Source organism: Triturus cristatus, chromosome 2_1, assembly GCF_964204655.1.
Source record: "Triturus cristatus chromosome 2_1, aTriCri1.1, whole genome shotgun sequence".
In the NCBI taxonomy this organism is placed as follows: Eukaryota; Metazoa; Chordata; class Amphibia; order Caudata; family Salamandridae; genus Triturus; species Triturus cristatus.
Window position 1 is genome coordinate 1,014,560,771 of NC_140581.1, and position 72,089 is coordinate 1,014,632,859.

Consider the following 72,089-nt stretch of genomic DNA (forward strand, 5'->3'; position numbering starts at 1 on the left):
GCACGCTGGTGCTCCTAATGGTGATTTGTACTTTTTCTCCAACCTAGGCACCCGTGCTGGAAAACTATTTTAGGCCTTCATAATCTTTTTGCCTTCCTCACAAATAAATTCGATTATAGGGATTGTATGTGTTTGTTTAACAGGCTGATCTTTGAAATCGTACAGGAAATAATCCTTCGTTAATTTGAACCTTTGTGCTGTCCTATCCCTTAACTGGTGGAACTTGCATATCAACAGGAGGTGAGTCACCAGGTAGCACCGGAGAGGGAGATGGTGTTTGGGCATGATAGTTATCCCACTCCGCCATACCATCATCATCATCATCAGCATCGCCACCATCATCGAGAATTTCACCATCCTCCCTGTCCTGAGGAATTTCTTCTTCTTCTTCAGTATCATGAGGAGGTACTGTCCAACATGAGTTGCAGATTAATTATCAGTGACAATGGTAGCGTCGCAGTTTGTCTTCCCTAGGAATTTCTTCCTGATAAAATTGTTCCTCATCATCACTATTATCTTCCTGGCATCTTATTACTAAATCTAAGGGACTGTGTGCCGTCCCAACCGATTCAGCTAAACCTTCTTCTGAATCTTGATCTGAGTCAGTGGTAAAACAATGGTGAAGGAAGGCGGGAATCCTCCACCGATAAAACCTCACCTGACATATCTTGTCAAGTACTCAGTGGTAATGGTAATAAAGGAACAGCAGCAAATGACGAAGTAGTCGCTGTATATGTGGAAGAGATTTGGATCTTTAATGACCTCTGTGCAGAAGTCGTCTTTTTTAAACCTTTTTTTTTTTTTTCACCGATGAGACTGCAGTCGACGGGCTCTGAGGCATAGAAGGCTATTGAAGACATCTTCGTAGACGGAATCGTCGACGGAACCATCGTCGACGGAACCACCATCGAAAGAATCATTGCCGACAGAACCATCGTCGACGGAGCCATCGTCGACGGAGCCATCGTCGACGGAGCCATCGTCGACGGAGCCATCGTCGACGGAGCCATCGTCGACGGAGCCATCGTAGACGGAGCCATCGTCGACGGAGCCATCGTAGACGGAGCCATCGTCGACGGAGCCATCGTAGACGGTCGGAAACTTTTTTAAACTGGAAAGTTGAAAACCTCACTAGCCTGAGAACTAAGTCTCGTGGGCGACACAGCAGTATTCAATGAAGAAGAAGTGGCAGATGTCATAGTCAGAGACATTTTCTTCTTTTTAAGGAAAGGAGCAGGTAACTCCTGTACACTACTGCATTTTGAGGCTGTGAGGGAACGGCCAGAAGTAAAGTTTTCTACCTCAGAAAATTACTTCATCTTTATCCTTAAGTCAATGGAGCCACAACAAGAGACGGCCTTCCCTGTCTTTCAGAGTTTTTGTAGAAAATTCTACAGAATTTACATTCACCCACTTCATGGTTAGGGTAAAGACAGTAAATACACTTACTGTGTGGATCTTCTGAGAATAACGTAGCTTTCCACAAAAGAACAAGGTCTAAACAAAGACTTCTTACTTGAAGTCATCCTGAAGAGAAAAAACTGAGCAGAGCTCAGGGAGACTCCCTTTCACACGACGTGCGGTAGAAAATCTGAGGTGAGGAGCTCTGAGGAGAAGGTTCTAGAGAGGAGCTGGCGCCTGATTGGCCGTAGTTTGGACTAACATAATGACAGAGATAGACTGTGAATGTCTTTTTTCTCTTTCCATGTATCTCTATGGAGATTTCATATAGGGACATTCTTGATGTTATCACTTACTTATATCTCTGTTTTTATATGATTACTCATGTATATATATATATATATATATATATATATATATATATATATATATATATAATGGCTGTATATATTGCTATATTATTTACCGTGAGACTCCCACTCCGACGACTGGGAATATTCAAGCATGTGAATCTATGAAAGACACCCCAATACTGGAGAAATAATGTTTCCCTCTGCATTGGAGTGTGTGGGGGCAGGAGTCGACCTTCCCAGTGAACCAAATTGTTACCTATACAGTGGAGGCGTCCACGAGCAGCAGTTTGTGAGTGTTCCCACAGGCCAGACAGGCAGAGAGTGCACAGAGTGTATGAGGCTGCACCACCACATCCCAAGCAAAGCCAATAGGTCTCAGTGAATCTTATTGGCTTTGCCAATGCTTTTCCCACCAATCAGCCACCATGGATACGCTTATGTCGAGGTCAGTCATATTTGGGGAAAAAAACTGAGAAACACAATAGGTTTCACTGGTGAATACTAGAGGCTTTTCCAAAGCTAGTTTCAATTTACGTTCGTCTTAACTTCGTCTCAATTTGTAAGTTTGTTATATCATCACAGTTAACATATCATTGCACCATAAACTTTAGTTGGATCCCTGCAACATACGTGGTAGATTTCTATAGCAGAAGTGAAGGCCTATGAGATGTCAAGTTTAGATAGCTGGAAAAATGTGCAAAGGAAACACGGAGTTTACAAAAAATACACATTTTTCGCAAAGTTCTCTTTAATGATAAATAGCGGTTTTCTAGTCAGTACAGAGATTCAGTAGGTATGTGAATGATCAGGGCTGGTCTAATGATGTCCATGGTCGTCTTCTTTCATTGGTGGAATTACTTCACCTGTTTCAATCACACTATCACCCTACAAACAAAAACAAACAAAAAACACGTTATACATCCACAGATAAATTATTGTACGGTCATTTGTTAATGAGAACACACAAAGTTAGGTCACTAAACTAAACTCCATTTAATTTCTACATTAAATGTTTTTTTTTTATATTTTTACTTATAACAGAAAAAAAGAAGAAGAATGTAAAAAAGTCACTCTGATTCAGATTCCATTTTCTTCATTCTCATTATGAAAATGGTTACATCACACCAAATGTATTGGCAGGAAAATCGGTGATTTTCAAGCGTGTTTCCTGAAATAGATGCATTTTTTTTGTACTGTTTACAAAAAAGTATTTGTTTGGAATATTTTCTGTTAGACATTAGAGAGCTTTTCCAAAGTCCGCTGTTTCCAATACTGACCAGTCTAATTCAGTTTGTGGAAATGTGTGGCAGAGTGAGAGAGAATTGTCTCTCTGATTGGATGCACCACCATTGATGATTTTGGAATATGAGGCTTAAGGCCGTAGAAAAATCATGTACAAATCATCTTAGTGAGTATGCATGCATTGCCACTGACTTTACAGGGCCTTCTTATCAATATTCAAGGTAGTGATTAGATTAACCGAATTGTGTTTAATTTCTAATCCTTAAAAAACAAGCATTGGCAAAGCCATGAGGGTCTCGCTTATGCAGGAGATATTGGCTTTGGAAATGTGATTTAGCCACATTGTACACCAGTGCTGCTGCTGTTCAGCATGCCTAAAAGTTAATGGGTGGGGTAAGGTTGACCGGGATAGAGTAGATTAGGGTATAGTAGAGTGGGGCAGAGTAGAGTGGAGTAGATTGAGGTAAATTAGAGTGCAGTACACTGAAGTGGGGGATAGACTGAAGTGGGTGGCCTAGACTACAGTGGGGCGAAGAGAACTGAGTTGTGTAGATTGGAATGGGGTGGGTGGTTTGGGTGGAGTGGATTGACGGAGACTGGGGTGGAGTGGGTTAGAGTGAAGTGGAGTGTGGTAGATTAGAGTGGGGTAGATTGGAGCGGGGTAGATTGGAGCGGGACACTTTGGGGATGGGAGTGGGGTAGATTGGAGTGCAGTGGGTTAGACTGAAGTGGAGTGGGATAGGGTGGATTGGGGTAGATTGGAATGGAGATGGGTAGACTGGAGTGGGGTATACTGGTGTGGAGTGGGTATACTGTGGTGGAGTGGAGTGGAATAGAGTGGAGTGAGGCAGATTGGGGTGGACTGGTTAGACTGGAATGGGGTAGATTGCAGTGGATTAGAGTTGGGTACATTGGATTGGAGTGGGGAGGTCTGGATTAGAGTGGAGTGGGGTAGATTAAAGTGGTGTAGATTGGGATAGACTAGGGTGGGATAGATTGGAGTAGGGTAGATTGGTGTTGGACTGGTGTAGAGGGGGTAGACTGGGGTGGGACGGGTCGATTCGGGTGGAGGGGGTAGAGTGGAGTATGATAGATTGGAGTTGTGTACATTAGGGTGGGAAGGAGCGTGGTGGGGTTGACAGAGTGGCGTGGGTTTAATTGGAGTTGGGTATATTGAGAGGATTGCGGATTAGTGGAGTAGATTGGGGCGAGTGGAGTGGATTGGGGTAGACTGTGGGAGAGTGGATTAGGGTAGATTGTGGAGTGGATATGGTTGGAAAGGGGTAGATTAGGGTGGGGCAGATTGTAATGGGATAGATTGCAGTGGAGTAGATTTGGATAGTTTGGAACTGAGTGGATTGGGGTAGATTGGAGTGGGGAAGTCTGGATTAGAGTGGAGTGGGGTGGATTTATGTGGTGGGGGGTTAGAATTAAGTGGTGTTGATTGGGGTAGACCTGAGTGGGATAGACTAAAATGAGGTAGGGTGTGGTAGATTGGGGTGGATTTGTGTGTCCTGGTGTAGATTGGGGTTAATAGGGTAGACTGGGGTGGAGAGGAGTCGACTGGAGTTAAGTGTGGTAGATTGGAGTGGAGTTGTGTAGATTTGGCTGAGGTTGATTGAGATAGACTGGAGTGGAGTGGGTTATATTGGAATTGGGTAGATTGAGGGGATTGAAGTGAAGTGGAGTAGGGTAGATTGTTGGAGAGTAGAATAGATTTTGGGAGAGTGGATTGGGGTAGACTGTGGGAGGGTGTAGATTAAGAAGAGTGGGATGGGGTAGAGTGGGGTAGCTTGGGGGAGAGAGGAATGGGTAGATTGGGGGAGAGTGGAATGAGGTTGGAGTGGTGTGAGGTTGGAGTGGAGTGGGGAAGAGTGGAGTGGGGCGAGTTAGAATGTAGTGAAGTGGGGTAGAGTGGAGTGGTAGCTGCAAAGAACTGATGGGGCCAGTCACTTAAATTTTTGAACTACCACACACTTTATAGTTGTATTTTTGTTTCACCATTCTAAAATGAGCATCCGTCATGATAGAATGGTAAAGTAAAACAGTCCAAACCATTCCAAGATGTCTGCTGTATGCACACATGCATTACGTTGCATTCACAGCCATTTTGGTTTTTTTCCTTTACGATTCCAACAAGTCTAACAGCCATTTTAAAATGGAAAGTTAAAAACAAACAACCACTGTCAGAGTAAATGAGATTTACTGACTTGCCAACGATTGTTTCTATTAAGTTGTTCCCATCAGTCCCTATTTGTAGCAGTCTTCCTCCCAGTCTCTCGGATGCTATAACTTCTCCTTCTACAGCTCCATGGCACTTTAATTCCCCTTTTCTCTTTGTACGCCCTAGTGTCTTCAAATCTCAGGGAGGGGTAGCAGTGCCTTACATTAAGTTCTAAATGCACAGTGTAAAAAAAGAAACTCAATTTTCTTACATGCATGGAGAAGACCTCACTAATAAGTAAAGGAGGACAGCATTGCCCATGTGTGGGTTTCAATTTTTCACATCCTATTTTTAGATTTCGACAACCAATAGCTGTAGCTGTCTGGCAAGAGCTATCGTTATCATGGAACAAACACTACACAACATCCATATACATACAGATGAATATACAGAAAAGGGCTTTTGGGCAGCCCCTTCGGGCCACTGGCTACCGTGATTTAATTAGCTTTTGCCATATGCAAAGTTGTCTATCAGTGTGGATATGATCTCATAGCATTTAGCGGATCTAAACACCCTAAAAGTGTAGTTCACATACACACTAACATTTATTTGTTTTAGTACCCATAGGGCCCCCATACACTATGTACCCTCCATCAGTTCATCCATTGCCTTCTGGCACTCCCACCACGCTCATGTCACCCCGTTTTTTGACGGCATTGCAGTTGCAAACAGCTATTGGGTTTTGCACTTCCGTTCCCTTTCTTTCACTATTCTAAAACGGCTGTCAACCACGCTGGGATGGTAAAGAAAAAGAAAACCCCAGCAAAATGGCTATGGGGAGTCGTGAATCATGCATGGTGCACATGCAACCACACAACAGCTACCTTTGAATTAAACTATTTTTATTGTCTCATGAAAGAAAATCACATGATGCGTCCATCATAATGCACTGACATCCATTCTGGCCGTGTTTACTTAACTGTTCAATTATTGTGTAAAACCACTTCAGAACAATAAAATAGAAATAAAAGAAATGAAGTGTGCAAGGCTGCAAACAGGGAAGCAGAGGGCCTAACAGCATGTTGCAGCTGCCAGGCACGATCAAATAGGCAAAACCAATAGGTTGGCACTCTGCTTTGAAATGCATAACCTATTGGCTTTGGTAACTTTGATAGAAGGATATATTAGCCAGTGCTAAAAAGGGGGTTCAGTCTTGTATAACATGAAGAAAGAAAACAGAGATAAAGAGCTAGCAAGAGGAGAGCAAGGTGGGAGTATAATAAGGTAGAGATTTAGAGAGGAGTTAAGTTGTAATGAGATAATTTTGCAGGAGGCATTCTTTCATTCTTTTTCTGAAAGCAAATAGGCCGAAACCTGTCTGAGATTTTAGGGAATAGTGTTTCATATATTTGGAGCAACACCAGAGAAAGAGCATATGATTTTATTGGAAGAAAAGGTAACGCACTTTAGTTGCCTGTGTTTTTTTTTTTTTACTTACTGGGAATAATCTGGGCTTCAGGCTAACAATGCCATATGGTCTTTCCTAAAATAAAAAGAATATATATAAATATTAGAATACACAAACAATGCCATTCACACATTTTCAAACCTACAACAATTTTCTGATGATGTGCACTAGAAGCAGGCAAGAAAAGCAAGCATGCTTTTGTGTAACAAAATGAGCTCGGGAAAATTCAAATACTGAGGATTTCTTTGGATTTTAACCAGAGTGGAAGTTTGAGCATAAGCATTTTTCTTTGAGTAGAATAAACTTGGAAATATTATCCCACTATATTCTTGGTCTTCACATTAAGCTGATCACAGCTATTTCTACTTCATTTTAGTATCGTCAAACACTACAAGGTCAAAGGCATGAATTGGAAGGTGAACAATGTCTGGGTGCAGTAGAATGGATACCCATGGATAATGCTAGTGTACAAAATTGTACGGCCAGTGCATTATAGTGCCATGATATTTCCTTCATAACTAGCATGAACATAAGACCCCAGCACATTCTACCAGCAAAGACACACAATGCGGTCAGTGAAATTCAAACCTCTCCTAAAATATTGTGAGCCAATGCCTTCAGCTGCCTCAGGTATTGATTCACATTCAACCAAACATGGATGTCCAGAAGATGAAGCACACCCTTCGAAAATGGTTTACTTACTCATTAACGTCTTGAAGTACAAACCTGGCTCTCACATATAACCCTAGACTAGGGATGTCCAAAATAGATTCTGCAGGGTTAAATCTATGTTCGATGCTCAAGATATCCACTAAAGGAAACGTTGCCAACTGCTGGGACGCAAAAGAGGAGGAAGAAACAGGCTTAATGTAATTTACTGGCCCCCAGCGATGAAGGGATTGTTGGACCTACATTTTGGCAGTTTGAGACCAGCAGCTGACTCCCTGCAGCTTCCAGGCATGAACATATCAAACCATGGATAACAGTAGCGAAAATCTGACGATGCAGTCTTTCATGAATATCAGCGCATGCATAAGACAATGGCATCTTCCACTCACACGCATACCATACTGATGGGAATGTCTTTGGGAAGAATGGGCATGTATCCAAGCAGAAAACAGTATTTCAACGGCCACATCTACAGTTTCAGTACAGGCGGCTTCCAAGATGGCCTCCATCGCTGGTACCTCAGCTTGCCTACGTCACCTTCCCTTGCCTCCAGTGCCAGAACCTCAGCACTGGCTTTCAACTAATCCTAATGCTGAACTTGTCAGGCAGCCTGCTGACTCAATGCCTAAAAATCTTTCCACGTTATCAAGTTTCACCTCAATCTATCCCTTCATAATATGTAGTAGATGATTAAATTCCTTCAATGCTGTATATGCCCATTAAACTCAGTTTTCCACCTGTGCTTTGTAAGAGAGAGGTTGTAAGCTTCAGAGACTAGGCATCGCACAGCATTTCTGTTCAACCCAAAACCCATACATACACAAATAATCTAAATGGAGCTCATTTACAGAGTCCATGATTAGCTCTAAAATCTGCGATTCATCATCCAGCACTCCACAATAGCAGTTGTATACACTTGAAGGGTTTTCCCCAAAATGCAGGAGAAGTACCAAACTACTGAGCTTTGGACCTCACAACCACCTTTCATGGAGGAACCACATTACCAGAAAAACACAACCAGGCCCTATCATACCTTGATGACACCCAAGAAAATAAATGGACGGCAAGTACAAAAACGCAAAGCCCCTCTCTCCAACAGGAAAAACTATAGGCAAACCTGAGAATCCTCTCACTCGCATGAAGGCTGCCCTATAAGCAGCAGATTGCTTTGTCAATGACAAAGCAAGCTCAATATCCCAATCATGATGGTGCTTCACTGGCTACCTCTACATTCTTACACCATATACTAATCTTGTGTCATATCCCAAGGGTCAATGACCACACCCCCTTATAACTGGCAGGAACACTCTGATGTCCAGAAGATTCCCTACACTTACCCCATTATAATACAACCAAATTAAAAATAAAAAAAATAAAAAAAAAACACATTTCTTCAACAAGTTCCTTCAACTGAAAACCTCTTTGCTCCAAGCAGTGAGTTGTCACAATCAGTAATCACTCAGCCAAAACCAATTACTCCACCTATCATAATAAAGAAGAATGTCCATGACGAGTCCCTCGTCTGCCATATTGGAAGTACATTGAACATGTACAGGGCACACCTGCTTTTTGGCTAAGTTTGCAATATAGAAATACCATATACATACATGTGCAACAAGGAAAGCTTTGAGTAATTCTTAGCTATTGTAATTCTGGAAATAGGACTTTAGGGTTTGAACTGGGAAGTGGGTTGTGAAACACGGATACTGTGGTATACAACTGTGGAATGCTTACATACAATGAAAGCAAGAGCTTCTGGCACATATTTACGTTTACGGACTCTCTCAAGTAATAACTAAGTATTCTCATAGCACAGCTCCGCGCCTCAGGGTACTTAGAATGCGCCACAAATATCTAACTGGGACATACTGCAAGCTGATAGCGTGGTCAGTAACACAATTTCACTTTTGACCTAGTTAAAACACGGAATATCAATGTTTCTTTGAATGGATGACAAGAAAACTGTAGCGTGGGAAATATGAAGGAGAGGTAAATGACATGCCTTATTTTATGCTTTGTGGTACACATTCTAGCATGCTTTACAAATGTTGGAGTGCAGTGCTATGCAATGGCCACTGTATGCCTTCACAGTCCTCTCAAGTATTCTCGTCATGTGTTACCAGGCTCCCAAAGTGAACACATTTCAATATTCTGTGCTGCACTGACTGCCCTCCACATCTGGCAGAAAGACTAGCCTCTAAGCATTATGGATTATCAATATTCTGTGCAAAAACCTACATTCCTCAGAATAGATTGATGGCATAATTGCTTACATTAGACTAGCGGCTAAAGTATTTGCCAATATCGTCAGTGTTTTTGATTCAAAGTTGTCTTTGACAATAGAGTAACACAAAATCCATCAATTACATTGGCTGCACTATAATATCAATGTCCACGAGCTTACCTGCGATAAGAATATGTCCTGCTCTTTTAACTTAACAAGTAAGTTTTCTTTTGGGTCTCTACTTCCTCATACGTCCTAGCACCTGTTTCACGTGCAAAAACTATATTTTGCAGTTAGGAATCTAATCACCTTTGTATTCCAGCCTTCAAATATTGGTTAGCCTGACCTTATAAGTGGTCTCTTCAAAGTCAGTCTTTTCTAGCCTGTTTAATCAATATAGCAAAATATCAATGCCCCATGTCAACTGAGATACAAATACTTCTATGCACAGCTTTCAAGGCCCCTCCATTCAACAACTAAACTAGTGACCCCGGCAAATCCAGTTAGGTATAGACTGTGCTGATCGTCCCACTTTATCATAGGCCTAACGTCCTGCAAATATAAAATTATAGCACGAAAACAATTTTCTCACTGTTGTGGACCATAAAAGAGTGAAACATGTTGTCAACCTCAAGTGTCATACCATACTGCATTAACAATTATCTTACTACAATGGTACCCCATATGGGTGGATAGGCATATGCGGGAGAGAGCCAAATCAAAACTGTAACCATGGGAAGTTCACTTGTCAAGGGTAGAGTTTTCCCAACATTTATTTTACTTAACCATATTTTGGGAAAAATAATAACGGGTGCATCTATTTGAAAGGGAGAATACACTTTGGTGCATATGATTTCTTCCCCCCCTTGTGTATTATCAGAATGTTCATGAAGTCATAAGTTGAAATTTAATACACAGACATGATCTTAGTCATAGAAAGTTTTTTTTTTAAACCTGATGTACAACCCATAAAAACAATATTGCTTGACAACGATGAAGACAAAAGTCCAAATACAATAATAATAATAATAATAAAAATAATCCACATGTGTAAAGCGCGAACAATCACCCGTAAGGGTCTCTAGGCGCTGGGGGCCGTCGGGAAGATTAAGCAAGCTATTGCCCAGAGTCACATGGTGCTGGGCTTATCTGCATTTGGCGCCGGGGATCGAACCGTGATCCCCAGATTACGGAGTCAGTCGCCCTGGCCGCGACACCACACCTCTTCAAATCAAATAGATAATGATTCACTTGAATCACTTACAGTTAGAAATACCCTTAAAGAATACGCTCAGGCATAACTAGATCATAATAGTTAATTGGTAACAACAGCACAATAAATAGAGATGTTAGATCAGGTGTCTCCAACCAGTGATCGCAAGCTACCGATATTTTGCAGACACCTTCAGAGTAGCTCACAGCCTTGAGTTAATTTTTAGGTCTCGCCTAGGCAGCACACGGGCATGGTCTCTTTGAGACATGCCATGTCTACAATATGGACTTCAAGCAACGCTCATCTTTTTAATTGGCTCCTTTTACTGTCCTTCGTAAATGCCTGCTTTTCTTTGCCTAATATGCTTAGCAGTCCCTCCTTTTGTAACCTCCCAATATAATTGCCCCCCGTTACATGTGCTCTTACTCTTCATTTTATTTAGTACACTTTGTGAGCACTCTTTTTATTGTGTGACTTTTCGTAGCTAATTTTCGAGCTACGACAGTAACGCACTTCCCGGACCACAATGAATGTACTTGCACTTTTGACCTTGTGTAATGTAATTTGGTGCTTATGGAAAGCACTCCAATGCCCTTGGGATTGCGCAATATATAAAACTGCAGAAAATGGCTAGAAGATATTTAACTCAAGCGGTCTCTAGATATATCTAAAAGTTAAATATCCGGCCTCTCACTAGACAGAAGCATTTTAACAATACCATGATCTTTGCAGATGCTCTAGATCGGGATACAGTTTTAGCGGCAATTTTTGAAAAGAACACTTTTCATTTAATGCGGTAAGTCAAAGGGCATGACTATCCTTATCTCATCACTCATTGCAATATGTATGCACAGTGTGTTCCTTTTGATGTGTTGTTGGCTGTGAGCCGTCCTGGCACTAGCATATTACGAGAAATTTCTTTTTTATAACATTTAATCTGACAAGGTTAGATATGACCTGACTCCAAACCCAAAGATGTTAATGGCAGGCTGTTTCGTTGTTGCTGTATCTTATCTAATAGAAGGGCATGCAATACAAGTGCATGTTGTCGGTCAAGTATCGTGTTGTGTAAAAACTTTCAGGTACAGGAAAGGAGTTTAGGCTGGCTGTGCCCCAAATTGCCAGTCATAACTTTCTTGCCCCAAACATGGCTGTCCTCGACTCAACTCTTGAAAAGAATGCAGCGTGCTCCAGTGTCTGGTAGTTCTCCGACAGGGTCTTTAAGAGTCTGCCTGACATTTGTCCTAGGCCTATTGTGGTGGCGTGCTACTGCCGAGGGTTTCTATCTATGCGAGGGCAGGCATGGGAAAAAGTGCATGCGAGGATTGTGTGGTAGACCCGTGTGCACTGAGGTCATGTCCTTCTCCAGGACCCAACCATAAAAGCTCAGTGAAAGTAACTGAAAATGTGACTTTATCACTACTGAGTCTGGCATACATTCTTGTGAACCAGGGTTTTGGCTCCCTTTGTGTCTTAACATCCTGTTCTTTTGACAAATTAACTTAATGGCTTTGTGCCTTACAAAAACACTAAATGCAGGTTGTAAGGGTGATAATCTTTACTGACATGCTAAAGTACTGCCTCCCAGATTCAAGCAGGTCGATTACAAAACAAAGACAGCAAGTATTCTACTTTCTTAATCCATCTCTGACTCCATCCTGGTGCTAACGTTGCACTACATTTAACTTCAAACTGAATACTTTTTTGACCGAGCCTCTGCAGTGCATGCGCTACTCTGCGAAGCATGCTGTTCCTAGAATATGGGCTTTAAGAACCGCCCATTTTTTCAATTAGCTTCTCTTACTGTCCTTAGTAAATGCTGGCTTTTGATTGGTGGATAGGCTTAGTAATCCCTTATTTTAGACTTTTGTATACTCCCGGAGGACTGCCACCGTTACATGTGCTTTTACGCTTTACGCTATTTCCCAAACTTTGAGAGCACTCTTTTTTTGTTGGTCTTCCTCTGCTCATGTTGTGTTTTGGTTCATGAAACCTATGAGGCAGCTTCATTCTTCAGCTTGGCCTGTCTCTCAATCTCCCCATACCGTTCCCCACACCACCTCACCCCTCCCACATCAATGCGTGCCCACCACCCCTACGAGGTCGCTGCTTGTGTTGGTGCTTCTTAAGCTTCGGTGCCCACTGTGCCATTCCGCTCCTCACCGCTTATAAGGCAGCAAGATCCCTAGCATCGTTTCCTGAGTGCCACGGCCTTCCCCAACCCGCTTCTGAAGACAGGAGACTGCTGCAAATCTTCGGTGCCTGCTATACCGTCCCGCCCAGTCGCTGCTTATAAGGTAGCAAAATCACTAGCGTTTCCTTTCTTACTGTTTTATTTTCCTGATTAGAGTAGTTGCATTGACACCGCTTAGTTTAAAAAATGTATTTGATTTTGAACAACTGTGTGTACTTTATCTTGTAAAATAAAGGAGGAATACAAACAGGGCAGGAGTTTCCTGTTTTACATCGTTTCCCAAACAAATGTAAAATTATTAACCCGTTCCCTGCTTATGACGGAACCACTCCGTCATGAGCCACGGGCGCCGTGTGCTCATGACGGAGTGGTTCCGTCATGCTGCAGCCGTTGGCGGCCGCTCCTCCCACGCGGCGCTAATTCCCCGCCTGTGCGGGCGATTAGCGCAGTGGGCGGAGTCGTGACAGAACCACTCCGTCATGAGCACAGCGCCACCGCACTGCCCCCAACCCCCCCCCCCCAGCGCTGCGGCGGAATTCCTGCCGCAGCCAAGGGGTTAATTATATGTCGCTCAGTTCACTCTTTATTCAGGAACCACCCCCACACTAAAATGGTGGCTTGTCTGTGTGGGAGGAGTGACGTGCCCCATTGGCTGGGGGCAGACCAGGTCACGCTGGTCACCGGGTGGCACAGCACATGTGTAATCAGACAGGTATAGAGATCTCTGCACCCAGCACAACTATGCACTACAGCTTAGGTTCTTACCCTGTCAGTCCACACCTTCAGCCCTGGTAAGTATGGACAGGCATGTGCAGCCCTTGTTATATAATACGGTCAGAGGTTACTGATTAAAAACAAAAAAAATTAAACTAGCAAAGATATAAGTAGGATATATGAATAAATAGCAGGAAAAAGCAAACCCAGTAAAGGAATGCATAAAGTTATTCATGTTTCTTGATATTTCAGATAGTAAGTGGGGATTTGGTAAGAGACAGTAAAAGATGAAGATGTGTTAATTACTTAGTCCGATTGATGTGCTTATTAAGATTATCGTATTAAGGTACTTAGATAGAACACTAAAACAGAAGGTCCACTTAGGGGGGAAGAAAGGCCTTTCAACTGGAGAAGAGGATGTTTAAAGGTCATGTGCAGCACAGACATTAACTCCTGAAATATCTGCATGCTTCAGTTGGGTAGGTACCACACTTCAGAAGTCTGCTTGTTAGTGTACGTATGAGTCGATTCTTGCACAGGATTTGAAGCACGGGATCTTGATTGAATCAAACCAACTACAGTTGGACAACTTGACTGCAAAAGTACCTTAAATAATTTAAATCGGTTTTATGCAAAATACAGATGCACCACATCCAACCATCAACACGCTTCTTTTTAGATTCACAGTATAACATACACTGTCATCACATACATCCACATCAAAACACAAAAGTAAAAAACATTTTCATTACAACGCCAATAGCCAACTCAAAAATCAAAAATGTGAGACCTATTGCATTGCAAATGCTTGTTTCTTATGCAATTACTAACAGTTTTACTTTAATAAAGGCAACCCATTTCATTTTTATCTGCCACAAAGGGAGTGTGAAAACAATTTGCTTTTAAAACATTCTCCAGGGAAACGTCTCTATCTCCATTACAAACTTACCCTTTAGAGGCATAAATACCATTTCGATGAACAATAAATAGAATGGAAACACAAGCTTAGGTGTGTCTGACCCTTTACCGGTGACACAAGAAGTAACAATAAATGTTGTACCACACGGGATAATCTGATACTTTGCTAAAAACCTATAAGATCCAAAAAGTGAGACCCATCGGCTAGGCCAATGCTTGTTAAATCAGCACAGGGTCACATTTTCCTTTTCAAGTGAAGGGAAGGCTGTGTTTATTTTACACTACTATCGCCAGGCTGCAGATTGCAGGGCCTGATAATGAGCAGTGCTCAGTCTGATTTATGACACAAGCTGGGGCAAAGAGGTAAATAACTGAATCACTGATGTTTTTAACTCTTAAATAAAAGTCCTTGTCAACTCAATATTGGAGCGCGAGAACAAAATATGCTTCTCAATTCTTTTAAATGGGAGAAAATTTAAGTGAAAAAAGGGACCTTAATGAGCAAGTTAATCCTCCTTTTTAATTTTCTCCTATTTCAAAGAGTCACATGTATAACAAGCATTTGCAATGCAATAGGCCTTGCATTTACGGGAGTTTGAGCTACTGACATTGCAAATAATAATGCCTTTTATTTTAGTTTTTGTTATAACAATATAAATAAAAGGCATTGTTATTTACAATCAACACTTCTGTTAAAAAAGCAATCCCTTTGGACTCTTTTCTTAAAACACACCACAATTACTCTCAAACATTCTTCAACATCCCATTAGTTAGCACCAAATAGAGACCAAAAACATAATATAAATTCTATAAAATTTTTATTTAGGATTCAATAAATGTAAAAAATGTTTCTTTAAAAACATGTGTATATCCAAAACACAAATTTAAAATATTTCATTGCACAAACAGGGAGAATATATCAAGCTTATTGAAATCAATTTCAATGACAAAATTAATTGTATAAACAATCCAAGTATGTAGTCGGATATTTTTGGTGACCCTAAAATAATATTTGATCACGTTCTTACTTTTATCCTTAGCTATCCAAACCAGGTATTACTTGGGCGCTTTTCTTAACCAAAGCAAGCGACGCGTTTCGGTGGTATAATTAGATTCACCACCTTCTTCAGGCTTTAAGAATTTCATAAAATGTCTCCCACCACATATATCGGATAAAGGGTGTGTATAAGGGGGTCTTTCTCTCCCCAAAGACCGTTTCCTTTTTCGTGCGGTCACAACAATAAATATGGCACTAGGGGCGTTAATAAATTCCCTTAGTGTATTCTTTTTCTTTTAGCAGACTTTGAATGTATGTAACAATCAGGGGACAGAGCCTCACTGGTTAAACTTCATTCTCACTTTGTATAATTTCAGCCACAGGAGCTACAGCCCTCCAAGCGATAAAGGTTCTTATTGTTTAACACGAAGCAGCGCCCAGTCAATGCTGTATAGGGGTTTTCAAACTGCCCAGCATCGGGACTGAAGAGTCTTCTCACGTGCTCCTAGTTTCCGTACATCAACCGATAGCTTGATATATTCTCCGTTTGTGCAATGAAATATTTTTAATGTGTGTTTTGGATATACACGTTTCTAAAGAAACATTTTTTACATTTATTGAATCTATAAGGATCCTAAAAATAAAAAATGTATATTATGTTTTTGGTCTCTATTTGGTGCTAACTAATGGGATTTTGAAGAATGTTGGAGAGTAATTGTGGTATGTTTTAAGAAAAGAGTCCAAAGGGATTGATTTTTTGACAGAAGTGTCGATTGTTGGTGTCCTGTCCCTTTGGTTGAGTGGGACCTCTCTCTCTTATTAGGTCGAGGGACCATCCGGTCTGCCGAAGGCAGAACCGGAAGTCCGGAGATTTAATGTTTCCGAGAGTGGATATTTAGCCCGCCTCTCTTTTTGCCTCTCCTCCATTGGCTGGCTTCCTAAACGGAGGCCAGACATTGGAGGAGAGAGAGCCGTCCCTCCAAATAGGCTCAGTCTTTTTCAGATTCGGGGGCGTGTTCCGCGCTGTTCTTTCCACTCTTTAGCTACGCCCTTTTCGAACAGCAGGAACACACCCTCGAATCCGAAAAAGTTTCGAAGCTTCCATTTGCCATTTTTTAGCAATCACGCGAAGCTCCAAGGGCGTTGCAGGCGGCGCCGGGCTCGGGAATCCTGTGCACAGCTCCCAGGTGCAGCCTGCTCCATGCCCGGCTGCCCTGTGCGCATCACAGACCGACAGCCTCCTCCCGAGGATCCCGGTGGCTGCGCTCCACCCTCAGCCCGGCCGCTATCTTCCAGTGCCGTCCGCGCCGCGGCACCAGCAGCAAACAGCTCTGGGATCGTGCACAACCGGGAGCCCCGTGTGCTCCCGGTTTTGTCCCATATAGTGGCTTTGAAAGTTGACAAATGTTACTGTAAATGACTATGACCCATACTTTCCCCAAAAATGATTATTGGGGTTGTGCGCATCTTTTTGGGGTGAGAGGTCGGTCCGCAGCTTGCCAGTCTACAAACGATTACTATCATCGAACACAGCCACGTATTAAGTGTTTATTGGTGGGGGCTGTTAGAGCCGTAGGTCTGGGTGAAAAGAACCCCCTTCCTCTACACTGGAGGTTCATGTACAGCTGTGCACTCACACCGCTTGCAGTGCAGGGACACGGCCCGAAGGTGCCTTCGCACATACAAGGAATAGGTCAGATCGAGGGATGGGGGCACACCACAGCCCCACGGAAGGCCACTACAGAACTTGCTCTCTGCTCCAGGAGCGCCCTCAGCTCTGCGCCCCCCCTGCAGACTCCCTTTTACAGCTGGGAGCGGCCTGGACTTCAGAGCATTAACCCCTCTCTCCCAGACGAGCCTGCGCCTCCCTTGTGTGAGGCCACCCTCCCATCCACTCCTGAAGCCTTGGTTGGAACTAGGCAAGGACCCTGCATGACGCCACTGCAGGTGTGTGCGTTTCTGGGGATGGAAAGCAGCACAGTAACACCATGCACAATGTGAACATGCCATTATGCAAATATAAATCACACCCCGACAACATGAATTTCAGCCTGCCACCCCATCAATGGTTAATAATGGTGTATTTACTGCCTTCATAATAAATCTGAGTTAGTGAATATAGCCCTAATACTCACCCCGCCCCAAAACAGCAGAAACAGTCCTTGGCACCCAAGCAGTCCCCAATATCCTAGCAATTTACTATTCGGAAGCCCACCGTCAGCGTAATCGAATTTAAAAAGTTTGTGGGCACACGTCATATTATATTTCAGATTTCATAATGTTTTCGAAAATTCTAGTTTTACATACTTCTGAGATAAAAAGGCTTAGAAATCACATTTGAAATGGAGTTAAAATGTGTTGGTGTGTGCTTCAGGCAGTAAAACTTTTTTTTAAATCCTGGTGAAAAGGTCTAGTGTTTTCGGGGGTTTGTTGCCCTTTCGCCAGAATTTTGTACATTTTTTTCAGTTTTATGTAGCGCTACGTCGACCGGAGCTATTGGAGGGCATTACTGTTCACCAGTTCCATTACACATGGTTTATTTGTTTTTGTAGCCACGAGGAGATTAAGTAATTTGTCTCGAATCACAAGTGGTTGAGCAGACGCCGAGATTCGAAACCGGTTCCTCAGTTTCAAATTCGACGGCGCTGGCCATAACGCCACATCCCTTACCGTCTTCCTAATGTTTACATCTCGGTCTTTAGGGTGTTGTAATGTTTCCTATATCTCACTACCTCACAACATCCCTCTCCCTCACTACATCACTGTTTCACTACCTCACTCTCTCTCACTACATAACTCTCTCTACCTCACTACTCCATTCTATCTCACTACCTCCCTATCTCACAACTTCTCTCTCTCAAAACATCACTACCTCACTCTCTAGCTCACAACCTCACAACTTCACTCTCTCACTCACTACCTCAATCACTCTCTATCTCACTACCTCACTCTTTCTATCTCACTAACTCACTTTCACTCTCTCGTTCACTACCTCTCGCTCTCACTACATCACAACATCACTCTATGCTTATATATCACTACCTCACAACATCCCTCTCCCTCACTACCTCACTCTTTCACTACCTCACTCTCTCTATCTCACTACCTCACTCTCTATCTACCTCACTCTCTCTCACTACCTCACTCTCTATTTCAATACCTCACTCTCTCTATCTCACTACCTCACTCTCTCTCTGCTAATGCAATAGGTATCACATATGCAAAAAAAAAAAGCTAATGCCAATAGAAATGACAATGCCATTTATTTAGGGATACAAAAATGATAAAAAACATTGGTATGGAATGATGTCGGGAGCAGTTTTAGTAATGGCTCAAATAAGAGTCTTCGTTATTTGGGGTTAAACATTATTAAAGATATTACTCTGATTGCCTCTTCCAACTTTGCTAGGATCGCAAAAGAATGCCGTAAACTGATGAGAGCTTGGATACACCTTCCCCTCACTGTAATTGGCAGAGTTAACCTCGTGAAAATGTCCATTCTTCCTAAAATTTCCTTTTTGTTTAATACAATCCCTCTTTATTTTGAACCCTCTTTGTTGGCTAAACTCCAGAGTGAGATAAGTTCCTTCATCTGGTGCAACAAAAACCCAAGGATAGCTTGGAAAAAGATAAGGCGTCGAAGAGAGAAGGGGGGCTTGGCAGGGCCCGACTTACAGGTTTATGCCTGGGCATTTCAGCTTTCCCATTCACGCATGCTGTTAAAAACACCTTCAGGCGTCGGGATTGGTAATTTGTTTGCTACCTTGTTGAAGTGTGAAGGAGCTGGGCAGTCAGGTTTTTTGTTTAAGTTTGGAGACCCCAAATTCTTCAAAAAGGTGAAGTTGAAGATTTTACAGGACCTGGCAAGAACTTGGGCAAAAATAAAATCCTGTACTAAACTCAGGTATTACTCCAGTAGAGCTCCCCTATGGGACATTCCAGAGGCGCCAAACTGGCTAAGTGATGCACTCGCAGTACCACTCAGGAAATCTGGGATAGCTGTCTGGGGGGGATCTTTTTGTGGAAGGGACTTTGCTCCCCTGGTAGGACTTAGTTCGTAAAGTTGGGCCCAATCTCTCAAGATTTAAATATGTACAAATAGTAAGTTGGGCCCAAGCAGTAACAACACGACCTACACGACTTAATAAGTTCGTTCTAGGGGAGGAAGCCACCTGGAATCCCTTTTAGTTGATCAGCCTTCTGTAAAAAAAAGAGGTCTCGTTATGGTACTCTCTAATAATGGATGAAATGGATGGCAATTTTGATCTCCCAGAACAGCTGTGGAGTTCCTTGATACCGGCCTCCAACGTCGTAGATCTCTGGTTGATGTCCTGTAAACTGTTGTGGGAATTAGTGAAGCCAGCTTGGCTACGCAGGAACCACTTGTTTACATTACATAGGGCTTACTATTCCCCACAAAGACTCTCGAAATTTGCTGCAGGAGGTCTGGTGGCTTGCCCGAGATGTGGATTTATGGAGGCTTCTGACTCACACATGTTTCTCGAGTGTCCTCACTTAACTCCTTTTTGGGACGCAATTAGTAGTAAACTCTCGGCCAGGCTGGGTCACCCAATATTAATAGACCTGAAGCTAGTAATCTTTGGAACGGTAGACTCTACACGATCTATGGCTGGAAATCTATTATTCTATGCAATGCTGGTGGCCCGTAGAGAAATCTGCAAACGCTGGAAAGAACCCACTGCACCATCATTTTATGATCTCTAAACTAGACAAAGCTAGGGCCGGTAACCATGACAGGAGAAACTTTTGGAAGTTGTTGGAGGGGCTTTTCTGAACTTGCTGGGGTTTTTTTTTTTCCCCCAGCTCCGATGATTATTCTGCCATTGTACTATCTTGCTGCTTTTTAATTTTCCCGATGGTCTCCCTTCCTCTTGCCCAGGTCACACACATCATCGGCAGCGGCATGTATAACCATAAAATTGGTTAACTTCTGTCAGCTGGCTAGCATGGGTTGAGCTGTTAGGGCGGCCGTGGCAGCTGTAGGGCTCTTGTATTTGATTTCTCATCTACTTCCCTTCCAGCATTGACTGTGCCAGCGCAACGGTGTACCCGCAGTTCTTGTCACCAATGCAGTAGGCTCTCAGCTGTCTGGAACCATGGCAGTAAATGAGGAATAAAAATAAAAAAATAAATAAAAAAATAAAAAAAAAGATAAAAAAATAATGAGCAATACCAATAGCTCTACCTATAATATTGCCGAGACCATTGCATTGTAAATGCTTGTTTTTGAAATTGTTATTTACAATGCCAATAGCTGAAACTCTCATAACTGCGAGACCTATTGCATTGCAAATGCTTGTTCTTCTTGTGAAAGTGGCTGCCAGTGTTATGTGTTCACGCGCATGACCACAATTTGTCCATGAAACACCCGTTTACTCCTCCACACACAATTTCATGCATGCATGCTTCACAGCATTTCTGCAACATTCTCCACTTATTTGCACTCTTCTATGCTTCTGTGCTCAAATCATACGTGTGCACTGGTATTTCGGCTGTGCACAAAGTTCTCCTCCCACACAGCCCCACAGTGCTACCCCACTGGGGACAGGTCAACGTGCAAGCAAGGACCGAGTGGTGGGGGGAAAGAGGGGTTAACAACATATAGAGTTGGTGGGTAAAAATCTGGCAACACTGTCTGCGATATACTTCCAGTGAGCTGTAACAATCCCCGAGGACATACAACGGCACCTGACATGCACAATGCAGGCCATGTTCCTAAGTCATACGTGTGTGAACACACACCATAAAAGTACACTTCTTGTGACTAGATAGGAGGCCCATCCTTTACAACACCAAGCTTCTGAAGACCGAAATCAAAATAGTGAAATATCTGCACGGAAGAAAACATTGCGCTGGTGTTAATTTACTATCCGCATAAACAAACAATCTAATACAGGCAGGGGAGAGATTTTTTTGGGAGAGGAGATGTGTTGTGGGGGACCGGAGTTACTGTTTTGTGAATAACCTGCTCAAATTTAAATTGTTTTATTTGGTATGATTAGTACTTCGAACGAATTAACTTGGATATGCTCGATGTGGCCTGGTGTAGCGGATAATTCTCGCTCGTTTATATATTTCTTATTCTGTGTTATTCGACAGCGCGAACCCAGGTCCCTGACTGTTTGAACGTATTAACTAGACTGTGTTAAATGCAAGTGGAGTCGGTGTACACAGAACTGTGTTGTTGTGGTGCTCCCGTGGAGTCAGACAACAGCATCCAGAACGAGATGGTGGTCAAATGGAAACATTTAATTAGAACAGCTAAATGGCACTGTTCATTTTGGCATGACGCATATCTACACATCACCTGTAATTGTATGCCACTACACATTTTAACTTGAGCCCCAGGGAGATGAAGCCCATATTCGCACAGTTTTAGTTATGTGGAGACAAATAAATTGTGAAATGAATAATGAGTGCCAATGGTCCAAACGGTGAAAAGAAAGAAAGAGTGCTTACCGAGTTTTAAAGGAGACTGTGTAACTCCTCCAGGAATGCTGACGCCCTGCAGAGGACCTCGGGAGCTTCCGATATGATCTGGAGCCGACGGGGGGAGTGAGGGAGGGCAAGTGAAAGCGCGCCATGCGCACGCTGTGTTGAACACCAGCCATACGTGGGGGCAGGAGATGTGCACGCGTACGTAGTGCACATCGCCTGTCCGTACACATCTCCTGTCTCCTTTCCGCCCAAAAAGGGCCGACAATAGATCTCGCCATGGCGAGCAGCGCATGAGCTGCGTCGCTAGGCGAGACCTAAAAAAGAAGGATTCTTGCTCCAAGTGGCCAGTAGACATTTTGCCATATATGTAGGTAAAAAAGTAATTTTTTAAATGGGAACAATTTAAAGCAAAGAGAAATATTAAGTCTTAATGTTTTTCTCGACCTTAATTAAGCCACTTACGTCTTAATGTTTGTCCCTAGTCAAAGTATTTTATTCAAAGCATCGTTTCCAATTCTATGAATATTAGGTTTAAAGTTAATGAAGCTAGGCGTAGGGGTGCATGGTAACAATGCATGTGTGGCTTTGCCTTCTGTAGCGCATAATGATTTTCGCTGATCAGCAGTAGCTTTCACCACGGAAATGTTTGGAGATGCCTGTTTTAATGTAAGTGATAATACATCTAGATATGTTTATATTACAAATACAACCTCAAATATATCAGTAACCCACTTACCATTATATGGTACTTCACATAGTAGTGAACAATCCAGGCAGGTATAAGCAATCGAGTTAAAGTAAATACACCTGCATTGTAGGCCTTGAACATCTGAAACAAAGATATACACAAACACATATTAATTACTCCACAATACAACTAAAAACAAAGACTGCATTAAACTTGTGAGATGGAACTTCTAACAACTTCACAGTTAATAAAGCTTCTCTTGAAGAAAAGGAAAAAAAAGGGAAGCGTGGAGGAGGATGAAAATATTTTACTCTGAGAGTGAGCTACCTTTCGACCTGCCCTTAACTTGTATGTTAGGTCGAGGCCTACCAGACAGAGTTACTGTCTGATTACCAACAACTACTTTGGGGACATTCTGAAAGTAAACCTAAAAATGGATTCCACCCATTACTTACCATTGGCTTTGTAGTTTGTAACTCATATGCTCTTGCTTTCTATTTACTGGCTTTATTGGTTTTAGGCTATCCAGCATTACTTTGTCCCTTACGTGAAGCATAGCCTATTTAAGGTATTCTTCCATGAGTGCTCACTTTCTGCAAACAGGCCTTTCAATTTTGTTCTTATCGTGTCACATTTGCTGTGCCTTCAAAGACAGAGGTCAAATGTTAGGATCTGTCTTCCAAGACAGCTTGGCGTTTACTTTTTTTTCTCTGTCTTTAAAGTGAGAGCATTTAACTGACAATCTGGGGGTGAGAGAGGAAAGGTTTTTTTTTCATAGCACACAACAAATGCCTGTAAATTAACTGTGCAAGAATTTCAGAATATATCACAATTAGGAAGGCAGAAATTAAGCACACTTTTTTTGTAATTCTAAAGTGTGCTGGAAACAAATATTTTAATATGATCAAAACAACTCAGTACACTAGTTGAAGAAATTTCAACACCTTATTATTTGTGTGCGGGATAGTTTTAGAAGTAAAACTGCATGCCTGCGCAAATGTAATGATAATTTCAATTGAAAATGTGTTGTCTGTAATGGCAGTGCACTAGCACACCATTAATACTCCATTATACACCCTCCACTCTACTCTGCGCACTCAACTTTTCAACACTCTATTCCATTCTATGCCAATCCATGCTACTGCACTCTATGACACTTTACTCCACAAAACTCCGATCCATTTTACAACCCTCCACTCCAAGACACTTTACTTCACTCTATGCTGCACCACATCTAAGACACTCTCCTCTACGTTGCTAACTTTTAGCCATGCTGAACAGCAGCCATACTGGTGTACAAAATGGCTAAAACACATTCGCAAAGTCAATAGCTCTTGCAATGGTGCAAACTATTGGCTTTGCCAATTCTTGTTGGATTACAGTTGCCGAGAGGACACTTTGAATTCTTCAAGCTATAATGACAACCGATGAACGGAGGGAGGTTTTACCGTATCCTACGTTAGCTTGGTAGCTTTTGAAAGGGAAACCCTACCAGGGTAAATAACTCAAGGCTCAACCTCAGATTATACAATTCAAAAATGTATCTTGTTTTTCTCATTTTAATTATCTGATACAGGTGAAATACTGGACTGCAATGTGCACACGAACAAAACAAAAACAAGCATTGGCAAAGCAAATAGGTCTCGCCTGTATAATTCGGGTGCCTTTTTTATTGGTTTGACCAATTCTTGTTTGCTAAGCATAGTTTTAAAAATGAAAAATATTACAAAAATGCTGATTACTGCAGGAAAACAAGCATTTTTAGGTATCTCAGAATTGCATATTGAATTTAATATTTACAACCTTTATAAAAGGCATAGTTTATTTTTCAAATATTTTTCACCCAGAAAAAGGTGGAGCTTTCCGTTACTGCTGAGATTCATTCACATGTGCTCCTTTTAAGAAAAACCTTCAAGCCCCTTTAAGTAACACTCCAACATGCTAACCCACCTACTGGTTCCATCAGAATGAACCCTGCTGCCTGATTTTGTCCTCCACGCTACATAATTCTAACGGCACTGAATATAGCCAACATGGTAGGCCATGTTAATATTGCTAACCAGGTCTTCCACACCACTGCCCAACTCAGGAGAATGAAAGAATGCGATGTAGGCCTTAGGGGGCCCATACACTTTCCACTGGGACAAGCAGCTGGAAAGGACGTCGGGCCCCAGTGTTAAGGAGTTTGGCCTTGTCCAAAGTACAGTGTAGCTGAGAAACATGATTTGAGAAGTTGCCCGAGAACTAAACAAAAGTTACCAGTGAAATTGTTTAGCATCAACAAAACACAGACAACTGTCCCGAGTTGTGATTTCCTGTCATCAAGCAAGAAACGTCCCAAACATGTCAATCCAGTCGCATTTATGTTTATTTCTGAAAACTGTGCTATCCAAGAAGAAAATCCACAAATTATGAATACCATTTTTTCATAAGCTGTACTTTGATCAATGTAGCCTACCTTGATGAGCGATCGAAGTTCAATAGAACCAGAGAATAAAGAGTTATACGAGAACAAAAGGGGGGAGGGACTAAAAACGAGTGAAACAGTAAATGAAAACGAGGCTCTTGAGAAACTAAAAGAAAAACAGCCCACGAACAAATGAGTTTGATATTGGCGTAGGAGATGGAGCGATGGGAGATATATCTATGAGGCACAGATCAAGAAAAAAATTACAAAATGAGGAGGAGACGGAAGAGAGAAAAGTCTAAGTAGACACGAGAGACGTCGAGAGTGGAGTGAGCGACAGGAAGAAACAAGGAGAGTATGAAAAGTGAAAAAGAAAAACAGAGAAACGTTAAGAGAGATGAGTCTTTCAAATAAAAAGAAAGAACACGCTACCGTAGATAGGCTGGGATAGAGCAGAGACACCCCTCCCCCCGTAGCTGCAAGTCTGGTGCTGATTCATGAAAAACCAGGAATAGTAGAGCAACGCACTAAGCATTCATGAAGTCAGCATCATAACCACTAGACAGCTAGAGTAGAAAAAAGAGCAAGTGAACAGGAAGAAAATCTAGCGAAAAAGTCTGTTTACACTGAAATAACCTGCCTTGGTTCCAGGACGTAAAAACACCTATTGGCTGGATATCGGTATAATACCAAGCACTTTTGTCATGTTGGTGGGCTCTATAAAAGAAAGTCGTCAACACAAGAAAGGCTCATGCAGCACTACAGTACATGGTTGTTGCTGGAGACATGTATAAGAATTATCAGGAAACAAGCAGCCGCAAAAGTGAACGTGACCGTCATCTGTTTCCAATTAACGCGACCGCGAGACAGGCAAATGTAAACAAGCGTGGGCGCGATAATTGGAAACAGATGGCGCAGCTGCTCACTCCCGTAAGGTGGATGCTGTACATGCATGAGTACTCATTGGAACCAGTGCAGTACATGCACGAGTTTTCCAAAAAGTACAGACCAATTCCAAGAGGTCATCTCCCCTAAGCAGCGCTTGCCCGCTGCACTATGCTCGACCTAAAAATCACTGGATCATACAGAAAGGTAAAGAGACAGTGGAAGAAGAATCTCTCAATCAGTTTTGACTTTTCATCCCAGGAGACACGCCGCACTATAGGCAATTCATAAAGTTTGACTCCTATGATGGTCCCAGGAGGATCAGAGAAGCTATGTTTGGGGTCAAAGAGGTCACTTCATCCAGTGAACTCTACCCGACAAGACAGCAAAATGTCACAGTATGAGGAGAGGAATCTGCAAATAGTATAGTGGGGTGGACACAAGTGGATGGCTATGTGCCATAAGTAAGGTTAGCCAGGTCAGGGTAATTGCAGGGCTAAAACCAGTTATCAGCAGTAAATCTGTATTATTGAAGGGTCAATGGCTATTAATAGTGGGGAGACAAGGAGGGCATAGGGCAATAGGTACACACATTCTATTGCTCCCACATGTAGTCACCCAATGTTATTTGTGGCTCTCTCTGTTGGTCTTTTTCAGCCATTAAACTGGTGTAACAGCTTATTACAAAACAATTTAAGATGAAATAGTTTGCCTGTAATTTTATGGCAAAAGAGTCTTTCAAAGATTTAGGGATAGTACCCTCATGGATATGAAACCTTTTTTGATCTTTAATCTTTGGTTGGTAGGTGGTCTTTGAAGTAGGCAAAACAGAGATTCCTTGTTGAAAGCAAAGCATACAGACAGCTTGTATTTGTCTTCTATGACCTTTTTTCCAGAATGCAATGTGCATCACTGTGTATCATGCGTAGAAGCTTTCCATATATCCGGACTACTTCCGGGTGCCAGTGAAGCACTTCAGGCAGGTTTAATTCTGTGATTTTTTTTACCTAGCCAACTTAACTGATAGTTATGTGAACACTGCCACCATATTTTGTTTTTGAAAACCTTTATTGAGTTATTGCATGGTACATTAGCGCACACAGCACATCCTATCATATACTATATCAATTCCCATACATACCCCCCCTCATCGCACCCCAACCCCGATGAGTGGAACTCCCCTCCCCCTCCCTCCCGCACAAAATGTTGATGCAGCCATAGGAATCTCTTCATAAAGTCCAACCTGGTACATTGCATGGTATCACTGAAAGCAGTTCACCGTTCAACCCCAGTCTGCCGCTAGCAGAGTCCCTACAAATTCCCCCACCTCCCTAACATGGGAGCACTCCTCCTTCCGCAACCCAGGATATCCCCTCCCACCAGATTCCAGATACTAGAGCAATTCTACTCCCAGTCTGTTACTTGAACCCAAGCAGTAATGTGTCCCCCCCACTCTGGAAGTCTACTCGCACCCCCTAGGCATATACCTCCGTCCCCAGCTCGTCTCTCGCCCCCAATGTCGTGTCAGCGTCTCCTTCCTTATCCCTCTCTACCTGTGCCAACAGATATGTGGTTAACGGGCCCCAAATATCCCTCGGTCTCGATCGTGGGGGAAGAAGGTCTGCATACCCATGTAGCTGTTCCTGCCAGGTAACCATTGAATCAAGCCAGTCTTTAAACTTGGGGGCGCGACCTCTACCCCATCGGCATGCCACCTGTCTCCTAGCTAGTAATAGTCCCATCGCTAAAAAATTTTTATACTTGGTGTTGACATCTTGGATCAGACCCAAAAGCGTAAGCAGGGGGCATAACTGGACCCGGACCCCGATCATGCTCGAGAGGCCTTCGAACGCCTGCGTCCAAAACTCCGCCACCGAAGGGCAGCTCCATGCTAAATGCTCAAACTCCGCCCCTTCCCTCCCACAGCGCACACATCCATCATCGTCCCTGAGGCCGAATCTGTACAGCTTGGCCGGGGTATAGTATAACCGGTGCAAAAACTTAAAATGAATAAGGCGCAGCCTGCTGTTACCAGTAATAGCCATCGTCTGTCTACAGCTAAATTCCCACTGGTCATCCGTCAGGGGGGTATCCAACTCTGCATCCCACTCATCCCTGGCCCGTATGGGATTGGTCGGCACCGCATCCTGCGTGTGCTTATATAATAATGATAAGGCATGGCGGGGGGGCGCCGTCTGCAAGAAAGCATGTAGAGGTGCAAATGTGGGAAGTCAGGAGTGACTGCCTTAAGGCTCTGCCGAAGTCTGGTGTAGAGAAATGTGTCCATAACGGTCGGTACATGTTTACCAAAGAACTGTTCCCTTGTCCGAAACTGCCCCGCTACATATAAGTCACCCCAGGTAAGGTACCGTAGACCTTCAAGCATCTTCCGACAAATGCCCTCTCCCGTCACACGTAGCAAGGGATTGCGCGCCAAAACCAGTTTGGGCGAGTACATCACGGGGGACCCGAACTAGCGGGCGATCTGCCGCCAGGCCCGTATAGTACAATCCACCGTGGTGAAAAGATACCCGGCCGGAGGCGTCGGGGCCATATAACCATCTTCGACCGCTAGATGAGGCATGAAAGGCGGCGGGTGGAACCAATAGGTGGCAAAGTGGGCTTGTGCACAGTAGTAATAAAATTCAAAATCAGGGACGTCGAATCCCCCCTGGTGATACGGTAACATTAGCGTGGCATGGTTAAGGCGCGCTTTCTTCCCACCCCATATCAGCCTCGTGAGTTGTGATTTCAGTGTATTAAAAAAGAATCTCCCTGGATGGTAGGGGATATTAACAAACAGGTATAACAGCTTCGGTAGCAACACCATCTTAATTAGCGATATCCGTCCTGCCATGGACAGGGGGAGTCGCAGCCATTTGGTAACATTATCAGTGATCTTATCTATGGCCGTCCCATAATTCAGCCTCATCCTTATCTCTGGTAATACATATCCCCAAATACTTCAAGTCATCCACTTCCCACACTAGGGGATAGTCCAGCGGAAATGAGGCCGTACTTCCAGTTAAGGGGAAGACAGCCGATTTTGCCCAATTTATTTGCATGCCTGATATGACGCCGAATCTGGTTATCTCCCGCAGAATAGGATTAAGATTGGTCTGGGGTTGCTTCACATATAGCGTCATATCATCTGGATATAATGAAATGAGCAGCTGCCTAGAGGGGTATATCAGTGCTTTGTCATTATGGTGCTGCCGGAGTTTCGTAGCTAAGGGTTCAATAGCAAGGGCAAACAAGATAGGGGATAGTGGGCACCCCTGACGCGTGCCCCTATCAAAAGGTGGGTATTTAGCTCCATTTAAGAGCACGGACGCCGTAGGCCCACTATAGAGCAATTTAATCCAATTTAATAAAGTGTACGGCATTCACATACGCTCCAACACACCCAGCAAGTAGTCCCACTCCAGGGAGTCGAATGCTTTAGTAGCATCAAGAAAAACCGCTACCGCCGAGCTATTAGGATCAATATCCTGTAATACTGCCGCCAGCGTCCTAAGGTTATGCGACGTGGCCCGGCTAGGGACAAATCCCGCCTGATCAGGCAGAACCAGCCGTGGCATCAACAGACCCAGCCTGGTCGCCAATACTTTAGCAAGGATTTTGGTGTCACAATTTAGGAGCGATAAGGGGCGGTAGGAGTCGCAAGAGAGAGAGGACTTCCCTGGTTTCAATAACGGGGTTATTAAGGCCTCGCGCATAGTTCCGGGTAGGCTACCCTCCTCCAATGCCACATAAAATACCTCCTTCAGTATGGGAGCCAGAATATTCGCATAAGTTTTATAAAATTCTATAGGCAGGCCATCCGACCCAGGCGCCCTACCAGACTTCATCTGCATAATAGCCTCCGTAATTTCGTCGAGCTCTAACTCCAGATTCAAATTTTTTTGCTGATTTGCCCCCCACCAGGCCAGAGCCGTATCTTCCAGATATTCGGGCAGATGAAGAGGAGCACCCCTCTGAGAAGTGTATAGTTTTCTGTAAAATTCCCGAAATGTAGTCAATTGGTCCGGAAGATTTCTGTGTATCTGCCCTTTCCCATCCTGTATCTCCGTTATGTAGTTAGAGAAACGTGGGTGCCTAATCGCTGCCGCCAGTGCCCTCCCCGGCCTATCCCCCTCCCCGTATCGCCTGGCCAAATATGATTTCCCTCTGAATTTGAGTTCCCTATCTGCCATCTCTCCAAACTCCGTCAATTTGCAACGTATCGTAGCCCTGAGCTCGCATCCATCTGCGTGACTACTAGCCTCCTGCTCCAGCGCTTTTAACTCAGCTTCCAGTCTGGAAAGGTCTCTGCGCAACGTCTTAAGAATACCTCCCCCTTTGGACAAACACCATCCCCGAACCGTAACCTTGAATGCTTCCCAGACCACGGTCATGCTGGAGACCGATTTGATATTGCGCTCAAAGAAGTCACGTATATCCTGTTCTAGTTCTGCCTTAAACACAGCGTCTTGTAAATGTGAAGGGTTAAGGCGCTAGCTATTATATGGGGAGTGCTGCACTGGAACTTGCAGGTTTACCACAACTGGGGAGTGATCGGAATACGTTCGGGCCAGATGGGTCGCATCTCGCAGCCAGTGCGTCATCCCAACCGACAGGAACATGTAATCCTATCGAGCCCAAGATGCATGCACTGCCGAAAAGTGCGTACCCTCCCGTCGCCCGGGGTGTATACGCCGTCAAGAGTCCGACCGTCCCCTGGTATAATAACTCAATGTTCTGTGTGAAGTGTGATGGAGTGACTCGGGACCTATCCAGCCGCGGCTGTAACGTTGTATTAAAGTCCCCGCCCCAAATGACATATGTAGTGCCTATCTCTTGGATTCTATTCCATACCTTAGTAAGAGTACGAGGGTCAGTAACATTGGGACCATAGTAATTAGCAGACATCACATCATAAGAGTAGAATGTTCCCCAAATAAGGCAAAATCTGCCACCAATATCAACATCCATTCCACTCGGTACAAAGGGCACCCCCCTTCTGAACAGGATAGCTACTCCTCGAGAATAGCTGGAGTAGCAGGCGAAGCAGCGGTGTGCCGCCCATCGCGAGGCAAATACAGGCACTCCACCAGGGACCAGATGTGTCTCCTGTAACATAGCTATGTCGATATGATGTCGATCTAAATATCCAAGTACCTGTCTTTTCTTTCTGGGGTTGTTCAAGCCTCGCACATTCCATGTTGCAATCTTCAATCCGTTAATTTCTCGTGTGGTGTCTACCAAAGTGTACCCTACAATAATTTGTACCTATCGCTGCATCAAGAGTGACTTGCAAAAGCGTCGGCAAACAACTTACAACCAAATAGCCCCCTTCCACCTCCCACGCCGGCAACCCCAACATGCCGGGTACAAATCCCCCCCCCCCCACCCCCCCCAACATTCGTCAATTTCCCACATTGACAGTCCCTCATCATCAAATATTTGGGGGATGCCCACATAGGGGACGCCAGAGACTCACGACCCGCCCTCTCCCTCCCTACTTGCACCCACACGCCACTCCACCGGAAAGTGGGCAGCCTTCGTGGGACAGAGGGGAGGTGCCGAGCAGGACATTATGCGGAACATAATAAGATAAGAGAATACATCACCAACTACAGGACCATCAGTAATGGCACATTGTCCAGAAGGGTCACAGAGGAACCAATGTCCAGTGGAGGCGTTTTAGTCAGGGTTCGATAGTGGAGAGTGCGATCCGGAACGGTGCCGCTCCCCCGGGACCCCGGACGCCGCCTAAGGAAGTCGTCAACCTGCTGCGGGTTCTGGAAAAAGTGCTGCGTGCCCCCATGTGTTATTCGCAACCGTGCCGGATAAAACATGGCATAAGAAATGTCCTGCGCTTGAAGCTTTTTCTTAACTGCAGAAAACTTACGCCTGGCCTCCTGAACTGATTGAGTGAAATCGGGGTAGAACGCCAGTACGGTATTCTCATAGTGTACCTGCTTCTTTTCGTGAGCTAGTCGCAGAACCGCATCCCTGTCACGATAATTCAAGAAGCGGGCTATCACCGGCCGCGGCAGCGACCCCGGGGGAGGGCGAGCCCCCAGTGATCTGTGCGCCCTCTCCACAGTAAGATGTGCTGAAAAGGAGTCCCTGCCGAACAGTTCCACAACCAGTCGTTCTATGAAGTCTCCCATGCGGCCCACGTTCGTGGACTCCGCCAGGCCCAGGATGCGGACATTGTTTCTTCCGGAGCGCGCCTCCAAATCCTCGTTTTTATCGGCTATGATCTTTAGCAGCTTGACCATTTGCGACAATTGCCCTCGGCCGGAAGCTGCACCATCCTCACGGCTCGAAATCCTGGTCTCAGCCTCTTTTATCCGCTCCTCATGCTGGTCGAGTTTGTTAACCACCACCTCCATGCGCATGTTCATCGTGTCGATCTTGGTACCAATGGACGTGAGACTGTGTTTCATGCCCAACAGGAGGGCCTTCCAGTCCTCTTCAGGCGCTTCCGAGGCGTCCGAATCCGTATGCTCCTGCGAAGCCGGCTTGGACGCCTTGCGTGCTTCAAATGGAAGCTTGGTCTGTTTGGTATCCGTGCGTCCCATCGTGCTGCTCTCCGATCGAAGCGGCAGCACAAATTGGGTCAGGAGAGGTTATCAATAACTGCAGAGACCACAAATCCGGACAGGGAGCTCTCTTCCGTATCGTAGGGCCAGCAACCTCCACACTTCCGTGCCCAAAAGCAAAATTTAGGACATCCACCGGGGGAGAACCCAGCCAGTCTATCAGCCAGACAACTCGGACATCACCATCACTTCACCACAGGTTGTAACGTTGCGCCTGGAACGGAACACTGCGGTCAATCTCCCATCCACAATCCGCTGCCCAGTATGGGTAAGTGCTCCACAGAGGCCCCAGGAGAGGTATGGCACGGTGTAGACCCTCCACCAGCGTCCGCCGTGAGTTAGCATCCCACCTCCCGCCGGATCGAGTTTCGGGCCCCCGAGTTCCTTCAAAATGGCTGCAAGTCTATTCCGTGATTATCCCAGCAGGCAATATTCACAAGCTGAGCAAAATCCTCCAGCCTAGCGCTCCCCCGACAGACATGTAAGAGTCCCGCTCCCCTCTCAGGAAGCCCCGCAAACCTTCGAAATCAGCAGCTCCACCACCAGGCACAGGACGTCAGGTAGGCAAAATGGCCGTCTCCGTCTGTATTCGCGAAATCCTCCCAGGGCCAGATCCGCCCGCACCGCAGGAAGGCCAAGCATGTACCAGCAGGCCGCTGCAGAGAGTTCTCTCGACTCCTCCACACCACGTCGCCTCCCGCTGCGTCCACACTCTCAGGCGCGGCGCGAGCCGCCCGACCCCAGCGGTACGCGGCCAGGGCCTTCACTTCGCCGTCCGCAGCGCCGGCAGAGTCTCCCAGCGCCGGGGGGGGCAGCACCACTGCGTGCATCGCGTCTACCGCCGTGCCGCTGCAAATCCACCGGCGAAGCGTTGATGTTTACTTATCGGGGCTCCGGTACATCAAGGCAGCACTTTCACCGCTGCGGCCTCTGTCTTGCCTAGCCCATGCATCCGTCTCCCAGCTCCAGCCTGAAGCGCGGGAGGTCGCTCAAATCTGCGGCCGCAGCATCACAGGAATCTCCCCCAGGTTAGCAGGAATGCCCGGCACCGCCAGATGCAGCAACCTTTCCTACAGCTCGTGGCGTCTTCGGATGGTCTCGTCCTCCACCCAGGATGGGGATTAAGTGTATTTTTCTGCTCGGTGCGGCGAGAGCCTCACAGGCATGCGGCCATTTTGGTTGTGCGCCACCTAGCGCCCCCCACTGCCACCATATTTGATTCTCCTAGTCTGAGGTTTTTGATACTGCGCTGATTCTAGAAGTCCTTTCTTTGCCGTTGGTAATGTGCCTCACTGGACACGTATTCATTTTTCTATTACTATTGTTCTTTTCTGCCATCCCAGTTGCATTTTTTTGGCATATTTATGTTTTGAAAGTAGAAGCTTATATTTTTCCTTCTACTGTTCCATTTTATCAGGAATATTTTTTTTATATCCGTGCTTAGTCAAAAAATCTTTGGGTGCTGCTGAGGAGTTATTGTTTTTACATATATAGTTTTCAGATTGTGGATTTTTTAGCATTTGTTTTTCATTAAATATACGTTATCCTGTGCCTTCATCATGCAGTAACAGATGTGATTTAAACAGCCTTTGATGTTAGTTTGATTCCAGAGTTTGTTTTCCAAGTAGAGATGATCAGAGTGTTGTCTGCATGCACCTTGCATTGTAGCTAGTGTTGTCCAAATATTTGAGCCATGTCTAAGAATGAAAATAACTTTGAGGCACAGTGCATGAGGTTTTTTGGCCAATGGACTTTATGGATCCTACTGAGATTAGTTGACTCCTGTTGTAGAAGAACGCCAGTCCAAGTCTATGACTGTTTCTCTTTTATGGATTTATTTAACATACCATTGGCTTCAGGTAGGTCCGAGACTCAAGACTGCAAGATGGCCATGAGGCTTTATCAGAATTCAGTTACTGAGATTTTTGTCCAGATCTTGAGTCTGAATCCGGACTAACAGCTGTAAATTAGCTTCTGCTGTACATTTTCATGCATTTGTCACAATGCTTTAATGTCAAGGAATTAGTTATGGTTGAGAGATTTCAATATAGTCCTGTTAATTGGCTAGGATCATCAGAGTTAGTAAGATAGGTTTGTTCATGAGTGGGGAGGGGGGTCTAAAGTCTGCTTCGTGTGTCTCCAATGCTTTACACAGGGCTTCCCCTGCTAATGTTTCTGGTGTTTGAGGTAAGTGTATGACAGAACATCCAGATACAGAACCTGTGTAGGGTTCCACCAGTAGGTTTATGCCTTAATGTATATCTACTTGCTTGCTAACTACCTGTTTGCACTGTTTGAAGGTGGAAAGGAAGCAGCCAATGGCTGAACTATTGAGGAGAGGGAACTTGCTGGGTTATGTGGTCAGTTCGCACAGTATAGCTTCCAAAATTAATATGTAGCACTTACTCACAGCACAGACTCCTCCGGGCTCTGACAGGCGTGGATGAGCCTGCCCTTGACCCGGTCTTTGCCCGGATGCATTCTACGCTGTGGAAATCAGTGTATCACTAAATGTGTCAGGGGCATGGCCTCATCCCCGAACAGGTGCTGCCAATTGTGTTATGTTATGTTACAGTAATTTATAGAGCGCACGTATACCCGGGGGTGTCTTGGCGCTGGACATAACAGTGATACAAGAATACTTAGGCCCTAGTGCTGGAAGAGCCAGGTTTTCAGTTGCTTCCTGAAAATCGTCAGGGAGCTGGCTCCTGAGGGAGAACGGAAGGGTGTTCCACAATTTAGATGCTCCGTAAAAAAAGCTGCGTCCACCCCAGTGAGTTTTAAAAATTCTTGGTACAGCGAGTAATCGAGCTCCAGCGGACCGCGGATTGTGGGTGGTGATTCCAGGCAAGATGAGCACTGGGACAAGTAATCCCCTCTAAAACAACTATGCAGGCTCTCCCGCGCTTCGGGAACCGGTGTAGCACTATATGCGCCTGGGGGTATGGTCTCCTCATCCAACAGGTGCTGGCAATTGTAGATGGTGCCTCCAGAGACGACATGAGCACTGGGACAGGTAGTCCCCTCTAGAATAACTATGCAGGCTCAGGTTATACTATTTGAGACAGTCAATCTGGTACCAATGTTAGAATTAAGACTATGATTACTTTCCAATTTGAAGCACTCAAATAGAGTTAGTGTACTGACAGATTTTTTGTTTGTTAATAGTTACTGATTTTTAGGTCTCGCTGAGACAGCGAAAGCTGTCTCTTTGAGACATTTTGTAAGTGGGCTTTCAAAAGTGCTACCCACATGGTTTGCTGGCCTAGGGCTGGAGTGCACGATGGCGTGCACGTGCACAGCTGCTCCTCTCTGCTCCTTGCATTCCCCCCCTCCCTTCTCACCCAGCCCTTTGATGCTCTGCTCGATTACTTTCACTTTCGACGCTTTAATGTTTGATCGCAAACATGATCACTTCCGCTTGTTTATCTGTGTGATTCTCTGTTTGATTCTGTTCGTGGTCTGGCCCTGCTTACACTACTTGCAAAATCCACAAATACAAAACAAGAACAGCGGATTCTTTACATCTAAAGGAGCGATCTCAGGAACAGTTGCCAGGCAGGGGTAGCTCTGTCTCCATTTACTGTTTAGAATCGGCTTTTTACTCTGAAATTCACTTGGAACAGTGACCCCTCTCTGCTGGCGCTCGAGAGAGAAGGGGAGAGTGCTTTTAGAGTGTGAAATAATGAACTGGTCGACCGCGCGAGCGCCACCGCTTATCTCATTCACTCTTCACAGCTCCTCTCTCTCACCTCTGTCTTTCATCCCCTGCAACGAAATCACTCGCGCTGTCAACACCCCTACACTATCAGTTTGTGGTACTGGCCATCGCCTACACCTCCCAAGAGCGCCTTTAAATTTACATTTCAAAGTAGAGCGCTCCATATGATTTCAGAGTATGCCATACAGTCAGGGCACACGTCCTAAAAAAGAGAAGTGGGGGACTGACCAAGTCAGGCAGCATGCAAGTCACATCATAACGAGCGCTATCAAAGCCCATGACATGACGACGCGTGACATTCCATGTGGCATTTCGGGAAATTGTATTCTTTAAATTCTTACCTTTATATCATATTTTCACTGGCTGAATAATAGTTTCATCTATTTTGTTGCTTTCTACATTAGCCTATGTATATATAGATTGTCTTTATGCAAAAAACACCCCAGCATAAACCAGTGAGGCTTTCCACATAATAGTTGTAGCTGCTGCGGGGTGGTCACATTATGGAAAAATACGTCCCTGAAGGCTCACTTTTGGGCCAATGTGGTATTCTCATTATTACTGTTTTTTAAAGCCCACCCTTGTGCTTCTGACGCCTCGCGCACGTTGTCTTGGTTTCCTATGAACCCTCCTCCGCTTCCTTCCGTTGCTTGAGACCTCCATCCGCGAGGCCATTGCATGTCCACGTTCGATCACTCTTGCTGTCTCCTGCCCCGATCACCCTTCCTTCTTTTACAGGAGCCACGGAGAACAAGCATTTTCAATGCAATAGGTCTCGCGTTTAAGTGAGTTTGAGCTATTGACATTGCAAATGACAATGCTTTTTATTTTTGTTTTTGTTTTTAAAACATAAATAAAAGGCATTGTCATTTACAATGCCAATAGCTCAAACTCGCGTAAATGCGAGACCTATTGCATTGCAAATGCTTGTTTAACCTGTTCCTAGACATCATGCTGGAGGTCATTACAGGCTTTCAATGTTTAAGACTCTACGAGAAGTTTCTGAATAGGCTGTAAAAGTGACATGAAGAAATCGGAAACTCCATTTCGCATGCACTGAAATACTTTTTCAGATTTGTATATTTGTTTTCATCCCACAAGCTGCATCTAAAAAACGTAGGTCTCCTGAAAGGAAATGTCAAACTCAGTTGAATCTGTCTTCCTCATCTCTGTGACAGAAATATCAAGAGAGGTTAATGGTGCACATCTAAACACAAACTTCAATAGCAGATAGCTGGAGCGTTTCTCAGATTGTATGCCAACATTATCGACCTAGAAGGAAATGTCAAACTCAATTGAGTCTGTCTTCCTCATCTCTGTGACAGAAATATCAAGAGAGGTTAATGGTGCACATCTAAACACAAACTTCAATAGCAGATAGCTGGACCGTTTCTCAGATTGTATGCCAACATTATCGACCTAGATGCACATCTACCTAAAGCTGAACAGCAAATAAAACGGAGATCATCATTTTAGTCTGTCACTTCTCTATATGGTCTCCTTTGTGGTGGCCCTCTGACTCCGATTCTATTACAGGACCGGAGGCTTCGTATTATGCTTCTCTTTCTATTTATTGCTACTCACAGCAGCCAATGAAAACTTGTGTTATGTGAAAAAACAACAACATTTTTCATGATGCATATATCACATCACTTCCTGCAGGGCCCCATAAGAGCCAGCCACACCGGAACTAGTCCTCTTTCTTTGCTGCTCACGCAGACAGATAAGTTCAAAGCTCCGATTTTTTATTTGTATTAGATTTTGATCGATTTATGATGGAAATGTGATTTCTTTCTAGCGATTGCTATGCTAATGTTTATTTCACTGACAGCCGCTTGTGCTATGTTCTTGTTTATGTTCACGGCGAGAGCGCCCTGATTGTTTGCAACCTTCGAGTTGAAGGGTTTCAGAATCGCGCTGCGGCGCTTGGTGGTTACCGCGGAGGAGCGCGGTAGGATTGGGGGCATTGCTGACGGCGAGCGGGCCAAGGCGCGAGAGCGCATTTATTCGAATTGAGGAATTCAAACGCGGCGCTCGGCCGCTTCGCATGCCCCAGCTGGCGCGTTGCGCTTCACCCCCCCTTTTCAGCACGAGGTACCGTCCCGCCTTCGGCGGGTTTAAAATTTATGATTTATGGGCGCTGAGGCTTCCCTTGTACACCGCTGACGCCAGGAGCCGGGTAGTTTTGGTTTCGTTCGTGTTTCCACGTGCGTAGCCCAATCTGGTAGTTTTAGTAGGATTTGGGCTACGCACATCGAAATGACCCGATTAGTTTTGTTTTTAGGCATTTGGGCTGTAGTTTTAGTCGAAGAGCACTGCTGACGCCTGGCTGGCTGCAAAAACGACCTGGGCCTGGAGGGAGCACACCTCCTTGTATTTGATTTTGCTCTCGGCTCCACTACGCCCTGTGGGCTGTAATAACTGTTCTACATCTGCTGCTGAGGAGCTAGGTACCGGTGCTGCTGTGCTGTGGGTTGGCTCCCCCTTGGATTTCCTCCTTGATATTACCTTATGAGTAATTACCGCTACAAGTGTGGTTCCACTATGGATACGTGGGTGCACTATGAGGAGGACAATACCTTGTATGAAGAGGAGGTAGGAGGACCTACCATTGAGGACAATATTGTTGAGGCCCTGGATGCTTCTGTCCAGGAGTCGGTCAGCAAGGCCCTAGAAAAAGCAGTTCCTGGAACTGTACAACAAGCTCTGGCGACGGCCTTAAAGCCCATCACTAAGCAGCTGGAGAGGTTTGCAAAAAGGCATGGCTTCCCTAGACACACGGAGGGGACGTCGGGAGACTCCCAGGATAAGTCGTGGCCACATTCGGAGTCCTACGAGGCGCTTCCGCGCCCGATTAAAGAGCGTGAGAGGGTTAAGGACACTGACACAGAGTCTACGTCCACCTCTTCTGACACCCCGGATGACTCCCCTCCTAAAAAGAAGTCCAAGAAGACTAAGCATGCGGAGCCTTCCCCGCCGGCTCCTACCCCCTTTAATTTCAACCCCGCAGATATTGTGCACCCCAGATCATCGGACTGGTTACCGGCTCCGGAGGTGGCTGCATACTTGCACGAGAACTTACGCAAGGGGTTTGATAAGGAGGTGCGTAACAGGCTAAGGTCAGAATGCCCAAGACCGGACCTCTCAGACAAAGTGGCGGAGACGCTGGACATTGACCCCAGCATGCTTACTTTTCTGAAAAAGTTCGCCAAAGATCCCAAGAAAGGGATTGATCGCGCTTGGCGGGGTTGCCAAGACAAGCTCCTGGACGTGGTTGGGCCCTTGGCAAAAATTTTGGAGATGGCCCTGGAGGCCCAGGAATCGGGGAGCACGATTGACTCCCACGTGCTAGCAGGCTGGACCCAACGGGCTATCTGCTTGCTAGGGAATGCCAACTGCGCGATCTCTACAGAGCGCAGGAAATCGATATTGATGCGGATGGATGCCAACCTTACAGAGCTGGCTGCGTCGGAACCTGGGCCATTGGCGGATGGTAACCTGTTTGGTGACCGGTTTGTCAAGGACGTTGCGAAGTACGTGGGCACGTTCACTACCCTGGACAAGGCTCAAGCCGGAATCAAGCGCGTTTTTCACGCTGGTGTTTTCAATAGGGCCGGATGAGGGAGGGGACTCTCGTTTGGCCGTCAGCACTCCCAAGGTACCCAGCGAGGAGATTTCGGACGCGGCAGAGGTGACTGGGACTCCACCCGTGGTGGCACTTTCTACCCCACCAGACAGCGCTTCAACAAGCGGCGCTTTAACAAAGGCTCCTACCGTGGAGGATTCCAAGCCGCTGATTCCTCAGGTGAGCGCTCCAGACTTAATTCCTCTTCCCTTGGGGGGGCGTATTCGGTGTTTCTTTCACAATTGGGCTCAGATATCACAAGACGCTTGGGTACTACAGACGGTTCAGGGGTTCCATCTAGAGTTTTTTCAGACACCCCATCAGGTACAGCGCCCCAGGCAGCTTTCTTTTTCCCAACTCGAGTGCGATTTTATAGATTCAGAAATAGACGGATTGCTGCAGAAACGCGCGATAGCTCCTTGCAAAAGGGGCCCTCGCGGTTTCTGCAGCAATATTTTTCTGGTACAGAAGAAAGGAGGCGGTTACAGATTGGTACTCAATTTGAAGGATTTCAACCACTTTCTGACTTACAAACATTTCAAGATGGAGGGCATCCATCTGTTGGCGGATCTACTGAAACAAGGGGACTGGTTGGTCCGGCTGGACCTGAAGGACGCTTATCTGTCCGTTCCCATATATCGTCCCCACCGCAGATTCCTTCAGTTTCAATGGCGGAACCGGTGGTACGAGTATTTGGTCCTTCCTTTTGGACTTTCCTCAGCACCGTGGTGCTTCACCAAGGTACTGAAACCGGTCGTGGCCTACCTCAGAGAACAAGGGGTTCGCATGATTGTCTACTTGGACGACATGCTCATTATGGCGCAATCTCCGGAGCTAGTGGCTCGACATCTGCGCATGACCATTCATATTTTGCAGAACCTGGGGTTCGTGATCAACGAACCGAAATCGGTCCTCTCTCCCGCGCAGACGATAGACTTTCTGGGGTTCGTCATAAATTCTCAGACGGCCCAACTCTGCCTTCCGAGCTCCAAACTACGGGATATCAAGAAGGAGCTACGCTCGTTCCTGTCCAAACAGATGGTCTCGCTCAGGGGGATTGCCCGAATAGTGGGCCTCCTTGCGTCGTCCATTCAGGCGATATTCCCGGGCCCTCTGCACTACAGGGCCCTTCAACGCCTCAAGATCCAACACTTACAGCAGGGCCTTTCTTACACAGACGTAGTCCCTCTTACCCAGGAGGTGAGAGAGGAGATGCAATGGTGGTTGGCCCACGTCGAGGCATGGAACGTCTTCGGGTCGTTACCAGAGGTGGTCATAGTGTCCGACGCCAGCCGTTGGGGCTGGGGAGCGCGCTGCGGAAATATTTCCACAGGGGGACGGTGGTCCCTAGAAGAGTTAAATCTTCATATAAATTGCCTAGAACTCCTCGCGGGTTCCTTTGCGATCCGGACCTTGGCTCCCAGGCAGATCTCGTGTTGCATCCTTCTTCGGATGGACAACATATCGGCAGTCCGGTACATCAACAAATTGGGGGGCACGAGGTCCTTGATGCTGGTGGAGATAGCGAAAGCCTTTTGGCATTACTGCCTGACCAACCAGATATCGGTGATAGCGGAGTACATTCCAGGTCAGTCCAACGTGGTGGCGGATTGGAACTCTCGCCACCTCAGGGACTACAGCGACTGGCAACTTTGCCCACGAGTGGTTCAGTGGTTACAGGAGGTGTGGGGACGTTGCGAGATCGACCTCTTTGCTTCCAGGCTCAACCGTCAAATGACGCAGTTTTTCAGCTGGAGGCCGGACCCTCTGGCGCTGGCGACAGATGCCTTGGCACAGGAGTGGACTCAGCAGTTGAATTACGCGTTTCCACCGTTCATCCTCATTCCCCGAGTGTTCACTCAGGTGATGCGCCAGAGAGCAGAAGTGATACTGGTGACTCCCCTGTGGAAGTCGCAGCCTTGGTTCCTGTTGCTGATGGAGGCGAGTTGCGACTTCCCCAGGAGGATTCCTTGGTCCTCGACCATGCTCCAGGGCCCTCAGGGGGAGACACACCCGATGGTTCTATCGGGGCACCTGTCCCTGATGGCCTGGAGACTTTCAGGCAGCGTTGGCAAATGCCAGGATTTTCGGACCAAGCTGCGAGCTTTATCAATCAAACGTGGGCCCCTCTACCAGGAAACGATATTCTTCAGCCTGGGGATGCTGGGTTCGTTGGTGCATGGGACAACATGTGGATCCCGTGGGGGCAGGATTACCCTATATTGTAAATTTTCTTTCGGAGAAGGCGTCGCAGGGTTTAGCCTACCGCTCGGTTAATAACTTCCGCTCCGCCATCTCGGCAGGCCACTCTCAGATCGAGGGCAAGCCTGTCGGGATGCATCCTTTAATCTGTAAACTCCTAAAGGGCATTAGAGTAGCCAATCCACCCAAACCAAAGTATTCCTCTTTGTGGGACGTCTCGCTGGTTCTGTCCCTCTTCAATAGTTGGCCGGACAACAATATGTTGTCCAGGAAACAGTTGTCGGCCAAACTGGCCATGTTACTTTGCCTAGCGGCTTGAAGACGTTCCTCGGATGTTAAAGCGCTCGATATTACAGGTAGAGTATTTACTCCAGAGGGGGTTTAGTTTAATATTACGTCTAGAACTAAAACCTTGTCACGTAGTGTGGATTATCATGCTTTTCCAGATAATGCTAAACTTTGTGTGGTTCAATGTCTCAAGGCTTACGAAGAATGTACCAGGTCTCTCAGGCCTGATGGTGTGGTACAATTGTTAATAGCTCTGCAAAAACCGTATAAACCTGTTACTGCGGCTACCATAGCCCGATGGCTAAAAAATGTTATGCAAGAGGCAGGGGTGAATACCCAAATGTTTGGTGCACATTCTGTTCGAGGCGCCATGGCCTCTAAGACTTTCATGCTGGGTTCTACGGTGCAAGATATCATGCGTTCTGCAGACTGGTCGTCTGAATCCACGTTTAAACAATTTTATTATAAACCGGTGGGTGATATATCCTCTGTTGTTTTTAATCAGCGTTAAACTAGCATAATACGAAGCCTCCGGTCCTGTAATAGAATCAAAAATTAGCTAGCATTCGCGCCAAGAATTTTCAATTCTATTAAGGACATGGAGGCGAGGATTATCCCACCCGGTTAAATTACTGTAATGTAATTTTTGCCCACCCGTGTTGTATATACTCTGTTTTGACAGAAGTTACGGGTTGTTTATTTCTATTCTTTCAGGCTCTGACAAGAAGATGGATTGATCCAGTGTACAGAGTGGCGTGTTTCCCAGCTGGTCTGGTGCTCTTCCACGTTGGAAGCTGTTGTTGTTGAACTTTAATACTTGTTGAACTTTAATACTTATTGGACTTCTGTTCGGAGCAAAGAAAGAGGACTAGTTCCGGTGTGGCTGGCTCTTATGGGGCCCTGCAGGAAGTGATGTGATATATGCATCATGAAAAATGTTGTTGTTTTTTCACATAACACAAGTTTTCATTGGCTGCTGTGAGTAGCAATAAATAGAAAGAGAAGCATAATCCTCGCCTCCGTGTCCTTAATAGAATTGAAAATTCTTGCTGCGAATGCTAGCTAATTTTTGATTCCTCACCCATACCTGCAAAGGTTGTCAGAGACGTACGCTTTATATCTCGTTTACCCTGATCTCTCTTTTAAGAATCAAGTGAATCATTTCATTTCATCCTACTTCCTGACCCCTGCATGGGAAAAGTACTCCCTTTTCTTCACGTGTAATCTCATAAAACAATCCTTCAAGCACTTACTTCTTCCAGAGCAGACTACGGCAATTCATTGTATCCAGGCCTGCCAGAGTATTTTGTACCACAGCTTCTGGTTATTCAGAATACTGCTGGTTGCCTTATCCCCCTCTCCCTCTAAGACAATTGTTTGACCCTTTCTTACATGACCTCTACTAAATTCTCCTTGGAGGAAGGCCACAGTGAAGTGATCAAGGGGCTTGAGCGTCTCAGTGACCCAAGGTGCTATTCTTGCAGGAGCTTGGTCCAACATCATGAAAGGAGTAACCATCATCCTGAGCAAGGGGACAAAGAAATGCCTAATCAAGTAGAAGCCAGTGAACAGCGGGGTCAAAAAGACAGACACAAGATCAACACCACCATTATCCAATGCTATGCTCCAATAAATGACACTGAGGTGTCAGTCAAGGACATTTTCTACCAAGAGATGCAAGCTTAGATTATAGCCATGCCGAACCATGACCTGAAGATTGTGATGGGGACTAGAATGCTACAGTGGGAAATGACAAAACGCACAATGAAAGAGCATTGAGAAAGGAAGGCTGTAAAACAAACAACGGAAAAGACTGCTGGAACGATCTGATCATAGGATGGGCTCTCTTCCAACACTGATATTTACAAACGAACTTGGTGCCCCTCCAATGGAAGAGGCAGACCAGATTGACCACCTTATTATAAGCTGCACCTGGAGAAGCTCACTGCAAGATGTCAGAGTGAGGAGGGGAGCTAGTGACCACGCTTATGAAGCACAGAAAAAAATAATACAAAACACATGGATGACTGCACTTTGATGTGGCAAAGTGACTGGACCCAAAGACCAAGAAGGCATTTGTCTTACAAATCAAAAACAGGTTCCAACTACCGGCAGATATGATCAGCCAGAGCCAGCTGCAAACGCATCTTCATACTCAATCGCTTTCACGGCAAAGAAGAGATTGTATAACTAAATATGAGCCTACAGGTTTACTTAAAATAATATTATATATCTGCTCCAAAACTTTTTCTCCCATCCGGGAACAAAGCAATAGCACTCACAGGGTTATGCTTAGAAGCCAGTTTTATTAGTAGCGCTTCACAAAGCGTTTCGGGTTCTCCCTTCTTCAGTGTTTACATTTTACACTACGAGGCGCCATTTTAAAAATACCATATTTTCGGCCTGTAAAAATAAAGGACAATACCGCCACTAGATTTAGGCGCCATCTTGGAGTGTACAAAACGACATCGGTCACATCAATAGAATGCACATTTACAATATATACAAATTTCTATGTACATTTTGTCGCCTTCAATAAAGTCGTGATTGCTGTTAACCCGTTCCGTACTCATGACGGAACCACTCCGTCATGAGCCACGGGCGCCGTGTGCTCATGACGGAGGGGTTCCGTCATGCTGCGGCCGTTGGCGGACGCTCCGCCCACGCGGCGCTAATTCCCCGCCTGTGCGGGCGATTAGCGCAGTGGGCGGAGTCGTGACGGAACCACTCCGTCATGAGCACAGCTCGCCCGTGACTCATGACGGAGTGGTTCCGTCACAAGCACGGCGGCGCCGCAGTGCTCCCAAACCCCCCCCCCCCCCCCAGCGCCGCGGCGGAATTCCTGCCGCGGCGAAGGGGTTAAATAACGCTTCAATCACCCCATATTTACAAATCTTGCCGTGTATCGGCTGGCAGTTCCCATGTTCAGAACCGTCCCTCGTCGTCCTTAATATGTCACAATCTAGCCGTGTATCGGCCAAGTCTAAAACCCATCAATAAGTACAAGTTAAGAAATAATAAAACGATTACAATGTTGTGTTTTTCAATCAGAAATTCATACAATGCTAGTTCCGCTTGCGCTTTACTGCACACCCTAGGTCCCTAGGTGTACTGTTAACTCTTCACCACTGTTCAGTCCATTTGGAGTCTTAGTTTGTAAATCAATGGTATATCTTGACTCCAGTTCTCTTATTTTTAACACCCTGTCTTCCCCTATGATATGGGCAGGCACATGATCCAAACTGAAGTACTGCAATAAATCCCTATTGCTTTTATGCTTTATTGCAAAGTGCCTCGCCACTGGATAACTCAAATCCTTATTTGTTATTGCACGCATGTGCTCCAAAACCCTTATCTTCACACTATGTATAGTACTGCTGACGTACCTTAGATTACAAGGGCACGTCAGGCAGTAAACTGCAGGTGTAGCTTGACACGTCATAAATTTGTTAATGGTCTTACGTCCTCTCATCCCCTTGATCTCATAGGTCAATACTCTTTTGCTGAAAGCGCAAGTCTTGCACTTTCCGCAAGGGTAAAAGCCTCTCATATCGCTCAACGTCCCTTGCTTGACTGTGATGGTATCTAAATGGCTGTGGACCAATCTGTCTCTAAGCGACCTAGCTTTTCTAAAGGTCACCTGTGGAACTGACGGGATATCCATTCCAATTATGAAATCTGTTCTCAAAACATGCCAATTCCTACGAAGGATGTTTTTTAGAGAATCAGCATCCTCTGAATAAGTGGTAATTAGGTGAAATTTACCCTCATCCTTTTTCTTTTCCCCTTTTGCTTTTTCCTGGCAGTTTTTCTCTCTGTATATTGCTCACTTTCTTGAGTGCGTTTTCCAATAAATCTGCATCATAATCTCTGGCAACAAATCTATCCAGACTCTCTGTTGCTGCTTCTACAAAGTCACTCTCTCTAGAACAGTTTCGTTTCAGACGCAAGAGTTCCCCATAGGGTATGCTATTCTTAAGTTTAGCTGGATGTCTACTTGTAGCGTGTAACGTGCTGTTGCCCGCAGTCGGCTTACGATATAGGGCAGTTGAATTCTTGCCATCACGAATCTCGACTTTAAGGTCGAGATAGTTCACTGCCACTGAACTAATCTCACCTGTAAACTGTAGATTGACATTGTTCTTATTAAGATGTTCAATATATTGTTTTGCATTATCAACTGACCCCCTCCACACCAGGAAGAGGTCGTCGATATATCTGTGCCAGGTTACTATATCTTTTGTCCATCCAGCATTCACCGGGGACCATGCCACCTGCTCCTCCCACCAGCCCACAAATAAATTTGCGTAGCTGGGGGCGAAGCAGGTGCCCATCGGTCCCCGAGACCGTTCTATAGAGATCTCCCTGAAACAAAAAAATGTAGTTCAACAAGCAAAATTCAATCAGCTCTATTAGCATCTTATTGTGTTCTGCAAATTTTAGTGCTCTTTTATTCAGAAAAAATTCCACCGCCTTCAGTTCCTGTCCATGATCTATGCACGTATAGAGACTTGTAATGTCCAGTACTATCAAGCTGAATGATGGCTCCCATTCTAGATTTTCAATGCGGGCTATGAAGTCCTTAGTATCTCTGATGTATGAAGAGAACTGTAATACTGATTAAAATAAGAAATGGTCCACAAAGACAGACACATTTTCAGTGAGACTTCCCAAAGATGATACTATGGGCCTTCCAGGTGTCCTTACCCTGTCCTTGTGGATCTTTGGTAAATGATAAAAGGTGGGAATTAGCGGATTGGTGGTTCTGAGAAAAAGATATTTCTCGGTGGCCAGCATAGATTTGTCATGCCACGTCTTAATTAGTATATGGTATTTTGTCACACTGTCCTGATATCTAATCTTTGTCGTCAATTCATAATAGCGATTGTCTGTTAGTTGGCGTAAAGCTTCCCTCACATATTGCTCCCTCGACAGAAGGACAATGTTCCCCCCCTTATCAGAAGGTTTACAGATCATACTAGATTCATTTTGTAAATTCATTAAAGCCTCTGCCTTGGCTTTTGTTAAATTTCTTCTCCTTGGCATGCAGCCACACTTCTCACGAATTTTCACCAAGTCTTTAATTACTGCCGCTGAAAAAATGTCAATTGCATCTTGGGGCATCTGTGGTAAAAACTGTAAGGCTGGCTTGAATTTACTGACTGGTGCCTCTTGTTCTATCCCCAGGCCTCTAGTCCTTTGTGTTATTGATTCCTCATTGCTAACCCTTGTTGATTCTTCTTCTAGGCGCAACTCCTCCAATAACTTCAAAGTTGTAAGATCATCCACTGACAGCAGATCTGTATCTTTGATTTTACCTTTAATTTGTCTGGCTTTCTTGATCGTAGGTTTCGATTTAAAATATTTGTGCAGCTTGAGCTTCCGCACAAATTTGAAGAGATCGATCCTGGTTTGTGTGAATTCAAGACCATTCTGCGGGCAGAAAGATAGCCCTAGCTTCAATACGGATTCCTCCGTTGTTAATGGCCTTTATGTTAAATTCACGATGGTTAAGTTGTCAACTTCATATACAATCTTGACCCTCTCTTGCTCCGGGTAACTCTTGATGTCCCGTTGCCTTTTCCCCTTCCAGCCGCCCCTTCTGGTTCGTGTCTGCTTCTGGTGTCTTGCTCTTCCCTCCCCTCAGCCACTACTGTCGGATTAAGTTGAACTCCTCGTGAAAAGGAGTTCTCTTCTGTTCTCCGGAGGGGCATGCTATTCCGTCTTCGGATTGCTCGTTCTCAGTAATGTCTGATTCTTGGCCCATCAAATTTTTTCGTGAATGTCAATACTCTTCCCATTAAGTAGTCCCTTTCATCGCGATCAAACTTTTCTTGTTTGCTCTGTCGGAACTTCATTTCATATTGCTGCAGTTGTTTCTTCATTTTTAGGTCTTGCCTGAGACAGCGCTTTAGCGCTGCTCTCGCGAGAGCTTTTGTAAAAGGGGGATCTGGAAGTGCAAACTAGTGCTTTTCAGGCCTCCAAATACAGTGCATGTGCGCTGGGCGCGCGCACCATTTGGCAGCCTGAAAGCACTAGTTTGCACTTTCATATCCCCCGTTTACAAAAGCTCATTTCGCGGCCGCTTTGATGAGAACATCAAAGCGGCCGGAAAGTGCTCACCATTTGCCACCCCCTCCCTTATCCCACTTCCCTCACAATGGCGACAGCTTGTTCACCCTTTCGTTTTACTCAAATGGCTTTTGGTAAGGCAGGCTGTCATCTCCAAACCCCCTGCTTCCCACACATCGTTACATTGATTAACGTTTCAAGGAGGGAAGAAGGCCGTGTCAGGGAGCATTTAGTGCCACACTGATTGCTATTAAAATGTTTAAGAGTGGTTATTTTAGTTTTCCTTGCCTACTTATAAGGGAGTATTTAGATGACACTGGTGAACACTAGCGAGATCTGAGCCGCTAACACCAACAGACTGATTATTCACACACATATCTATTTGTCTGTCTCCCTGTCGCACAAATTTGACTTGGCCAGTGTTGTAATATAAATATACTATATATATATATATATATTATCTTTGCCGCCATTCTCGACTTTTTCCTCAAGCCTTCAACCCTTCGCTTCACCACACCCTCCCCCTGCGAGACAATTTACTCCCACCTTTTCCTGCTTCTACAGGGAGATTAAAACATTCACCCTGTGAGCTCGAAACTCCGATCTCCTCCTAGCTGTTTCTCGCCCTTCCATCTCTGGATGTATTTATCCCCTTCACCTTGCTTTTTTTGCACAGAAATACAAAACTGTGCATGTTATAATAAAGTCACTATGTATCAAAGCACCAACGCCCTGAGTTTGTAATAATGTCTATTAAAAAAAAAAACAATGTCCGTCATCAGAATTAAAGGTGTGAAGTCATTTCCTCTTGTCATTGTTATCGAAGGGAGCGTGATGTAATTTCCTCTAACGCGGTGTTCCGATTATGCCTCTGCCTTTAGACCTGCAGCAGTGTAGAATTTGGTGCCATGCTGAGCTCCTAGTACTACAAAGCTGTCTGAAGGACGGCATAACAAAAGAGGTGGCCCCCTCCGGGGTGACCCTGCCCTCTGCAAATCCAGGTCACTAAAAGGATGAGGGCAGAGCAGGAGCGCCTCACAAGAGGAGAAGACAAGACCATTCACGTAACTAGACTGCGAACAAAATCATGTCTGCGATATTACGATAAAAGGAAAATCAGAGCTGTTGACAAATAGCAAACTTGTGTTTTTTTTATTTTTTGCTGGTGACATTTTAATTTGGGCCTTTTAGTCACGTTATACAGCAGGATGTCTAGAGCACCAGCGCCGACAGCTCCCTTAACTCAGAAATGTGTTTGTTATTCACCCCCATACCCCTCCCCCATACCCCCCTCTGCAAGTTGAGTTGTGTCAGGTCTTTGCTCGTGCCTTCACAGCACGAGTGCCTATTGCACAAATATATTTAAAGAACAGGGATAGCAAACTTCAAACACTGAAGCAGCGCGAAGCAAAACACATTATGTTCAATTAATGGGACTCTGAAAGGTTACGTGATTTGGCAGGCTCAGCTCAGCACATGATATAAATAAAGATGTTCTGACGATAATCACCATATTTCTCGGATGAAAGATTTAGATATATTTAGATTTCTCTGTGCTGTGGGCCGCTGAATTATACATTCGTTGCCACTTGAAAGTCGAGTCTTCAAGCAAAGAATTGAAAACTTCATAACCGTTTGCATGTGTTTGATACCTTTTCATTTAACATATAAGTCAATATTAATAGATACGGTATGGCAGTGTCCAAAACCTCGTTACAGAGCAATGAAGATGAAATGCATTTTTTTAAAAGATGTACTTAATTGCAATGCTTGGCTGATGAATGCACCCAAATCTAGCATTCATATGTATAGAATTGGCTACGTAACATGCAAGTATTTGATACAAAGGTGGTCTGCAAGAAGATTAGCACTTTTTCAGGGTTGAAGTAAAAAACCTTCTTGTCTGGCCTCTCTGTGGTGTCTCTACTGGGGCTATTATTGAACTGGGTAAATGACCTGTAGACAATGTTGGTTTATTGTTGTTTACATCCATTGCTGTGGGAACGGGGACTTGATAATTATGCACTAAAGGAGTAGTATAGGCTCTGAGTCGCCACTGTTGCCTCAAGTGTGCATTTTGCGATGCAGCGCGCGCTAGGAAATTCGATTTATTTAATTGTTTACTTACCTGCAATTATCCATATTCCGGTTTTTAGAACCCCCCACCCTGCCCCTCCCCCGCCCCGCCTTACCGCCCCACGGAACTCCCTCCACGGGCCGCGGCTGTTGGTGAGGTTGTAAAAGGTATTTTCGTGCCTGTAGAATTTTTCAGGTGTGCCTCTCAAATTGTGGTTCTGCAAATGAGTAATTTGTTGTTTTTGTTTTTCTAAGGTAAGACAGTCACGGTCTTTACTTTTCTATGTGGCTGTAGTCTTTCAAACGAGTTTTACTTACTCATTTTGCATCCCAGGGGATTTGCAATTGTGGTATTATTCCCAATTTATTCAATATTCCTTTTGGTTAGGTGTTTGATGTTGAAGTTTTGGGGACTGTGGACTTGGTTTAGTGTTGAGTTTAAACAGAAAATCCTCTAATTTCTGGAAGAAGTCCTAAATCTGCAGGATATACAAAACCGGGAATTTATCTCCTTAGGATAAAACTGTGAAGAAAATTCCACCTATGCATTTTAAAGAATTTCTTCAGAAATTGGCGTATGTTCTATTGTCACTCAAAACGAAAGCATGCCTGCTGTTTGATACTATATTAGTATTCTTTTGTGGTTATAGTCTCACTGTATCATGTTCATACTAGATGCTAAGTTGGAAAGCTGTTTTTTCCCCATAGAACAATTTAGGAATGGGGTTTCAAGATTAAATCCAAGGCATAGTCTACCGGTGACTGCTCCATACCTACCTTTTTTAGGTCTCGCCTGGCTATCGCATAAGCGATCGCTCAGCCAGACTTATGTAGGGGCTTCAGAAAATGCTCCCAAAGGCTTCCCAGGCGGATCGGGTGGCGGTTACGCGCACAACCACGCGCTTTCCATTTGCCACCAGCTACTTCCTGCGCGTGCGCCGCCTCACGCATTCAGAGAGATTTAGTAAGGGGCACAAGACCTTAGGAATGCAGTTTATGGCCAGTGCATGTGAGGCATTCAAGCGCGAAGCTGGCATCTGGCATCGGACTTGAAAGCAGCAGACTGCTTTCGCCAGCGCGCGCTCGGCCTCACTTCCTGCATCCCCTCTTGCAACAATTAACTTTCGTTATAACTCGCATCCCATATGCTCGTTCCCTCCCACCCTTCCTTTGATGTCCGCTTTTCTTGTTGTTTACAAACCACGCCACACACTCCTGCACGCCACACGCTGCTGCGCACACCACTGCATTACACACTGCTGCATTACATACTGCTGCACACCGCACACTTCTGCATGCCTCACACTGCTACACAAAACACTGCTGCACGCCACACACTACTGCACGCCACACACTGCTGCACGCCACACTGCTGCACGCCACTGCATGCCGCACACTGCTGCACGCCGCACACTGCTGCACGCCACACACTGCAGCACGAAACACTGCTGCACGCCACACACTGCAGCACGAAACACACTGCTGCACGAAACACTGCTGCACGCCACACACTGCTGCACGCCACACACTGCTGCACGCCACACACTGCTGCACGCCACACACTGCTGCACAAAACACTGCTGCACGCCACACACTGCTGAACGGCATACACGGCTGCACGCCACACATGGCTGCACACTGCTGCATTACTCACTGCTGCATGCTGCACGACACTGCTGCACGCCGCACACTGCTGCACGCCGCACACTGCTGCACGCCGCACACTGCTGCACGCCACAGTGCTGCATGCCTCACACTGCTACACGAAACACTGCTGCGTGCCGCACACTGCTGCACGCCACACACTGCTGCACGCCACACACTGCTGCACGCCACACACTGCTGCACGCCGCTGCACGCCACACAGTGCTGCATGCCTCACACTGCTACACGAAACACTGCAGCGTGCCGCACACTGCTGCACGCCACACACTGCTGCACGCCGCTGCACACCACACAGTGCTGCATGCCTCACACTGCTACACGAAACACTGCTGCACGCCGCACACTGCTGCACGCCGCACACTGCTGCACGCCGCACACTGCTGCACGCCGCACACTGCTGCACGCCGCACACTGCTGCATGCCGCTGCACGCCACACAGTGCTGCATGCCTCACACTGCTACACGAAACACTGCTGCATGCCGCACACTGCTGCACGCCGCACACTGCTGCACGCCGCACATTGCTGCACGCCGCACACTGCTGCACGCCGCACACTGCTGCACGCCGCACACTGCTGCACGCCGCACACTGCTGCACTCCACACACTACTTTTATGCGAGTTTATGCTACTGACATTGTAAATGACAATGCCTTTTATTTGTTTTAAAACCAAAACATAAATAAAAGGCATTGTAATTTTACAATGCCAATAGCTCAAACTCTTATAAATGCGAGACCTATTGCATTGCAAATGCTTGTTTCTCTTAGTTCCTCTGGTTTCTTTTTGTCAGTATTTTTTGCTATCTCCTCTTCCAATGCTTGCATTTCTGTTAGAGCCTTTGTTCTGTCGCTTCAAGCAAATTTTACTAGTATTTCCAGACTTCCCTTGCATGATAGAGCTGTGTGTGCAGCCCACTCCTCCAACAGGAGTGGTTCCGGGTTCTCATACGCAGGCACTGTATAAATACGCAATCCCCTTGGGACTCTCTCAACCTCAATATAATTCTGGAGGTAGGTCGCCTCCCACCATTTGCGCATCTCGTGCTCATATAGTCTCTCCAGTTTGATAAATAGTGTCTGCAAGGTATTGGGGATATTTAACTGTCAGTGGTGCCTATGCGCATTGCCGCCTCCCTGCGCGCCGATTCACTAAACATGATGACTTGTTTAGTACGAGCTCCAGTCACGGGCTCCTTCGTAATTTAAAACTGGCCGCTTTAGCTTCCCCTCGCCAAGTCCTGGACCTGATTTACTCATACACAATCTTCAAGCACTCGGCTTACCGGACTGTCTGTAGTGACTGAGTGATCCGATTTAAAGGTGCAGAGGAGCGGATAGATATAGAAATCAAATCAAAAATCATTATTCTTATTGGTTAATTAAAACCATTACAATGTATTAAAACATAAAACAACAATTCAGTTCATGTGGTTGCAATTAAAACAAAGGAGTATGTGTTCATGAAGTAGGAGCACTTTAAAAAACAGTGTCTGGTATTGATATGTCAAAGTGCAAATGCGTTTATCATATAAGATGCGTTTCGGCGTTGTCGAGGTGGTTATTTTCAAATTACGGCAGTGCTGTGTGAAGTAGTTTTAAAATACATTTTTGTGTAATTAAAAACGATGAACCTCATGTCTACAGGTGCATGACTTGGGTATGTTAGGACTCATGTTCTGCATTAGTTACTTGTTCCTGTGTTTTTTAAATGGAACAGTTCCCGTGGCTGGCTTTTGTGTCCGCTTACCGAAGAAGTTTAATTGGTTGAGGAATTTTGCGCCACGGCAAGTCAGGATGTTGGCTGTGCCCTCCATTCAGCGGATCACTGCCTGTCTGCATGTTCGAATTTTTAGGACATTAAAAATAGGTTTTAAAATAATCTTCAAATAGCCGCACAGACGGCAGCTCGTTGTTTGTGCTTTCCTTTTCCATGTTGGCAGGAGGTCCTTCGAATCAGGCATTCCTAGTCGGTATTGGATGAAGCTCTTTTTTTTTTATATCTGGGCGAAGTGTAAGGCAAGGTAGGCTTGATGCTTTGGGTGTTTATATGAATTTATCACTGTCCATGCGTGGCGTCGTTTAGTCAGGATAAATTTGTCTTCCTAAAGGGTTTTCTTCTTTACATGGTTGTTACAGGCCTTATTAAATACTGCCCTGTGGTTCTCGTTATCCCACAGCTCTCGGATGTCTAGCTCCTCCAGGGATTTTCTTAGATGAGCCCCATCTGAGTTTGGACGTTTTTGGGCTATTTGCGCCTGGATCTCAGCCCAGCAAATGCTGTTCAGCGAGCCGGATTCGGAGGATCGAAGCTTCAAGCAGAGCTTCACAAAGGCGTTCATACTTCAAAACTACTGGTTCAAGAGGCCAAATTCTAGACGTACCTGGGCTGGTGATGTGCATTTGGGGAGGCAAAAAACAGGCTGGTACACCTTAGTCTGGAGCTCGTTCAGCAAATCGGATTCCTTGCCATACCATGTTTCTATACCATATGGTAGAGTAGGTTGTGTTTGTGCTGCCATCACTTTCAGGAGATGGCTGTAGTCGGTCAGCAAAATCTTTTGTTCAACAATATGTATGCAAAAATGAATGATGGTGCTTTTGCTCGCAAGTCAGTTTTGTTTTCCTTATGAGTTTAGCCACGCCCCAGAGTGATGACCAAGTATTTGTACAAACCTGTCTCTTCCACTTGGTCGCCGTACCATTTGAAATTGATATTCTTAGAGTCCACCAATCGCATGACCTTTGTTTTCTTTTTGTTCAATTCAAGCATTTCCTGATCGAGGTATGATTTCAGGTTGTTTATTGCTCTTTGTAGGCCAATCGGGCTTTGGCTCAACACCACGATGCGGTCTGCATATTGTAGGTAAGGGATTGGCTCATTAGCCAGAATGGGTGGATTACTCTTTGCTGATAGCATGTGATTGACTACATCAGCTAGGTATAAATTAAAAAGGCTCGGTGCCAAGACGCAGCCCTGTTTTAAGCCGTGCTGGGCGTTTATCCTGCCTGTGGTTCTGCTCCGGTCTCAGAGATTCACCTTCGCTCATGTTTCGTTGTGCAGGGCGATCATTGCTTCGAGTAGTTGCGATGGAAGCCCCCATGTTTTTAATTTCTCCCATAATCTGTTTAGGGTCACTCTGTCGAAAGCAGACTTCAGATCAATGAAACATGCAAATAGTTGTGTTTTCCTTCTTATTGGCTTTCTTGGTTAGAAGTGCTAGGGTTGCCAGGTTTGTAGTCGTTCCCATGCCAGGCCTGAAACCCGTTGGGAACTTCAGGATTGCTCATGTCTCCTCTTTCCAAGCTTGAAGGTGGACTAATAAGCATGATGCATATAAATTGGCCTCTACTTCGATCAGGGATATAAGTCTGTAGCTTTCAGGCTGGCTGCAGTTTCCATTTTTGAAAATTGGTTGGATTATGTTACCTTTCCAGGAGTATGGCATCTTATTGTGCCCGAATATGTGGTTTAAGATGGGCGTTACGTAGACTGCCCAGAAGTCAGGTGCGTGCTTCAATAGGGCGTTTGGTATGATGTTCGGCCCTGCTGTCCTCCTGCACACAGACAGAGTCATTCTCTTCATGATTGCCCTTCGGGGGTGGCTCTCATCAAAATCATTTCTAGAGACGCCATTGCTACATTATCACACTGCTATCTCCTGTTCAGTTTTCCGAAGCCCACAGGGAGTCTCGGTGCAGACCCAACATCCTGTGTTACTGGGCAAACCACTTAATCTTCCCATACTCATAGACAGCGCCTCGATACCCTCACGGGTGATAAGTATATATATAAATCTACAAACTATAATGATTCCTTCCATCTCTCTGAAACTATAGCAGCGTTTCACGTATTTTACTGATGTTGTATTTCCTTGTCCTATATCAGGAATTATAAGGGGTCTCTCGTAAATGCTGACATTGAATGTGTCAATGAGATTGCTTAGGGCATTAATATTAAATACGGGTTACCTTAGGCTGCACGCCAAAACATTCTCAGTCCAATTAAAGTGCTGAGTCTAGCTAAAGTGCTAAGTTAACAGATGGCCAAGTAGGCACACGGTAAAATTGATGGAGTGGGCTGTCCCTTATTAACCAGGTGTATTAGCTGTAACCAGGTGCATTCAAGCTATTAATGGTCTCAACAGAACGCAATAATCTTTCCGAGTGCCAAATATATCTTGCTGTGGAACAGGGCTACATTTGATCTGGACTACGTTCAAAAAGGTGTATATAAACTATTAACAATAACCAAACATCTGCATATACGACACAGCCACCGTTATCTTCAAGCCGACTCGTTACCACATGTTGAAGCCTCCCCTCCCCAGGAGTCACTTACAGACAACCTCCAGAAAGTGCGGGGCTCCAAAAAGCGCTGCCAGAAGGCTTCAAAGGGCCATGGCTTCTTAGGGGGTAGTACAGGCTCTCGCGGACTCAGCTCCTGGTCTTTCAGCCAGCGACGTCGAAGCGTTCGCAGCTGATCCAGCCGCAGCTTCTCGTCCGGGGTATAGCCCGGCATATTAGCTGATTCCCTAAAACAAGCAGACACAGAGCAGTCTGTCCGAAGACAGAGTTGAACCGTTCGAGTGTCAGCGACAGCGAGAGGACTACGCTGCTAACCGTAATAATGGGATTTAACAAGGCAGCCATCTTGGAATGACACCAACACGTTTGACGACAACAACTTCTCCAGTGACGATGAAATAAACCACGCTTTTTTATGGCTTTCCATTAGAATCATACATGATAGTTTCTCAATCATGTATGTTGATAAGAATTATATTTCAGTACTACAGAACTGTGTGATTATACATACGCAAGCCTTATCTTATTGGTTCTTCAATTAGAATGTAAAGACATTTTTGTTTCTGGAAAAAAAATATTTACTGACTTGTTCAATTGCGTGACGTTTGAAGCGAGTTTCACTTCAGCACTCTGGTGGAAATATGCCTACTATGTTTACAAGCGCGTACCAAACATAATTTTACGTTATTGTCCTTCCTTTATTTCCATGCAGAAGGACGACGTTTTCACCTTTCATTAAAATCACTTTCTACTGCGACCTTGTCGATGATAGACGAAGGACAAGACCTGTTTTTTATCCGGCAGGCGCCAGCTTTCAATAGAGTATTATGGTAATATTCAAGCTGTAGCAAAGGTCTGTAAAATACCTACAAATGTAAACTTTCCCGACTATTGAGAAAAAAAGTTTCAATTCGATTAAGAACACAGAGGCAACCATCTTTTAACACTTTATTTCGCAGCAGCTATTACCAAGCTCCCTTTTGTTTTTTTTACAATAACCCAACTACAGTTCTCAAAACCAAAGAGAAACAAGCATTTGCAATGCAATAGGTCTCGCATTTATAAGAGTTTGAGCTATTGGCATTGTAAAATTACAATGCCTTTTATTTATGTTTTGGTTTTAAAACAAATAAAAGGCATTGTCATTTACAATGTCAGTAGCATAAACTCGCATAAAAGTAGTGTGTGGAGTGCAGCAGTGTGCGGCGTGCAGCAGTGTGCGGCGTGCAGCAGTGTGCGGCGTGCAGCAGTGTGGTGTGCAGCAGTGTGAGGCGTGCAGCAGTGTGCGGCGTGCAGCAGTGTGCGGCGTGCAGCAGTGTGTGGCGTGCAGCAGTGTGAGGCGTGCAGCAGTGTGTGGCGTGCAGCAGTGTGTGGCGTGCAGCAGTGTGAGGCGTGCAGCAGTGTGTGGCGTGCAGCAGTGTGTGGCGTGCAGCAGTGTGTGGCGTGCAGCAGTGTGCTGATGCATGCAGCAGTGTGCGGCGTGCAGCCGTGTGTGGCGTGCAGCAGTGCGTGGCGTGCAGCGGCATGCAGCAGTGTGTGGCGTGCAGCAGTGTGCGGCGTGCAGCAGTGTGCGGTATGCAGCAGTGTGCGGCGTGCAGCAGTGTGAGGCGTGCAGCAGTGTTTCGTGTAGCAGTGTGAGGCGTGCAGCAGTGTGCAGCGGTGCAGCAGTGTGCGGCGTGCAGCAGTGTGCGGCGTGCAGCAGTGTGTGGCGTGCAGCAGTGTGTGGCGTGCAGCGGCATGCAGCAGTGTGTGGAGTGCAGCAGTGTGCGGCGTGCAGCAGTGTGCAGCGTGCAGCAGTGTGAGGCGTGCAGCAGTGTGAGGCGTGCAGCAGTGTGTGGCGTGCAGCAGTGTGTGGCGTGCAGCAGTGTGTGGCGTGCAGCAGTGTGAGGCGTGCAGCAGTGTGTGGCGTGCAGCAATATGTGGCATGCAGCAGTGTGAGGCGTGCAGCAGTGTTTCGTGTAGCAGTGTGAGGCGTGCAGCAGTGTGCGGCGTGCAGCAGTGTGTAATGCAGCAGTGTGCGCAGCAGTGTGCGCAGCAGTGTGCGGCGTGCGGTAGTGTGTGGCGTGCAGCAGTGTGCGGCGTGCAGCAGGGTGTGGCGTGCAGCAGTGTGAGGCGTGCAGCAGTGTGTGGCGTGGTTTATAAACAACAAGAAAAGCGGACATCAAAGGAAGGGTGGGAGGGAACGAGCATATGGGGTGTGAGTTATAACGAAAGTTAATTGTTGTAAGAGGGTATGCAGGAAGTGAGGCCGAGCGCGCGCTGGCGAAAGCAGTCTGCTGCTTTCAAGTATGATGTCAGATGCCAGCTTCGCGCTTGAATGCCTCACATGCACTGGCCATGAACCGCATTCCTAAGGTCTTGTGCCCCTTACTAAATCTCTCTGAATGCGTGAGGCGGCGCACGCGCAGGAAGTAGCTGGTGGCAAATGGAATGCGCGTGGTTGTGCACATCACCGCCACCCGATCCGCCTGGGAAGCCTTTGGGAGCATTTTCTGAAGCCCCTACATAAGTCTGGCTGCGCGATCGCTTACGCGATAGCCAGGCGAGACCTAAAAAGTTAATCGCAAAGTAATAATATGGTAGACCAATCAACAGTCTCTATTATAAGCCCTTGGTTTGACTCCTCTATCTTTGCATGAAGCTTTTGCAACCAGTTGACACTTTGTTGTTCAGTCTTCTGATCTCTGACTATTTTTTTGGTTTTTTTGTTGCATATTTATATAGCGCGCACTCGAGCCGAAGGTATTGGTGCGCTTTACATGAGCACCGTATTTACATTACACATTCAGGCATGTGGAGATTAAGTGATTTGCCCAGAATCACAGGATGTGGATGCGACCCCAAGGCTCGAACCCTGGTTTCCAGCACCAAAGTCGGCAGTCTAGCCAACAGACCACATCCTCTCCCCTACGTCTATGAGGATGCAACGTACTGTAGTGTAGTGCTCTAGGGTTCCTGCTGCGTCATGGCAGGGAATGCTGGGAGCGCAGGCGGCCATGTTGGCCACTGTGAGGAGAGCCTGAGGACGAGCGCACGCTGTTCCCGGCGCTCCGAGTGTATATCCCAATAAACACCTTTAAACGATACCGGTGTCCGTCTCTCTGTACCCAGGCCCCTCTCTACAATTTGGTGACGAGGCTGGGGGAGGCGAACACACCTGCATCGAGTCCCGCTACGCTGTCCGCCTGCATACGTGGACCGCGAGAGCGAGCACAGCAGGAGCGTGGCAGAGGAGCGGCTGCGGAGCCCCACCCTTCGAGATCAGCAGGACGACAGCGCGGTGCACCAGTGAGGTTAGGGGCCAGGAAGAGGCAGTGCACTACCCAGCACGAAGGGAGAAGCACCAGTGAACCGAGAGTGAAGCGGCGCCCCTCCCCCACCAGTGCAGGACTAAGTGCCTGGAGGCAAGGGCAAATACACGTGCACAGGCCACAGTGTGTCAGCAGGGGGGTGGTCCCACAGAGTGTTCCTCATCCTCCCACCACCTTACAGAGCACCCCAGCTACCAGTATCCACTGCTCCTGTGCACTACAGCGCCCATCCCCGCATTAAAGCACCACGTGGAGACCAGAGCAGGGCAGGGTGCTGCATGACATCCACCAAGAAGATACAGGCAGCTACGCGTCAAGCATCTCCTCACTAGTACACCCTGAACATCCCCAGAGTTGACACAAGGGGCCACACGCACCATGCGTAGCGCCACAAGAGCCAGCGACTGGAGGAGCGATCCAAGTAGTTGGTGTATCCAACAGACAGATTAAAACTTATCTGACTGAACCTGTAAAGGTTAGCAAAGGGAAATTTTCTGAAATGCACCACTTTGTTGTGTGTGATACCAGTCCTGTGAACTTGTTAGGAAGGGATTTATTGTGCAAAATGAATTGCACTATATTCTGTACTCCTGATGGTATAGCATTTGAGACCCCTGATGAAGATGTGTTGTATAAGATGACCTTAGCAAACAGAGAAACTGAGGTTACTGAAGCCTATGCTGTATTTAAACCTGATGACCTACCAAAAGAATTGAGACAAACTTAAAGGCAGAAGTTTGGGACTTCACGGAAGAAGATGTGGGACTAATGAGAAATGTAGACCCAGTAAAAATAACAGTAAAAGAGGGAATAAATTATCCGAATATTCCACAATATAAATTGACACCTGAGATAATTGAAGGAGTTACCCCTATAATTGAGAAAATGATAAAACAAGGTATTTTGAGGGAAATAATGAGTAGTCCATGTAATTCCCCAATTATGGGACTGAAAAAACCAAATGGAAAGTTCATGATAGTACAGGATTTGAGAAAAATAAACAAAATCGTTGTGCCATGTTGTCCCATTGTACTGAATCAATCTGTGATTCTGTATCAGATTCCCCATGAAGCAGAATGGTATACAGTAATTGATTTATGCCATGCTTTCTTTTCCATTCCATTGCACCATGACAGCCAGCAGATTTTTGCGTTTCGTTTTGGCAAGCGTATTTTGGCATGGTGCCGAATTCCACAGGGGTATACAGAAAGCCCCTCAATCTTTAATCAGAAGAAATCTTTAGAAAGCCTAGAGATGCCCGAGAATTCAGTGCTAGTACAATATATTGACGACCTACTTGTGGCGTCAAAGACTCGTGAGGCCTGTGCAATGGACACTATAACATTGTTGAATCATCTGGCTGATGAAGGACTTAAGGTGTCACCAACAAAATTGCAATTTTGTAAGAAAGACGTACATTACTTAGGCCATAACCTTGAAAAAGGACTGAGGGAAATAACAATAGACAGAATTAGGATAATAAAAGGAATGAGAGCCCCTATGACACAAAGAGAGGTAAGGATGTTTCTTGGAATGGTTAGATATTGTCGTCAATGGATAAGTAATTTTTCCCTGATTGCAAAGCCATTGGTACGTTTGACAAAAAGTGATGTGAGAGATCCCATTGATTTGAGCAAAGAAGAATTGGCAGCTTTTAAACAATTGAGAGATAGTCTGTGTGACGCGCCAGCGTTGGGAATGCCGGACTATGAGAAGGAGTTTGAGTTGGTCTGTAGTGAGAGGAATGGATGTGCACTTTCTTTATTAATTCAGAAACATGGAAAACTAAGAAGGCCAATTGCATACTTTTCATCAATGCTAGACCCAGTAGCTGTAGCTTTACCTGGGTGCTTGAAAGCAGTAGCTGCTACCTGTCGAAGCCTGGAACAAAGTGAAGGGATTGTGATGGGATATCCTGTGAAAGTGTTTGTATCTCATGATGTAGCAATCCTTTTAACAAGGAGTCGCACTCAATACATGACACATAGTCGGCTGACTAAATATGAGAAAGTCATATTAGGTGCAACAAATGTGAGCCTTGAGAGGTGTTTGAATGTAAATCCTTCAACATTATTGCCTGATGCTGAGAAAGTGGAAGTTAGAGATGAAGCAGATCATGATTGTCTGGATGTACTAGATTTCTGTACCAAGCCACGTCCAGATATAAAAGATGTACCATTGTCAGAGAGTGATTTTGTGATGTTCGTAGATGGTTCTTGCTTGAGAACGGATGATGGAATGTTGAGTGCAGCATATGCAGTATGTACGGTTACAGTAGTAATGGAAGCATCCTATCTGAAAGGAGTGAAATCAGCCCAAGTAGCTGAACTTGTTGCTTTGACTAGAACATGTAAGATTGGGAAAGGTGTTAGAGTGACTGTGATCACTGACAACCAGTATGGTTTTGGTGTGGTGCATGATTGTGGCCAAATATGGCTACAGAGAGGATTTTTGACATCAAGTGGAACGCCCATTAAGAATGCTGAAGTGGTTGGAAAATTGCTTGAGGCGATACAGCTGCCTAAGCAATTGGCTGTTGTGAAGTGTGCTGCACATAATCAGTCTGGCGATTACATCGCTGTGGGAAATAAATACGCCAATGATATGGCTCAATACTGTGCACGAAATCAGAATTCAATCAATAGGGGAAAGGAAAAGGAAGTGACTTCTTGCTCCTTACTGTTTACTAACATTGTGGGTACCCGGGAGGAAGTAAGACAAGTGCAGGAAGAAGCAGGAGATGAGGAAATGAAACAGTGGGTAAAAGAAGGATGTGCACCAAGAGAGAAGGATCATGTATGGGTCTATCGGGATGGAAGACCAGTTATGCCTGATAGCATGATGTCTGCCATGGCACGGATGTATCATGGACAGGGACATGTAGGGAGAGATGCCATGATAAGGTTGTATAAACAGACCTGGTACAATGCAAAATTTAGACTTGTAGCAGAAAGTCTATGTCAGAGATGTCTTATATATCAGCAATACCATCCTGGAAGAAAGACAGTACTAAGCCTAGGAACAATAGGTCGAGAAGGAGGACCTTTTACCAGAATGCAAGTAGACTTTATTGAAATGCCTCCTTGTAACAGGTTGAGGTATGTTCTAGTTATGGTCTGTTTTTTTTCAAGATGGGTAGAAGCTTACCCAACAAGAAGAAATGATGGAATCAAAGTGGCAAAATTGCTTTTGAGGGAATTTATTCCTAGATTCGGGTTCCCAGTAACAATTGAATCAGATCGAGGAGGACATTTTCAGAATGAGATCATAAAACTGATTTGGGAAGCATTGGGTGTACAGCAAAAACTACATTGTGCCTATCGCCCAGAAGCTTCTGTTGTGGTGGAACAAATGAATGATATTATCAAGAATAGGATAGGGAAAATGTGTTTAGCCACGGGAATGAAATGGCCAGATGTCCTGCCTCTAGTACTCAGGACAATTAGATCAATTCCAGACAGAACCACAGGGCTGAGCCCCCATGAAATTATCATGGGAAGAGCCATGCGCCACATATTCATACCAGTTAACAAGCTGTTGCCTATAACTGATGACATGGTGTTGGATTACTGTAAAAGCCTGGCTGACGCAGTTCATTCTGTGTTTCATCAGGTTGGAGCGGATGCCACCACCCTTGAAAGGAAGCAAGCTCATGACCTGAGCCCAGGGGACTGGGTAAGAATCAAAGTACACAGAAGAAGAAACTGTTTGTTTCCAAGGTGGGGAAAACCACGACAAGTGATTTTGACTACAACAACAGCTGTAAAGTGTGCTGGAATAAAACACTGGATTCATGCAAGTCACACATTGAGAATCCCAAATCCAGTGGATAGTACAGAAAAGGAATATTTTGATGAGACAGAATCAAGTACTGAATCAGACGAAGAAGAGACAAGAACAAAAGAAAACCCTGAAAGGAGGGAATTGGAGATAGATCAAATAGTTGTCCCGAGAAGTGTTTCTTTGAAAAGAAGATTGCAAATTTCTGATACCAGCTCAGACTCAGAGACTGAACAAACAACTTTACATTCGAGAAAAGGAAAAGACAGCGAAAAGACAATTAAAGAAACTGTGGATAGAGAAATTCCAGATGAAAAATTGAGAGAAATTCCACCTGAAGTAACAAAATTAGATGGACAGGCACCAGATTCAGAAAGAGAGGGAAAGATTCTTGCGGAAGACCCCCGAGGAGGTGTAGGGAATTCCAACATCCAGTTAGAGAAAGGGACAAATAGTCAGCAGGAAGATTGTGCGCAAAAAACCCAAGGAGGGACAGAAGTAGGGAAAACGAAAGAAGCAAAAGAAAGAAAAGAGGTTGGAAGGAAAACTGGTAGAACCAAATAGGTGCTTAGAGCCTTGGGTTAGATAAACTAGTTGTGAAGTAGAAGAGGTTAAGTCAAAAGTCACTGTTCATTTCATGAAAATGGCTGACACAGATGGTAGAAAAAGTAGATGTATATTTTTGAAACGATGGTGTAAAATGTGTTGTTGTTGTACTGGATTACTAATGCTTCTATGAAGTATATCAGCTTTAATGATTACATTTAAGATTAGCTTTGACACAATAGGAGAACATGGTGTACACAAGACTAATATAGAGCAGATTCAAAAGATAGATCACACTAGAATAGATTAATTTTATATGCATAAAGACAGGCAAATAACTGATTTTTCTAACAATGTATTTTCGAAATTACTGTATGAATATGTAAAGACAATGAACGTGAGGGACTGCTACGTCTGTATGCAGTTACCTGCATCTGTTTCGGAGGGAGTGACTTATCACCACCTCCCTGTAACTTATGGAATAACATTTAGTGTAATAGCTAGTTTATTTTATCGAACAGGGAAGTTAGAATATTATTTTTCAGATATAGATAACATATTTTCACAAGTACCGTCAATTAACAAACTAAATAAGGTAAGACCTGCAAAGGTATTAGGTGAATGTTTCTTAGAAACTAAAGAATTAACATTAGAATATATATATAGAAATAATTTGACTCGCAGTTTAAAGAAAGAAGAAAATACTTTTTTAGATATGGTTGAAGAAAGAAGACTGAAAATGCAAAGGAAGGTCTATGAAGGAAAAACAGAAAAGACAGTTTGGGATGTAGATATGGAAAAACACTTAGAGGGAAAAGCTAGTCCAACTATGGCTTTAGATTGGCCTCAGAAAGGAAATTTGTGTATTAGGAGGAATAAGACTGTATATGACAATTAATTTGTAGGTGACAGTGAGTGCCATGATACATACCGAATCATGGGTGGATGGGGATTTAAAGGAGGAGATGATCCAGTTTTTCCAGGATTATATTTTATCTGTGGGAACAGGGCATATTATCGTTTGCCAGACCATTGGTATGGCACATGTTATGTAGGCCTGGTTTTCCCAAAGATCTTTCACATGGAAAGAGGAGAATATGGTGTACATACTTTAGGTAGTTACTTAGCACGTAGAAAGAAAGAATCTTGGTCAGAAATTGTAGGTGATATCTTTGGAGCATTGATACCAGCATTGGGAATATCTCTGAATGCAAATAAAATTAGAAAACTGTAAACAGTAGTGGATCGCTTGTCAACAAGCACCGCTGGAGGATTTTTATTGGTAAATACTGAAATGGTTGCCATGCGTGCTATGGTAATGCAAAATCGACTTGCCCTTGATATTTTATTGGCAAAAGAGGGTGGAGTCTATGGAATGTTGAAAGTTCAACATTGTTGTACTTACATGCCCGTTGAAAGTAAAGATTTGAAAATTTATATTACAAACATAACTGAATTGCATGACGAAATTGCACCACTGGAGGTTGAAGGTGTTTGGGAAAAGATTGTTAAGAAAAGAACTTCTATTAACAATTTCTTAGTAAATTTAGGTAGTACCTTGATAGGTAAAATTTTATTCCCATTAACATGTGTGATTTTCTTAGTATTAATATTAAAATTAGGATGTCTTTGTTATAAAAGGAAGAAAATCCAGAAAAAGTTAAAAAGAGAAAATTTAAGGAGACAGAATAAGAGACAGACGAGGGAATTTGAAGAAATCGAATTGGAAGAGATAAAAGAAGATATGTATAAGACAGCCAAAATTGAAGAATTTGGGGAGACTGAAATCTAACAATAAAAGCAAGAATTCACTTTTACTCTTTGAAAAAGGGAATACAAAGTTTTAATGGTGTGGTGATAAAATCACCAAAGGGGGGATTGATGGAGCGGGTAAAAATTTTTTTTGTATACCCCCCCATTCTGCATGTTCATACTAATTAGAATAATCTATCAATTATAATAAGTATTAACGTGTTTGTATGCTATCTAAATCAACCCTACTAATGTATGAATTACACGTGGGATTTGTATTTGCATGGCTAAAATAATTGTAAACTAATATATGTACGCATACTAACACTAGAAAAATAGAATATTACGTGGTATATGTTGCTTTTGTGATGTAATTGTAAGTTGCACCAGATGACATCATTGGGTGAGTATAAACGCTTTAAATGTCGCCAATATGCTAGATAATTACACACACTTACGGGAATTAGTGAGGGTTAAACATTTTATTAGTTATTTCCATGTTTTAATTACTTTTTATGTTTGTTTTGCTTAAGTTGACCAATTTGGCCTTTGTTAAAATGGCCGACCTACGGACTCGACGAAGCAGCTACCATTCCACGAGGTTTCCGACTAAATGCGCATGCTCCAGGCTCCTGAACAAGTGGCCTCAAGATGACCCACACAGCCTGTTCTACTGACAAGGTCGTGACTGGACTACTGCCAAGAGCTTTAACAATGGACAATCTTTGTAAAACCGGATGGATCATGTCTGACAGTGTGACATCATGGACTATGGGAAACCAGAACGAACGATCTTAACCATCCAATCAGAAGTGCCTAAAACTGACTTTTGCTACATTTTGTCATTAATTTCATTATAAAAGACAGTAGAATAGTGAGTTGATAGCTCCTTTTACGGCTCCTTTGTCGTTCTTTTCCTGTTTCCTGACATTATGCTGACGGAGAGGACGGTGACACTGCAGGACAGTTGTTTCCCGAATCTTTGACAAATTAGATTGCTGCCCATTTTCCTGATGACTGAGGACACTTATACTGATTGGCATTGATCAATGCGGACACGTTTATGGTCCATATCAATCTTTGGGACTGTAGCATGTTGCATGACGAATCGATTGACTTAAGAGGACGACTAATAGCCAGATTAGGTAACTATGATGTTCTGTGGATTGATTAAAGTTCTTACTAAAGAAATCTGCATTTAGTAGATAAAAATGTCATTGATTAACTAGCAAATGTGTTGGGTTATTTATTATCGTTTGAATATAAATGAAAAAGATTAGAATCACTTTTCCAAATTTAACTAAATTGATCCATCGGTAAAGTGGAAGGGATATCTAGAGATTCAGGATTAAGATGTGCTGGACTAAGGATATTCAGTGAATGTTTATGTAAATAGAATTTCATTAGATTATAAGATGTTCTTTTCACACCAGTGTTTGGAGCATCTATCCCTCCAGTAAGAGCAGACCAAATGAGTGTGTGTGTGTGAGTTGGTGTTATGGGCCCCACCAATGAATGTATTGAGTGAAAGCGTTAGTGTGATATCTGGTCTGTGACGAAGGGAGGATAGGAAATTCCATGCCGGAGCACCAGCACCCAAGAGCGGAGGCAGCCAACACAGGGAGGACCAAGACAGCCCCAGAAACATACCACAAGAATGGCTACGAACCAAAGACCCCAAGGAGAGGACAAGAAAAGTTGCTACAGGTGTGGAAGCTGGGCACACGCTGCCAACGACAAACGTTGTCCCGCCTTCAGAGCCAAATGCTTATACTGTGGAGTAATGGGGCACTTCAAGAAAGTGTGTAGGCGCAAACCCCGGAAGACGGCAGTCAAATACGTTGCACAAGACTCAGAGACAGAGGAAGGTGGGGGCGAAGAAGACGAAGACAATGTGCTCTGCATTGATGACCAGGTCTTAGGCATAGACTGCGTCAGGACACGTAAACCGTTGTGTGAGCTGTCCATCGGGGGAGTTCAGGTCTCCATGGTTGCTGACTTGGGGTTCCCATACACCATCATACAATGTAGCATTTGGGACAGAGACTTTGCGAAAATCATAGACACGCACCTCCTTCCCCCGGACATACATCCGGTCACCTTCACAGGAGAACCTATCCCCATGGTGGGGTATTGTTAGCTACAGTTTGAAATCAAAGGGCGCATAGCTGAAGGGAAGCTATATGTGGCGGAGAAGGGACCCTCAGTGCTAGGGTGGGTAGATCAAGGAGAACTAGGGATCCGACTCAATCCAGGAGGCATCACGCATGTGTTGATGACAGATTACCCACGAACGGACGAATGCAACATGTGGAAGACAAGCTTCCCAACGGTCTTTGGAGGCACCATCGGCAAGTTGACAAAGTTCACTCACAAAATATGCCTCAAGGAGGGCGCCCAGCCAGTGAGCCACAAAGTGCGGAATATACCGTTCAACTGTTGGGAGGCAGTGCAACAAGAACTGCAGCGCCTGGAGGACAATGGAGTGATTGAACCAATAGAGAGCGCAGAATGGCTGGTTCCCCTGGTCGTAGCCCGGAAACCAAATGGAAAGGTGCGCCTATGTATAGACTTGAGGGAGCTCAACAAAAACATAATAATTGATAAATTCCCGCTGGCCAGGTTAACGAAATGTTAGCCCTCACGAAAGGAGTCAAATGGTTTTCCACCATAGGCTTGACCTCAGCATACCACCAAATTGCACTACACCCTACATGAAAGAAACTAACTTAATTCATCACGCTATTCGGGTGCTACTGGTTCCGACGCATGCCCTTCGGTCTAGCCTCTGTGGCGACAGTATTCCAAAAATTGATGCATAAACTCATTAAGGGCTTGGAAGGAGTACAATATTTCCAAGACGATATCCTGGTCATGGGAAAAACCAAATCGGACCATGACGCCAAGCTAAACAAAGTCCTGCACATTCTGGCTCGGAATGGGCTCACAGCGGAATGGGACAAGTGCAAGTTCGGAGTGACTTCAGTCACGTACCTGGGCCATGAGATTAGCGCCAAAGAAGTCACCCCCAAACAAGTGAATGCCACAGCGATAAGGGATGCTCCTACCCCTAGAAGCAAGGATGATGTCCGTTCCTTCCTTGGAATGTCGGAATTTTATAGCAAATTTGTACCTCACTTTGCCACGAAAACGCACAACATGCGACAACTACTGAAGGAGAAGACTGCTTTTGCATGGTCACAAGCGTCCCAAGAAGAATTCCGACAAATCAAGGAGGACATCTGTAACACAGTACCTGTACATGGCTTCCTGTCAGGACTGAGGCTGAAAGGGTTAGATTCCCAAGGTTAAGCATACAACCCAGGAGTCGGGCTTGGCGCTTGGGGGGAAGGCGAAGAAGTTTTTCAGTGAGATCGCTCTCCGCCTTCCTACGTTCCTTGAAAGCTTAGGTCCTTTTTTCAGTCTCCCAAGATGGCCGCTGGCTTAGTCATCTATTTCCCTCAGAAGCTCGCTCAGGCAGCGGTGCAGTTTTCCTGGGTTGATGTTGCGCGCGCGCGTTCAGAGCGCGGCTCACTTCAACCGTCAAATTTCTGTGGTAAGGCGGAGTTCTAGTGAGCTCCGCGCTTCTCATGTAATTTTCCAGTCAGAGTTGCCCTAGAATATTAGGAGGTGATAGTCGCATTCCAGTGGGTCCGTTTTCAGTCCCGAGACCGGGGTTTTCCTCATATTATTTCCCACCTCAAGTTTTAGGGATTAAGTGTTCAGAGACTTCAGGAGAGCGGCAAGTATCTTGAACTCGACGAAATACACTCAGCGCTTCAGCGGTTGAGGAAAAGTAGAGGCAAGTTTTGTAAATATTCTTCCAGAGAAGTAAGTGCTGCTTTCTGTTATCTTTGATGTGCCTGCGTTCGATAGAAAGCATCCAGTGACTTTATTTAATTGAAAGAGACAAGACGAACACTCAGACAGTAAAGCGAGAGAGAGAGAGAATATCGCTAAATCGAGTCTAACTATCCAAAGACAGTTTCGCAGCAGTAGTAGTTCCAGCAGCAAGTACAGAATTCAGCATAAAAGAGAAAGAAGAGACAGGAAGAAGTTAGAAGTGAGAAAAGGACTATCATTGTATGATCGATGTAGATACAATTATATATATATATATATAAAGGTACTTACCAACTTAGCATCCATCTGCAAGGTACTGGAACCTGAAAGAAGAATAGTCTGCAAAATTAGAACATATTCACATTCTATGAAAAGACAATAAATCTTCTAAGGTGGTAGACAGGTAGTGGTAGACATTTAGAGTAGTAGGTGGGGTTATCAGGCAAACAGGGATTACATGTGATTCTATTTGCAGGAGTCGTTACACGCCTACAGTTCTACACCTCTTCCACTTAGAAGGTACTCAGCAGAACGAGTTCAGAGAGCAGCTACCCACTGTGTCAGAACAGGTATAGTGTGTGTATAACTTCAATTAACCCATTTAGTGTAGTCAATCGTAGAATTGTTGCTGAGTTACTCTCATTGCAGGGATCGAGAGGAAGAAGTTCCGAGTCCAGTCCAGGAAGAAGACACAGTGCAGTCTCTCTTGTCTGTCCAATTCCCCTTTCCCCCTCTCTGCTGCTCGCAAGCTTTTTAGTTCGCGGTAGCGGAGTGGAGGAGTGGAGATCAAGCATCGGCTCCTGTGGAAAAGGCACATTCAGCTAAGGTACTTGACAGATTGAAGTGCCCGCAATTTATTTCCACCTGAGCACGATGGCTGAGGGAATTGATGTAAAGGCTCTTGCCACAATGTTAGATAGTATACAAAAGCAGTTAAGTGATACCATGGAAGATAACAAGTCCCTTAGAGAGGAGGTTAGGAAGTCAGCCCAAGATGCTCGTTATTTGCGTCAACAGTTTGAAGCGTTTTCCGGGGGTTCTCGTCCAACAGTTAAAGAAGAGAAGCCTCCCTCTTTTGCTCCTGCCCCATCTGTGGCAGAACTCACTACGCAGGTAATTCACGCAATCTCCCCCACTATTCCGTTGGCTGCTCCTGAAAGATATAGTGGGGACCCAAACAAGGCCCAAATTTTCCTCACGCAATGTTCTTTACACTATCTCTGTCTGCCCATCATTTTTAAGGAAGACCAGTCTAAGGTGGCGTTCATGCTGTCGTACCTGAGTGGAGATGCCGCCGCTTGGTCCATGCCTCTGGTGAACAACAATGATCCCATTTTGTATGAATTTGAAGGATTCAAAAGAGAATTTCTACGGATTTTTGATAGACGGTCCATCTCTCAATCCACGGATAATGCGTTATTAGATCTTAAGCAGGGAAACCGTGAATTAGTGGCATACCTGGATCAATTTAACAAACTAATTGTGGAAACAAGTTGGCCTGAGGCAAAACGAGCTGCAATTTTCTATCGCGGTCTTAAGGATGAGCTCAAGGATGGTCTATCACAGATTCCTAAACGTCCCACAGAGGTTTCTGAATTAATTGACTTAGTTCTTCAGATTGATCAGCGTCAGAATGAAAGAAAGAACGAGAGGCTAAAGGAAACTAGGTATATTCCGCCCCGGTTTGACAGAATGAAATCAGAGGGATCCAAGCCCAAGGAATCTGCGTCTGAAGATGAGCCTATGCAGATTAGTTCTGTAAGAGGACCTTTGTCGAAGGAAGATAGAGAGAAGAGACGTTTGGGCAAGTTGTGCATGTACTGTGGGAACTCTGGTCACTTTGTGAAGGAATGTCCAAAGAAGCCCAAGAGCAATTCCTGGGTAAAAGATCGGCTCCACCAGTAGAAGGGGTTGCCCTGGTGGAAGCGAAGGAACAGTCAACTCCAGATCCGAAATTAGTGGCTAATACCTTGCAATCATCGGCCCCACATTTAATTTTATCTGTCCAATAAGATTTGGAGGTCGGATCAAGGAAGGGATTTCGGTCATGATCGATTCAGGTGCCACGGGTAATTTTTGCTATATTGGTTTTGCCAAGGCTCTCGGAATTACCTTTTTGAGAAAGGAACGGCCTGAGCCGGTAAGCGCAGTGGATGGAACGAGTTTGTCCTCTGGACCGATTGTTTTTGATTCCAAGGAGATCTTGTTGTGTGGACCCGGTCAACATCTTAGTTCCTTGCAATTCAGTTTGATTGATGCTCCGCAATTTCAACTAATCCTGGGTCTGCCTTGGCTCACCGAGCATAATCCTCA

The 72,089-nt window shown here is 44.9% G+C and overlaps 1 protein-coding gene across 1 annotated transcript; it reads right to left on the minus strand.

Annotated features, from left to right (window-relative positions):
• Nucleotides 1-2,480: 2,480 nt before the first annotated feature.
• On the minus strand, nt 2,481-56,852 carry NDUFB6 (NADH:ubiquinone oxidoreductase subunit B6). Its single transcript, XM_085634928.1, has 4 exons — nt 56,579-56,852; nt 22,753-22,845; nt 6,659-6,703; nt 2,481-2,639 (listed from the first exon to the last, which is right to left on the minus strand). Exons 1-4 carry the CDS (start codon nt 56,756-56,758, stop codon nt 2,571-2,573), a joined length of 387 nt encoding a protein of 128 aa, XP_085491054.1. The 5' UTR covers nt 56,759-56,852; the 3' UTR covers nt 2,481-2,570.
• Between the last annotated feature and the right edge of the window lie 15,237 nt (nt 56,853-72,089).

Coding starts and splice junctions, on each gene's coding strand:
- NDUFB6 (XM_085634928.1), bottom strand. CDS start 56,758: ATGCCGGGCTATACCCCGGACGAGAAGCTGCGGCTGGATCAGCTGCGA. Junction 22,846..56,578: donor GCACTTTCTGGAGGTTGTCT/GTAAGTGACTCC, acceptor TCTTTGTTTCAG/ATGTTCAAGGCCTACAATGC. Junction 2,640..6,658: donor TGAAGCCCAGATTATTCCCA/GTAAGTAAAAAA, acceptor TTTTGTTTGTAG/GGTGATAGTGTGATTGAAAC.